Source organism: Haliotis rufescens, unplaced genomic scaffold (assembly GCF_023055435.1).
Source record: "Haliotis rufescens isolate VD_foot unplaced genomic scaffold, xgHalRufe1.0.p SCAF_3, whole genome shotgun sequence".
NCBI classification, from domain to species: Eukaryota; Metazoa; Mollusca; class Gastropoda; order Lepetellida; family Haliotidae; genus Haliotis; species Haliotis rufescens.
Window position 1 is genome coordinate 23817658 of NW_025964001.1, and position 72089 is coordinate 23889746.

Below are 72089 nucleotides of genomic sequence, written 5' to 3' on the forward strand. Positions count from 1 at the left end.
ATGTTGTTTTAGCTGTGACTGTCACAGATTCTTGTTGATTACCGATGAACGCGTGTTTGAACAGTAGGCGCAACTGTGATGAAATCGCTCACGCTGATCAAGCTTGGCACCAATGTCAGAGTGGCTGATAGACTAGTCCCTGGTGTTACTTGCCCCAAAATGATTCATTAGCTATATCATATGTGATTATCGGAAATACAATAGTAGTTGACGTCTACATGCACCAACGTCTGTTGAGGAAATACAACTACAGTGTGTTTCAGATCAGAAGACATCCCATTAGGGGTCACGTCAGAACGACCTTTCATCCGACCAATCAGTGCGTCGCTTACCAGATTATGAAAGTGACAGTCGGAATGTGATTTCTAATCATGCAATCTCGAAAACTTTAACATGGGGTATTCCGAACGATAGTTACGGGTTTAACTCTGAATCCTTACAATCTAGACAATCTATTAGCCATTCCAGAATGATTTTTGTTCAGGTTTCAAATTTGTAATCGAGAATTTGTCAAAATATGTTTCGAAGCGCAGTCGCCAATTTGAAATTAGTGGCGTAAAGCACGAGAAAGCTGCCTTCTGATTGGTCATTCCATTGGTCGGTCAAAGTTCGCACAGGGTCGGTCTGACGTCACCCGTAATGGGATGTCCTCAGATCTTTGTTTAGCGGTAGCGAGAACTAAGATCTGATTTTAATGAGATTGGTGTTTCATGTAAATAGGAAACGTGAACGCCAGATAAACAGAGTATCCATCTGGATTCTCTTCCGGATTCCTTTGGGCGTAAAAGGTAAATGGTGAAAATTGATCACTAAATAATCAGTGATGACACCAGGTGTAACGCTATGTTACCTGTTGTTGTAAATTGAACACAATCTCTTTATCCATTCAGATAGTGTTTTCTGCCCAAATTGTATTGTCACGTATACTTAGAATATTTTTGTAAACGCAGATCCACTTTTTGTAACCTATGATCGTACATATAATTTTTTCAAAATGCCTACAGGCAATGATTGGGCAAAATGTACACTGCCGTCAAATCTGTTTCAATCAGAGGGGATTATTGTGATTTGAAACCTCTGACTGACCAATCAGAATCGTGTAGATGTAACATATGTATTAAATAGAATTTATCATTTAGTGCTCTGACGTTTGTTTTGCTGTCTGTTTAATTCGGTGATTCAAAATATATATAAAACGTCAAGGGAAGAAAGTAATCAGTCTCGATTATCTGCCGAAACAGATTCCCTTGACAAAGTAGTGGCGAAAATAATATGAACGGACCACTGAAAATCTGAAAGTCTATTTAATGAGTCTTTAAATGAATGTTGTCTATACGTACCCTCTTTTGTATGGTCATTGCTCTATGCACTATATGTTTTATGATATTTGGAAACATATGTTTCACGATGGAGGCTATGGTTTTACCAAATATTAACTACGAAACACATAAAGTGTCTCCGTTTGAACAGTTGAAGCGGTCATACAATATATCTGATTATTGGCTGGTTAAAAGCTGATTTCTGCATGAGCTGGCTAGCCATGGTTAGGTGTGGAGGTGAGGTGGGTGAAATGGGGTTTAACGTCGCGTCCAAGATTATTGCACTTATATAGCGACGTGCATGCACGTGTATGTGTGTGGCTGCTTGTACTAGTCCGGACTGATGCCGATTTATAGTGCTAGCACACTGAGATACCATGCCGCAGTTTAACATGAATACCGCACTCAGACACTGTATACTGACTCCGAGCCGACCAGTCCTTGTTTTAGCCCCTTAATGCCGAGCGCCAGACAGGGTAACAACAAGTACCAACTTTTAACGTCTTTTGGTATGACGCGGTCGGGGATCGAACCCCGGATCTTCCGCACTCTGGGCGGACGCTCTACCATTAGACCACGGAGGCGGTCGGTAAGGTGTGGAGCATCTCATGTCTACATATACAGTATAACATGATTTTAATATACCTATTACATGAAACATTAGATATCAGCCAGAATTAATACGAGAAGATGTATCATCACAATACCAGTCAATGTTTTTGTAAATAATTTATTATACATTTTTAACATGTATTCTGGAACATTTGTTCGTCAACACTGCCGGTGGGAAGACGAATGTAAGGCAGCTGCTCTGGTGAAGCCTAGGTGAGTGAGTGAGTTAGATTTAACGCTGCTTTGAACCGTTATATCATTGCGTGTCCGCTTGATGTGGGAGAAAAGCCCGAAGTGATGCATTAGATGTATACAGTGTAATACCCCGGTGAAACCCACGAGCGCGGGCATAGCACCGAAACAGTTAGAAACATAATCAGAGCGAATAATCGATTCCAATCCAACATCTCAGCTTTCTGGCACGCCTAAATGATTCTACTCTGCAAGGCGAATTGCAGCGCCTTAAAAGACTGAGTCACCCGTGTCCCCGTCACAAATGGGCATTATAACCAGATTTATGCTATGTTACTAACATCATTTATATATTAGGATTCGCCCCTGATTTAATCATAATTCTATCCTCGTCTCGTGGGTTGTACCCATGTGGTAAATGTCAACGACCCGTGTCTCCTTAGCCTGACATCTTTTAAACTGTCCACATCGGCGTTAAACACATACATCTTATAACTGTTCACATCGGCGTTAAATGCATACATCTTGTATACTGTTCACATCGGTGTTAAACACATACATCTTGATAATGTTCACATCGGCGTTAAATGCATACACCTTTACACTGTTCACACCGGCATTAAACACATACATCTTTATACTGTTTACAACGGCGTTAAACACATGCATCTTTTATACTGTTCACATCGTCGTTAAACACATATATCTTTACACTGTTCACATCGGCTTGTAACACATACAACTTGATAATGTTCACATCGGCGTTAAACACATACATATAGTCATAGTTATATCAAGTTATATCGCGGCGTGTCAGCTTAGCGTGTGAGGAAATCCCGAGGTGATGCAGGACTCAAACGTTTACTCCTTCGGCGAAACCCACGAGCACGGGTATGGTGCTGACAAACCTAGAAATATAATCGGGGCGAACTGGGATTCGAACCCACAATCATAGGATTCTGGCGTGCCCAAGGGACGCGGCGCCTTAGACGACTGGGCCACACGTGCCCCCTCTTACATGTTAGCTTAGTGGAATGGTTCTATTTTGAAGTTCGTAATATAAGAAGCTCTTCAGTCACGCGTCCGGATTGGTCCGTTGTATTCAAATATGCCCTATGTTCGGAATGTAGAAGCAAGGCGGGCTTGTGGAATGTACATTTGGCCAACAGTAACAAGTTAGTGAGTAAGTTATAATTTAACGGCGCATAGGCTATATTTCAGCCATGTGGCGACAGTAAAATGTAAACGTGAATAAACAGCATGTTTGATGAGTGTGTTGGGTTTAACCCTCTTTTAACAGTATTCCAGCTAAGTTTGGGACGAAAGCCCGAAGTAATGCAGGCCTCAGACGTTGAACACTTTGTGAAACCCACGGGCACGGGTATGGTGCTGACAAACCTAGAAACATAATCGGGTCGAACCGGGATTTGAACCTACAATCATAGGTTTCTGGCTTGCCTAATGGACGCAACTGTGCACAGCAAATTGCGGCGCCTTAGATGACTGGGCCACCTGTGCCCCCTAACGTTTCACGAGCAGCTACAAGGAATATCTTTGACGTATCCCAAGAAATTAATGAAGCCTTCTCCGTTAAAACGGCATGTTATCTTTTTAAAAAAACACGACAAAAACAAACTGCCTTTTAACTTTCTTCTTCGTAAATTAAGATAGGAAACAAACGATACCGTCTGATCAATAAGAAAAGAATTTATTGCCTAAAATGATGAAAATGTCTTTGATCGGAATGAAATAAAAGAAATTTATTTGCTTGCAGTTAGTTTTTTGCCGCTTGCTGTAATGACATTTATCATTTTTGTTTTTACACGGACTTGTGAGAAGCCATATCGGATGTGCATGTCTTGCATCAGTCGAGATGAAAGATCAAATCTGTTTGTTGTCGGATAGGTTACTACATAGGCAAAAAACAAGATATAAAAGACCAAACCAAACCAGTCCATTACGACAAGGGAAGACAACTCACATCTTAGCAATTCATGCATGCACTGTGTTTCTATGTGCAGAGAAAAACATGTCTGGAAGGGGACACTTACGAAGCAATGATCAATGAACTTATTTGAAAAAAAGATGCTGATAATAGTTTACTTATCCAACCAACACATACCACTCATCTGTATGTCTTTGTGCATTTTACTGTCAGAACATGCTTCTGTTTCGAATAGAATCTAATAACTTTCCAGACAAACCATTTGTTAAAAGGATAAATAGGTTAATGGCTACCACTTCGAGATTATCGTAGATTTTTCCGTGTTACGAAGCAATCTAAAACTTATTTTCTTCAGACGGAAAACTGAAAAAGCAATAGAAGCTTTTTGATGCTTAAAAAAACCCTACTGGATAACAGTTCATAACGAGCACAAAACTTTGGCATGGACTGTGATGTCCACGAAGACCACACAGTAATGTGGCCCCGTGGGATACAGAAACAGTGTTGTAATGCTAATACAACTTGGTGCTTGGAAACTGCCAGGGTGCCCGTGTCTCCATCGAATACTGTGTGAAAGACTCAGCATGGCAGAACTGCTGTTTCTGATGACAATGGTTCATTAAATCAGGCAAACTCAGACACTGAAATGACAGGGTAATAATGTTATATGCTTAGACTGAGTGAGTCATTTGTGTGCAACACCACTTTAAAAGTAATAATGACAGTTTAATGTAGGAGGATGGCCCGCGTATGCGTATACAGATATAACCACTTCGGTGAAGCACAGTAGCACAGGCAAAGTGTTGACAAAGCAAGGGCCATAATCAGGTGAGATGAGGTGAGGTGAGGTGAGGTGGGGTGGGGTGGGGTGGGGTGGGGTGAGGTGAGGTGAGGTGAGGTGAGGTGAGGTGAGGTGGGGTGGGGTGGGGTGGGGTGAGGTGAGGTGAGGTGAGGTGAGGTGAGATGAGGTGAGGTGTTGAAATATTGACGAATATTGGTTTAAGCAGACACCCAGTTCTCTACTACAGCGCGTTGGCATATTCTCTCAGCGCATGCGGAACGGATAAGTTCCGGAAAAATGCTTATTACAAATGCATGACAATCAATATACTTACATCATTACACATTACCAGACTGGATGTCCCCCTCATCCATTGATGCATACTGTTATTTTAAGCAGTGATCAGTTTGAAGTATCTGTATATAATAAAACACCATCAGAATGCTAAGAAAATACAAAAAAAGTTTGCTCACTGCGTCACATAGTCCTGACTAATGCCTGTTTTCTAGTGCTAACCCATTGAGATTCCGAGCATCATGGATAGTATACTGCATCATGGACAGTATACTGACGCCAAGCCTACCAGATCTTCTTGTGTCCCTTTAATGCCAAGCGTCAGGGTAATAACAAGTGCCATATTTTAATACCTATTGGCATGACGAGGCCAGGGGATCGAAGCCCGACCTTCCGCTCTCAGAGCTGACGCTTTATCCACTAGAGCACGGAAGCGGTCCTCAATCAAGAAAAATCTAGGATTCCTTCATAGGTTCATAGGCACGCCTGGCACACAACTCTGCAAGTCGCTGCTCCCAGTGTCCCCTTCGTGAGCAGATTCCACTGTTGTGTGGAGCCACCCATTTTTGTCCTTACAAGAGAAAACATTACAACGTATCCATCAGCAATCCCCAAACGGAGAAGGAGACTATACGTAAATGTTTATTATTCCAGGTCATATATGATCATTTAGCGATTTTGCAAATAATAATTGACAATTGCCTTCATTGATATAAACTTGACTTAGTATCCGACATCCCTTTCACGGACGAATATTTATTGTTTCGTTAAAAACGTTAATGTTTTTGCCGACAGGACAATATAATATAGTGCCATGAGATCTAGAACGATGCGTGTTCATAAATATTACAGGGGAACGCTTATTGTCTGTTAAGATTATGACACCATGGCGGCACTTCGATCGAAAGCAAATCCCGCAAATGTCACGCAACAATGTGATAGCAAAAGTTCCACTTACACATTCAATTGGTGAAAATCTAATTTAATTTTACTTTCGTTTAATGTTTAAACTCCTAGTTAACTGACATCTTAAAGGTTACGATAAATGCAATTGACTAAACTTCAGGTTTATGGTTAGTAACAAAGTTCAAGCGATCATTTGAATTGTTAGTTTTGTCTTGAAGCCGCGCATCACCAAACGAGATTAATATAAGTTTGAATACTTTCATGAAAACATACGTCGTATGTTTTACTGTATTACGTATGACTGTACTACAATGGATAGTTGTACTGCAGTTGTACTGAACCGTTGCTAATTTTGAAGCTGATGCATTTATCATTCCTTTCTAACATGAAAGAACAAAAGAGCTTCAGATCTTTTACTCGTTTTAAAGACAGTTTTAAGTTCGAGTAAAATATCATCAAATTCTACGGTTTCAACATATCGAAAAACAGTGTCATTTTACATGTGCAGTTTCAACCGATCCTGCTTTACTTTGTGGTTTACCAACCTTCGAAAAGCATAGGAATTAAATATTATTTTGTTCCTAACTCTGATATTTTCCATCAACAAGATCTTATTCCCGCACTAAAAAGCAAAGCTGCTTATCGATTTATTCAGGAAGGAAATGTGCTAGTAAAAAGCAAAACATACATTGTAACTGTAAACGTCGCCAGGAAGCAAATATCGCATATAGTTCAATCTTTGCTGCAGAAAATGAAAATTACAATGTTAAGTTTCTTCCAAATTACATAATTCAGTTTTGTACACCTCTTTCTACGTTCAATCTAAACTGTTCATGGATCATAAATCACGGTGACATAACTTTTGGAATATGATATATGGATTCCAAACATCGTAATTAGCACGACATTGGTATCTAGGTATGTTATCACCGGTTTGTTGAGCGCCATACATTTGTAAAACAACACTGTGGTGTACCTCCGATGTGAAACGGCACAAAGCGTGTTTCAGCGTTAGCCACATTCATTTAGCTGATGGGGACTTGAACCAAACCACATTAACTGCATGGAACCCATTGGTGGGAGTCATTCGGTGTCACATTATACAGAAAATTGGCTCGGGACTGGTGTCGTCTTCTCGAAACACCTGATGCAACCATCTAGACACATCCTATAAACACTTAGTGGGTTACAAGTTAGCTTTAGCCTAAAGGGATCCTTGTTCTTTCCTCGGAGACAGGAAGCTAGTATGTCGCGTCATCAGAACCATTGATGGTTTCGAGAGAATTTAGTTCATTAGGAGATCTACCAACGGAGGCATTATTCAAATTTGATAGTGTTTACAGTTAGGTATTTCATGAAAGGAATGTTGCTTAAAACTATTATTACGATTATTGCTTTAGGGGTAAATGTGCAGAGTATTCCCATTTGCTCACTGCACTCATCTCTTTCCCGGGATTTCACTGGTTGCTGACCATTTCTTTGAAAGCTTTTCACTTCCAGCTTGTACGATGAGTCTGAGGATTTCGATTTTGCAATCGTAATTTCTTCTTCATGTTGACCAACATACCATCAGTACCACTTCTGTGTCTACATTTCTCAAATACTTTGGCACTTTCGACGGAAAGGCACATTTCGGTTACAACTATTCTTTTGAATCAAGTTTCTCCAATCAAAGGCCTTGGTTAAACCATTCCCGACATGTTATGCAGACATTCAGAGGAGAGTTCTTAATGACACGTTGCTTGTCAAAATGATGCGCGATGCTATCCCATGCTATGACCTATACTCGGAGTTTTCGCTCCTTTTCACTCACTGGCACTTACTTTTTAATTACGCTTGTTTAAATCACTGGTGCCACCCTTAGAGCAGGACATGCTTACCCTGTTCGCGAACACCCGGTGTCATTGCTGATATTCAGTGATCCATTCACATAATGTTCCTCACTACTTTTCCTTTCACGTCCGATGGAATCTGTTTCGATAATCGAGACTTATTATTCTCTGGTGCTGCCGTTTTATATTTACACATATTTTTAATTTCATTTATAAACATACTTAACATTAGACACGACGCTACATATGAAAGCAAACCTACTGAATGGGTTGCTATTTATCTCACCACGAGCTCGTCTATTCTTAACACTTAATATAACCGTATATGTCACTGCCGGTGGAGTCGTTAGCAACGACACTGAGACTACATAGCTGAGCAACGTTACAAGTGCGGGGCTTGCAAGTAACACAACGGAGTGTTAAATGTCAGACCTCCTCTGGATAAGAGCTATTTCTATGTAACTATTTCTTACAGGGAGGCTGTAAATATCAATACCAGAATGTTGTTGATAGTATTTTAGAATTCGAATGAATGGATTTCTATATCTTGGAAGTGAATATTTATGGTCATGATCAGGTGGATTACATTTTCTTCGCGAACACCTGGTCTCATCAGTGATTTTCAGGGATCAATTCATATAATTTTCACCTCTATTTTGCCGTTTACACCCAATGGAAACTGTTTCAGCAGATAATCGATATTATTCCCTGGCGTTGACTTTTTATATTTTATTGATCCACAAAGCAATACAAGAGGGGGATATCTCCCACCTTTTCGTCAGAAGCGGTGGATCCCTTTATGTATAAATGATTGCACTCCACTGCACACTTTCCGATCCCAACTTACTGTGGTATGTACATTGAGACACCTTTGTCACTGAACTGTAAGTGATAAGGTGTAAAGACTCGCTAATAGAATCTATACTTGTTCAACCGGATTGTTAATGTGTCTGTGTATTCAGGTCGTCTCTCGACATGACGCCTCATTTACGATTTTAACCATTTGAATGTCTCACCTTTAACTTGCAGAAAAGGTCAAGTTAAAGTTGCATCGAGGTGATGAAGATGAAGTCGTGGTGTTAAGGGTACTTTGTTAAGGGAGTTGTTAAAGGCACTAGTCTTCGTGTTAAAATGACAAACCATGGTGTTGCAAATACACATGACGTTAAAGGTACAAGTCGTGTTGTTAAAAGTGATGAGGTAAAATTAGGTTCTTCTCAATTCGTGACAAAATAATGTCTCTCCACAGCAAAACACAACGCAACGTATATACGACCAGTAACCAGTCTTTATAAGTCGAACTTCATTGCAGTGTTTGACAGATGCATGTTTTCAATAGAGAACGAGATATTGGTTTTGTGAGTTTCTGAGAACCATTATGGATGCGTTGGCATGAACTTATACTTTCCGTCGTGAATAGGAATAGATAAGTATAATATGACACTCCCAAGGTACACCCATCCTGTCTAAAGATATGACCGCTGTAGCTGTCTGTCGGGTACCCGTTGCTAACACCATTGATTTGAGTCGCAGTCAGATGAAAACCATACACTGCCGACCACCAGATCAAGTCCCTCAATATCGACATCACCAGAGCAGATGGTTTCAGCAGATAATCGAGATTATTCCCTGGCGTTGACTTTTTATATTATATTGAACTACAAAGCAATACAAGAGGGGGATATCTCCCACCTTTTCGTCAGAAGCGGTGGATCCCTTTATGTATAAATGATTGCACTCCACTGCACAATCCCAACTTACTGTGGCATGTCGGACATTGAGACACCCATGCTGTGACTGAACTGTTAGAGACATGGACTAAAGACTCTCTAATAGAATCTTTTCTTGTTTAACCGGGTTGTGAATGTGTCTGTGTATTCAGGTCGTCTTATTTACGATTTTAAAGGGCAAGTTCACACGGAAATGAACCAATTTTTCTTGTACTTTTTCCACATTAAAAGTGTTAACATAGAAGTGTCATAGACAAAAATATAAAAACATCATATTTAATTAACATATTTTTTGCATTAAAACGATTTATATTTTTCACATTTACCAAGTGTTCTATTTCCATAACAAAAACACCATGGCTTATGCCCCTTGCAATATGACGTCATTGGTGCCAATTGATAAACATTATGACGTCATCATGCTTTGTTAGAGCCGCTTCACGTGGTGTAGGTACAGTTTTGTGATTCTAGCGTCTCAGATGCCAGCCAGAATTGTGTTATGCTGAGTCACCACTGCGCCGGAGTGTGTCGTAGACCATGTTGTTTTACCGCAAACTAGTCCTTGATATCTTTTGCGTTGAGAATAGACAGGGACCCAGTTGAATTGGCACCAATTACGTCATAATCTAAGGGGGATAACTCAGGCCTATTTCGCTCGTAAAACGAAGGCCTCATAACGACATATCATTTTAACACTATTGTGAGCTTCCTACTTTCACTGTGAAAAAAATGAGCGTATATTTTCAAACACAGATACTAACTAATTCTAAAATTGCGTTTTGTTTAGAAAAAGAAAGAAAGTTAATTTTGCGTGTACACTTCCCCTTTAACCATTTGCATGTCTCACCTTTATCGTTTCCTACATATAGACAAATGCAGAAAAGGTTAAGTGAAAGTTATGTCAGTGTTGAAGATGAAATCGTATTCTCTGGCGCTGACGTTTAAGGTTTAAATCTGCTATCGGTATTTTGTACACAGATTAAATCTGTTACAGGTATTTTGTAAGCAAAATTGAACTGGCTGCCTTTGACGAAAAGGGAGGTCGTAAGGTTTAGTTCTAAAGCGCACGCCAGTATTCTAGCGTCACAAGGTTCCAGGGACACAGCACCATTTGGGGTGTAATAAACGAGACGTCATAGTTTGTGGTAGAGAATTGTAACATTGTAAACTAACTTGTGTCCCTGGGCTGTTTTATGGGAGTCACATGTGTCAAAAGTGGGATGTACGGAATTGTACGAGCCGAACAGACATTTACACTAGAAGACCGATGCACAAACATCCTTACATTGACATATGTCACCATTTTATCATTTTAAGTTACAAAGAATTATTTCGGTGAAATATTTGTGTATTACAAATAGATCTATCTTGTGCCTGCTATCGCACTCACGATATGACGAACAGTGTAAATTGTGACATGAATATCAACTGACGTCCCATAGAACATTATGAGATCCTATCTTTGCCAGTCGGCCAACGGACGGGTTGATACAAGACAGCAACTTATCAATCAGACGGATATGTTTTTAACGAGTAATGATAATTGACTATCCAAGCATTTCGTTTTCTATCCGAAATGCTTGTCATTTATTTACTATTCCAGGAACCATAACCCACAATGATGTTGTATCTTGATCCAAGAAAAGCTATTCTGATTTGTAACCTATGACTGACCAACCAGTGTCGTGCATTCTCAAAAATCATGGTCAAATGTACCATTAAACTGCTTAGATCTTGGATAGGAATACAGAGATGTTTACATCATCTGTACATGGTAGGGGGTTATAATGAACACCTGGTGTCATTACTGATTTGAGAATTGAGAATCGATCAAGGCCTCCATGGTCTAGTGGTCGAGCGTCCGCCCGAAGAGCAGAATATCAAGAACACTTATTTTAAAACTTTGAAATTTGAAAGATAATGACTCTTTGCTCCTAAAATAGCCAATTATTATGAACCGCCTCCGTGGTCTAGTGGTCGAGCGTCCGCCCGGAGAGCAGAAAGTTCGGGGTTCGATCCCCGGCCGCCTGATACCAACAGACGTTAAAAGATGGTAATTATTGATACCCTGCCTGGCGCTCGGCATTAAGGGGCTAAGTGGGATATTCATGTTACACCGCGGCATGATATCTCAGTGGGATACTAGCACTATAAATCAAGCAGTACAGACTAGTAAAAGCAGCCACACACACACGTTCAATAATCTTTGACACGACGTTAAACCCCATTTCACCTCACCTCACCCTACAATGCTATTATCCACCAACTAACGTCATGACGTGTCTTCATGGTGCCATCCCATACTATGAGTTTTCACACCTTACTTACTGGCACTTACTTTGTCTTTGTAAACTGTGTGAATGTCGCGTGCTACCAGGAGGGAGGGGCATGCTTACCCATTCCCCGAACACCTGGTGTCCCTGGGATCTGTTTCGGCAGATAATTGAGACCAATTATTCTCTGGGGTTGACCTTTTGTATTACATGCTCAACACGTGACATTACACATTACTACTCAATGTCATGTTGTTTGTACAATTGGTAAGAAAGACACAAACATTAACGAAAATAGCTCTCTGGCCTGTATTGCAACAGATCGACAGTCAGTCTAGCGGTATCATGCATCTGTCCTCCAAAGGTGTCAAAATAGGCGAATCATCCCTTCAGACACATAGCATTAGCGCCACTGTGTGATTACGGGAACAGCAACTTGTGGTGTGACATTGTGTGCACAGGTCCCGATAACATCAGCGTTGAACTTCACTGCAAATCAGACTATGATCTTGTAGCTTGTTTATTGTCCTTTTAAGCCACTTTTGGATACTGATCCAGATACCAGTCGTTCTTACTCACGGACTGTAATTCGAGGACTACCGCTTTCGATAGATGGACGGAATGTAAAATGCGTTACCACAATGGTGTACGGTGGTATTCTCTGACAATGTTATTATTATCATGTAATGATATAAAAAAAGTTCTTTTATTGATATGAAGCTTACCGTCGTGTATTTCAGGCAACATCGATGGTACTTGTCCTTCCTCTTTTAGTCTTGCTTCTGGTCTCAAGGTTTATGGGGTTCCAGCCTCCGACCTTGAGACCAAGAGCAAGACTTATATAGGAAGAACAAGAACCATCGATGTTGCCTGAAATACACGACGGTAAGCTTCATATCAATAAAAGAACTTTTAAGAAGACATTTTTCAATTTAGATGTTCGAGGTGTAAACGTTTTAAAGGAAGGAATGCCATGTTTCCCCATTAGCCTAAATGAGAGGATATTTGAGTGGTGGAATCTCAGGTCACTATGCCCCTTTGCCTCTGTCATACGAAACTTGTTTAAAAAATGTGTCATAAAGGTTAAAATAACCGTGGCCTCAGTAAACCGTTATTGTTGACATTTGGAGAACATTTCCAAATTTGACGCTTCAGTGACAAAATGATGTCCGATGGAGTTCTCTATTTCAACTTGTACCATATTTCCCCATGTTTTTTTTCAGGTGAACAGTTGACTTGTCTTTGCATGTCTTTGTGACGGTTGCCACCTGTAGGACAGGATAAGTTCACCTTTTCTTGAACACCTGGATCATCACCATTGGATAGCGAGTCATAAACGCACGCTCATGATATTGTCCATTAAAAGCCATTGCCCGTAGAATTTGCGCTGAAGTTATTAAAAAAAATAAGCTTTGACAAATATTTTCGAAGTGGTTCATAGTTACAGTCAACTCACCAAAATACTTTTATACATTTGAGGGCATTACATTGTTTTTTTTAACTCTAACTACTGAACGCTTATCGCAATTATATTTAGCAGTGAACTTCATCTGCACGTTTTGTTTTCTCTGCACACGCAAATAAGTCCTGAATATAGTCACCTGACTGTCGGAGCTTATCCGGAAAGTAATCACGTGATCAATACTCAATGATGATATTTATCTCTAGCAAAATGGATATTTCTTGAAAAGCGCACTTCGCATTATTTGTCATTCCTGTAAGTAATATATCTTGTCCGTGGAATGGCTTGTTTGCACTTTATCAGTATTAGCACACATGCAGTTATGTTCGTAAATTAATCATCGTGCTTCTATTTCAAGTGGCGAGGACGACATGGAGATATAGGCTGGAGGACACTCTTGCCTTGGGAAGACGGATATTAGTAGGGATCGTACAATCGACTCTACTCTTAGCACCTATTTCTTTTGATTATGGAAATAATTTTGTCGCTTATAATTGATCAAACAGTTACATGGTGAGTTCGCGGTGTTTAGAAAGCTTCGGGGCATCCGTTTAACCAGGGAGACTATACACATATAGACGCCCTGGTTTAATGTTCGTCACACACAGTAAGTGTAAATGGTGTTTAGGCCCTAAGCAGTAACGTTATATATTGTCTCCGTCCTATGGCGATGTGACAGTTAGGCAGGAATGTCTTAAAAGATCCCTGGGCTCAAGCCGATCACTGATGTTTTGAATGGTGATGCCAGCCGGAAGAGGAGACAGGAAGAACATCTTTCTGACTGGATTGTCTTATTCATCCTTTGTGTTATAAACATGATCACTATACATGATGCCGGGCGTGCAAGAAGACAAAATTAGTGAAGTAATTTTTTGAACATTGATGAATAAAAATATAATATAGTTTGTCTTGGAATTAGTTACAAAATGTAGGCAGCGCGTGATTGTATCGATATATTTCCGCTGTCGTTCCTAGTGCTCTTTTAAGTGAAATATGTAGATGGGATTATTGGAGTATATTGCGACGTACATGCACGCGCTCGCGCACGTATGTGTGTGTGCGTGCGTGCGTGCGTGCGTGCGTGCGTGTGTGTGTGTGTGTGTGTGTGTGTGTGTGTGACGGCTTGTACTAGTCCGGACTAATTCCGGTTTTGTGCTAGCCCACAGGTTAACATGGATAGACCCCACTGAGACACAGTTTACTGACTCCGAGCCGACCAATCCTGGTTTTATCCCCTTAAGGCCAAACGCCAGGCATGTAACAAGAAGTACCGCCTTCAAGCGTCTTTTGGTATGAAGCGTCCCGCGATCGCACACTGACCTCCCGCTCGCCAGGCAACCGCTCTATCCACTAGACCACGGGGGCGGTCCATGTTGTATATATTGACCATAGATCAAAGCTTGCGACTATTTGCTGACAGATCAATACCGGTAAGTGTAAATAAAGGCTTCAAAACAACATCCCTTAGTTACATGACACTGCACCACAGAGCAGCCCGCAGTGACTTAGATCTATGGACCAACAGTCCCGGTCAGCTATGTTTCATGCAGGGCTGAGTAAATAGTGGTTGATAGCATCGTTTCATGCAATCGTTGTGTAATCCCGCCTAGATGGCATCCTAGCATACTTTTATTACAGGACTACGCATGCGGTGTTGCTAGATCACCAATATGATGTAAATGTAAGTACAAATTTTAGAAGTTGTTCCTTGAACCACTATGATTACTTTTAGCCCACTGAGATACCAAACGTAGAGGGGAATGTCCGAGTAACTCTCCATTCCTTAAAAAAATAGAGCAGAGGCCCATTATTTTTAAGGAATGAGAGTTACGAGGATATTCCCCTACTTAAAAGGCATCCCTACTTTTGAACTTTGACAAAATATTCCTTTGTTGAAAATATTTGAAAAATAAACCAGAACTCTTTGTTGTCTATTTTTTACTGCGTGAGTCGCGCTTGCGTGATGCACGAGAAATGCGTTCTCTGTCGCTGTTGCAAGTGCGCCAAGCGCCGTCGCGAGCTGACATTTACAATGCATGGTATACGGCTCTTCATAATTCGTTGGGTCATAAACAAGTATTTATTAATCGCTTGGACATTGTTAATACATGCTGACGGGAATAATAGGAAATATAGAGCCATAAAAAATAATGGAGCGTTGAAGCAATAGAATGCCGTCACAAATGTGTTTTAACGCAGTTTAACATGAATACCCCACCCCGACACAATATACTCCGAGATGACCAAATCCTTGCTTTCTTCCATTAATGCTATTCCCTTTTTCTTACCCCCACATTTTACAGAGATTCATTTTTTTGAAATTCCAAAAATTCTTTTCAGTTTCTGAGAATCCACATAGTATTAGTTCCACTTGTCTAAAATACTTTCTTTGAATAGAAAGAAAGTTCTTCATAGAAAGTTTAATGGATGATAATTAATCTTTGAGACTGGGAATCGGTGATACATTTGCTGGACCCAGCATTATGTCTCTTTTTGTACGGATTTTTATGGAGTTTTGGAATCCAGTACAATAGAAGACTGGACATGATTTCAGGCTTTAGATTCAAGTATCGACAGTACATGATTATGACACATTTCTTCCACAGTTAACATACCGGCTTTATATGTGGCATTATTTGACATCTCATTTATACCAATGTTTTTGAGTGAGTGAGTGAGTTTGGTTAAACGCCGCTTTTAACAGTATTCCAGACTGAGTTTTATCGCGGCGTGTCAGATTAATGTGGGAGGAAAGCCCGAAGTGATGCAGTTCTCAGACGTTTACCACTTCGGTGAAACCCATGAACAAGGGAGGTGGATGATAGCACTGCAGGGAGACAGAAGCTGTGATGTTTGTCAGGAATAGCGTGGCGTCTTGTCTGATGTGGCCTTGATCGATTCTCACCTTATTGAGAAAATTTGGTTTGATAGTTTTGACGAGCGGTGAACATATTAGTGATGTCTTGGACGGCCGGATGGTCACTTTACCTAGTCTATTTACTGTACATAATTGGGTGATGGGTAATAAAATCGCCATCCATACAAATAAAACGACCTTTCTTTACCGCATGGTGTCAAACAATCCCTTGGTTTATGATAATGTCCAGAGGGGACAATGTTACTGACTGTTTCAGACAAGTATATAGTTTCAAATCCATGTGTCTCCTTTGAAGTGGGGCGGTCGGTTAGCCTAGTGGTCAAAGCGTTCGCTCGTCACGCAGAAGACCCGGGTTCGATTCCCGACATGGGTACAATGTGTGAAGCCCATTTCTGGTGCCCCCCGCCGTGATATTGCTGGAATATTGCTAAAAGCGGCGTTAAACCATACGCACTCACTCCTTTGAAGTGAAACGTCTCTCTTTGATTAGTTAAGAACAATGGGTTACATTTTTATTGAAATCAAGATCTATTTCAAACTTTCAACGCCAGACAAATAACCAGATTCGATAATCCGACGAAACAGATTCCATTGGGCGTAAAAAGTAAAATAACGGCGATAATTGGCTCATTATATATCCTAAATGTGCAATAAATAATCTACCTATACCAGTATAATAGCTTCGATAGTTGTCTGTTAACAGCATTGGACTACCACTGTGCTCCTATTGTGTCACTCTCAACCACAGTTGACCGCATTTGTAACTGGGGACAATATGTGAGATCACAGTGAGGTGATGTCTGTTTAATGTCACTGAAAATATGACTTTGATTTTATCGGTGCGAATCCATACAGCTTATAAATAAAGGCGACAAAAACCTTTACATATTCATAAGAACTATCTTCAAAATGCAGTGTCGATTGTAGATTCCGACAATATAATGATCATGTGTTTATGAATCACTATTAAATAGTAATGACACATTCTCGAAATGGTGAGCGTATCCTGCCCCACCGGTGGCACCCGTCACAAACACATACAAAGGCAAGTCAACTGTTCACCTGAAAAACACGGGAACATATGGTACAAGTCAAAATAGGGAATTGCATCGGATATCTGATGTGTCAAACTTAGAAATATCCTCCACATGTAGACAATAAAAGAGTTTTACTGAGGCCTTTAATAATGTATTCTTGATCAAACAAGTCGTATGAAAACTATGTAAACTATTCATGAAATATGCGTCTCCTGGGGCTTCCATGCTATATGTGTTTCTAATAAGGATATTTATTTGATTTTTTTAAATCCGAGATAAAAAAAGACATTTATTTTCGTCATCACATTAAAATGTGATCAAAAAGTCTACAAACAGCCTACAATGATAGCCAATTACTATAGAACAGAAATACACACATACATACGTTTCAAAGAAATAAGATGGGAGTCATTTCAGAAATGAATTCATTTTAATTGTCATTAGCCTAGGAGTGTACATAGGTGTAATGCTAACTCACCGATTGTTCATCGTAAATGACAAGATGTGTGGATGAATAATACTTGCTAGACCAATTGTGTCTGTGTTGATTCCAGGACTTTCCTGTTCCTGAAATCCCGAAGCAGAATAGGTCTTACCATTGAACACTTGCGTGGTTAATTAAACCGCTGCTAAGTGAGTTACTGTTTCATTAGACCTCTCTGATCTGGCTTTTGTGAGCTTCCAATCAAATTGGTTTTAGATATGTGTAATTGATGAATGTAACCTCTTCTGGTGTAAACTGTTAGCAATCTTAGAATTAGAATTCCCCCAGGAGACTTAAATGGTATGCCAACGCGGTGTCCATTTGCATTAAGTAAACGCATCAGAGGCGCATCTTGGTATGTCTTTATTTAGGCAATGTCTTGCATTGATCACATCCAAAATAAGACAATGCAACATGTGTAGGAATTCTTATCGATTTGGTTAGCGCGAGAAGATCCACTTCAAGGTAAAACAATCTTGTAACAGACAAGCCTAATCCATCTCCCAACATTCATGGACATTGAGCGCATAAAGTACCCATGGCTGTGCTACAGAAATGCATATGTGTTAGTTCCATTTCCCCAACAAAACAATGAATCAGCATGTTAATATATCTCAACGTTCCACCTTATTGGAATTCAATTACCCTTTAAGGTCGCTAGGACCTTTATCAAGAGCTTAATACAGATTACAATATGGTCTCGATACAGAACATAAACTTATCAACTAGATGTTGTCCACGATATCCGGGACAATATTACACAGCCTACAGCTTCCTATGTCACAAGTTAGGTAATTGTGAAATGTGAGCATCGATCCAAATGGTAAGGATTTAATTGCAAAACACAGCCAAGATAGAAAAAGGAGTTAAGTCTTTCCATTGACTATCCGTAGTCAGCAGCAATTTTAACTCTTCAGTCGGAATCTAGCCTCTAGCACTTGTATCGTGCCCTCATCTAACTAATAAACCTTTGTAACATAAGTGTTCCGTCAGTATTCATTAGATTAGTTTTCTTTAAGCCTCGGAATTGTAATGATAAATGATATAGCGATTTTGTTGACAGTAAAATATTGCGATGGAATTCAATTCAACATTGAATAATTAGAAATGTGATATTATGAGATCACATTGAACTTGGGTTCCAGGAACAGATGTATTTATACATCAATAGTGAAGTTCGAAATAACAAAGGTCTGATTAAGACTCAGTTGTAATCAGAGCAGCATCATTCGGGTACAAGTAATAAAATGGTTACAATATCACACGGTAAGCGCACGCACGCACGCACGCACGCACGCACGCACGCACGCACACACACACACACACATAAATATATCCGTATAAACTGAAACCCCATGAGTAAATGTCCTTTGGTCTTCCAAATGCTGTTTTGTTTGTTTGTTTGTTTGTTGTTTAACGTCGCACTCAACAATATTCCAGCTATATAACGGTGGTCTGTAAATAATCCAGACAATCCAGTGATTGATATCATGAGCATCGATCCACGCAATAGGGATACGATGACATACATCAACCAAGACCACCCGATCCCCTTAGTCGCCTCCCACGACGAGCATAGTCGCCTTTTACGGCAAGCATGGGTTGTTGAAGACCTATTCTAACCCGGATCTTCAAGGGTTGCTGACACTGACGACAAGTTACACTTGAATGAAGGGAGGAAATTGCTGATTATTCTGACATAAGTGCAGGATGTCATATGATTCTAGGACGGTCGTAATCTACAGTATGCATAGAAATATGTATGAGTCTCTTTCTTGATCAAGTAAGCATTTCTTAAATTCTTTCTTGGTCATTTCGAAGTACTTGGCTTGGCTTGATAAATGAAATATTCCTTGAATGAAAACCTGTTGACTCTTCTAAAAATTGTCACTAAATTAAATGAGAGCAAGAGAATCATTTTAATAAATGTCTCTCTATTTGCTTGTGATTGTTGTTGTTGTGATATACTGGTTCCCTCCGTCGTCTACGAAGAACCAATGGAGTCCAGGTTGACAGTAGTAATCGCCGTCAACGTAATTATCGACGCGTCGGGTTGAGGTGACGCGTGTGTTGTTCCACGTTCTGCCTTCTGTAGTGGTAGCGTAGGTATGTGGGAGGTAATCATAAGACGTCGATGGCAATTTGACAGGTGTACGGTACCTCTCGTTGAGGTGTGGTCACAAACTTCATTGGACAACGACACATCCCCACACTCTCTTGGCCTGCTGTTTCTCAAGATGTGTCACATATCAAACAAATGTGGGAAGAAAATGAAAAGTCGATTACGCACACTTTCAAACCACGACTCCGTTGGTCCAGATCTGGATTTACATCTGGATTTGTGTCGTCAATGAGGCGCCGTTGTCACTGCCAATGGTGGTCATACCCCATACTGACTTGTGAACCGACAACTGACCCCACGCCACTCAGATGACGTCATGGACATCAAAATAGTACTCTGTTGCAAAATCGTTCCAGTTTTGCGTTTATATATTAGTTCCAGTCGTGATAGTCAATAATGTACAAGAATTTGTTTTCGCTAGTATACAATATGTCGTCGAGAATGAATTACACAATAGCGCCTCTTCAGATCTGACATGGACGGATTTTATCTCTCAAAACACCTGTTACTTTCCTCAGCAAGTTGCCAAATCAAACCATATCCTTTCTTGTATGAAGTGCTTTACGTTCATAGTAGTAGAACTACAGATAAAATAAATTAACTAGTAGGCAACGAGGTCGATATTTGCAGCAGTTATGATGCATTTTCGATGTAACGTAATACTGAATCGTATTTCACTTGCAATTTGAAAAACCATTTAACATCAATTCTGAGTCTGGTAATATTAGGCGTAGGATGTATATAACAAATGTAAAAGCACTGTGATTGAAATCGACAGATTTTCTATGACTGAAAGCCATCTATATTTAATTGTCTCCAGAGGCTGTTTCAGTTTCAGATCATCAGTCTAACAGTATTTCCGAGGTTACGAATGGTTTCCATGGAGATGAAAGATGGTATTACCTACTTTATATTGAGACCAAATTGACAAGGGATCGGGTAGCTCAATTTTAATCTGTGGTTATAGTTATCAGTAAAGCCTGGAGAGGATGTTAAAGGTTTAACGTGTGATCTTGATAATGTAAACTACAGAAGAGGGTAATTAGTACTTACGTGTGTAATCTTCTCGGTAGGTGGTATCATATATTGGTGATAGAGTTGGTTGAATAATATTACATTATCACATTATCACATGATAACATGATGGGTCAGGAAAGTAATGTAGGTCTGAGACCTTTACCACTTGGGTGAAACCAACGAGCATGGGTATTGTGTTGACAAGTAAAGTAAATAATCAGGACGAACCGAGATTCTAACTCACGATCGTATATTCCTGGCACACCTATGGCTCTCAACTTCGGCGCCTTCGACGGCCGGGTCATTCAAATGTGTGAGTTCCCTCAAACAATAAATTATAAATTTATATCATCAAAAGAGTCTTGATAGTTTAATTTTTGAACCTGACTCTTAATAGGTGAGGTGAGGTGAAATGTGGTTTAACGTCGCTGACTCCTTGCTCTGAGCCGACCAGTACTTGCTTTAGCCCCTTAATGCCGAGCGCCATACAGGGTAACAACAAGTACCATCTTTAAACGTCTTTTGGTATGACGCGGCCGGGCATCGAACCCCGGACCTTCTGCCTTCCGGGTGGACGCTCTACCACTGGACCACGGAGGCAGTTCACAATAGGTGGCTATTTTAGGAGCAAAGAGTCATTATCCTTCAAATTTCAAAGTTTTATAATATGTGTTCCTGATATTTTGCTCTCCGGTCGGATGCTGTACCACTGGACCACGGAGGCGGTTCATAATAGGTGGCTATTTTAGGAGCAAAGAGTCATTATCCTTCAAATTTATAATTTGTGTTCCTGATATTCTGAATAATATGGAATTCATTGATTTTCAGTGATCCATTCATATACTTTTCACCGCTATTTTGCACTTTAAGCCAAATGGAGTCTTTTTCGGCGGATAATCGCGACTGATTATTCCCTGGTATTTTAGAATTCGAATGAATGGATTTCTATATCTTGGAAGTGAATATTTATGGTCATGATCAGGTGGATTACATTTTCTTCGCGAACACCTGGTCTCATCAGTGATTTTCAGGGATCAATTCATATAATTTTCACCTCTATTTTGCCGTTTACACCCAATGGAAACTGTTTCAGCAGATAATCGATATTATTCCCTGGCGTTGACCTTTTTATATTATATTGATTGAGGGACATATCTTCTAACTGTTTTTGTCAGAAGCGGTGGATCCCTTTATGTATAAATGATTGCACTCCACTGCACACTTTCCGATCCCAACTTACTGTGGTATGTACATTGAGACACCTTTGTCACTGAACTGTAAGTGATATGGTGTAAAGACTCGCTAATAGAATCTATACTTGTTCAACCGGATTGTTAATGTGTCTGTGTATTCAGGTCGTCTCTCGACATGACGCCTCATTTACGATTTTAACCATTTGAATGTCTCACCTTTAACTTGCAGAAAAGGTCAAGTTAAAGTTTCATCGAGGTGATGAAGATGGAGTCGTGTTGTTAAGGGTACTTTGTTAAGGGAGTTGTTAAAGGCACTAGTCTTCGTGTTAAAATGACAAACCATGGTGTTGCAAATACACATTACGTTAAAGGTACAAGTCGTGTTGTTAAAAGTGATGAGGTAAAATTAGATTCTTCTCAATTCGTGACAAAATAATGTCTCTCCACATCAAAACACAACGCAACGTATATACGACCAGTAACCAGTCTTTATAAGTCGAACTTCATTGCAGTGTTTGACAGATGCATGTTTTCAATAGAGAACGAGATATTGGTTTTGTGAGTTTCTGAGAACCATTATGGATGCGTTGGCGTGAACTTATACATTCTGTCGTGAATAGGAATAGATAAGTATAATATGACACTCCTAAGGTACACCCCTCCTGTCTAAAGATATAACCGCTGTAGCTGTCTGTCGGGTACCCGTTGATAACACCATTGATTTGAGTCGCAGTCAGATGAAAACCATACACTGCCGACCACCAGATCAAGTCCCTCAATATCGACATCACCAGAGAGTACGATGATATACTCCTTTTAACACTAACCGTAGTGGCAGAGTTATCCGCATGTCCATTCACATGTTTACCACTTTCTTCCCCAACAGATGCTTTCTCCTTGATGTTGATTGTCTCCTGTCCAACAAGGGGACATGGGTGCACCACGCAGTTTAAAACAGTCCTCGTTGAAGAACCCGCCACCACCAGTGTCGAACACATCTGGGCCCACTTGCACAAAACAACCTTAGCGCTAAGATGATTGCAACTACCACAATTTAACATGGTTATATGGTCGTAACGCTAAGATCGCTTTGTGCAAGTGGGCCCTGGAAGCTAATATATTTTTCTGTACCAATGTTATTGGTTGGGCACCGATTAGAGTCGAGTACTAGAACACAGGTATGTTGTGGTAGTCAATATCACTCCTCCTTTTGGACCCTTCTGATTGTTAAACCGGTTGTTAGCGTGAGCTCCTTTGTTGCTACAGGATTATTTTCGTTTTTTTCGAACTTGTCGTTAGTGGCCTGGTTCTGAAGATACGAGATGACTTTCTCCAGCTGGTTTCCGTGCGCCCGTTTCAAATATAAACTCTCTATATCGGCGTTATCAAGGGCCATAAGTTCACCAGATCCTAAGATGCCGAGAACTCTTCCTTCGTTAAATTATTGATAGAACTATCGGTGAAACCTTGCTGTTTAATCCAAGCCTCAAAACCGACACTTTCTTCCTCACCCGATTTGGCACCGACAAATTCCCACCTCTTTCCTAACTTGATGAAAGAACTGTCTGGCAAGCATTATGCAAATGGTGATAATGTCATCTGCTGTGGAGGATTTTTTACACCACCAGGAGGAAACCTACTCCATTGGGATCCAGGAACTCCAGCATCGTTGGCAGAAATATGTTGACAAATGATTAACTCCACCAACGCAGTCCATCGTTGCTAGGCTTAGAACTTTTCAGACACCCGTCCACTGGTGTCTCAAGAGGAGGTGTGCATTTTTCAATTGGTTACTGACAATTGTGTGACGTATTCAACCATTACCAATTAATGCAAGCATGTACGGAGCGGGCATGTATGATTAAATCAGATTCCCAGTTGAGATGTGTAATTGATTGAATATTTACCACTTATAAACGTTTTAGAACTCCCCTCACATGTGAACCGCCATGGTACACGTTCAGGCTATAAATGATGGTAATTGCATTCGCTGCAGCAGCCACATCGAGAATGCGACAATGAAACGCGTAGGCGTCAACATTCATTTAGTCAGAGTAAGAAACGCCTCTTCATTAAAAACAGTTATTAAACCTTAGACATTCTGAAATATTCATAGACGTTGAATGCATACATCCCTTTGCGACTATTACAAGGATGGCCCGTAATTGAATTTTTGTTAACAAAACAACGATTAGCATGTAGCCAACCTTCAACACTTCACCCCGACCGGAATTCAATTACATGTTTTTACACCAAATGTGTCTGGTTCATACAATGATGTAATTACGTTGAAACTACAGAGACAAAAAAGGAGGAGTGTCTAAAATATCAGGGAAAATATCACAAACCGTGATCTTGGTGTTTATCAGCAGGAAGACTTGATGTTATAAACCCTTGCCAAGACATACTACACTAATCCCATGTTGTATCTCCGATATGAAACAATGACATGATGCTTGTTTTGGCGGTAACCACATTTATTGAGCTACTGGGCCAGTCAACACGTAGAGGCTTTAACCAAACCGTTTGAGCCAGCTGCTTCGAACATATTTATGGGAGCAGCTCTCTGGTCCATAATCCAGTAGATTGGCATGGGACAGTTGACAGTCTCTGCAACAAGCAGCGGTATCATACATCTGTCCCCCAAATGTCTCGAAACACGTGAGGCATCCCTCTAGACACATCATATTAGCACTTAGAGGATTACAAGCCAAACTGATGGGGTTCCTAGCCTCCGTCCTTGAGACCAGAAGCAAGGCTACTGCGGCGAGGACTAGAACCATCGATGTTGCCTGAAATGGAAGACGATAGGCGTTAGATAATGAACTGCACTGTTGAAAGAAAACAGTATTTACTTCAGGTAATGTTTGACGTAGCATATTGTGAGGAAGGAATGATGTGAAATTACTCGTAGGATAATTGAATGCCTGATTTCGTGACCACCATTTTTGTTCTTACCAAACCTTGCAGCAATGACGTTGTGACTCTGTGACACTTTTGTGGAAAAGGTTAAGTGAGTGAATGGAAGTCTCACTGCTATTACAGATTGTCAGTTTCATTGTGAACATCGACCAATGACGTCAGCCATACATGAACAGTCATTGTTTCCATTTAAAGCTCATTTTAGTAGCTGCTTCACGCATTTTGGCCCAAGTTCTCCTCGTATTTATATGCTGTAAAACGTTATGCATATGGTCGATATGAAGTGAGAGTGGAAGTTAATTTTCAGTTAAGTCGTCTTTATGTAGAAACAAATCATATTACTTATAATACATAACATATATTGCAAACAATTGACAAAATGCAAATCGATAGTATTTGGTAGCTCTGATGAGAAATGATATAGTTTATTCATGCAAATCCATTGATCAGAATATCTTGACCTGACTGTATACAGTGTGGATTCATTATAACTTGATACACAAAGCTGTGCCGGAGAAGAGTTTCGAATGGTAAATCCAAAAGTCTCTATGATAATCTGTGATGGCTTTATCCACGTAAGCCTTGATAAGCCAAATGCCCTTTGATCAATCCGATACTGACAGTCCCATCGATTACTAAACTAGTATCTGTCGTCGACCAGATTGGAAAGCTTGCCTCAGTATACCTTGCATAAGTGGTTCATCGGGTTCTCCATGTATGACTAAAAGAGTCCTACATATGGAGGCCATTACCTAAAGTATCGAGGATAGATGGAAGGTATTCTTTGATCATCGTTTTATCTATCAGCTTTCATTTGACTGCAGTTATTCTGAATCGTTTGAAATACCAGCTGCAGTCTCTTCTAAGAAAGTAATCGCTGAATAGCGTCGCCATGGACGTATCAAAGACGTATCCTTTGCTTAGAGTGGATGAACATTGTTTTTATCTGTTTGCAACAAGCATTCAAATATCTCCATGGATGAATCACAAGTACAGCCAAAACAAGAATATATCGTGGTTGTTTAAATCGATTATGGTACACGTCGTCTGTTAGGAGATTGTACATTTTATACTGGAAGGTGAAACTTGTTGGTCCCCAAGTCAGCCATTGCAAGAGGTACCATCCGTGCTGTAATCTGAAAGCCTTTAGACGTCGAAGATCATCTCCATAATGACTGTCGTATGAAATAGCTAGGCGGAATCGTCAAATGGACTCTGCTTTTAGTAGCGATTTTCAGTGGTCCATTCACATATTTTTCCCCGCTGTTTGGATTTTATGACCAATGGAATCTTATTCGGCGGATAATCGAGACTGATTATTCCCTTGCGTTGACTTTTTATATTATATTGATCCACAAAAGCAACATAAGATGGGATATCTCCCACCTTTTTATCAGAAGCGGTGGATCCCTTTATATAAATGATTGCACTCCATTGCACAGTTTCCGATCTAAATTCATGCTGTGACTGAACTGTTAGAGACATGGTGTACAGACTCGCTAATAGAATCTATTCTTGTTTAACCGTGTTTTTAATGTGTCTGTGTATTCAGGTCGTCTCTCGACATGACGCCTCATTTACGATTTTAACAGTCTGAATGTCTCACCTTGATCGTTTCCGACATATAGACAAATGCAGAAAAGGTCAAATTAAAGTTGCATCGAGGCGTTGAAGATATTTGCCGTTTTTTTAAAGGTAAATGTCGTGGTTTTATGAGCCCTAGTGGTGTTACAGAATCACGTGGTGTTAAATTTGACTGCACCACTACAGGTAGAAATGTTTGGGTTATAGGTGAGGTGAGGTGAAATTGGGTTTAAGGTCGCGTCCAAGATTATTGCACTTATATAGCGACGTGCATGCACGTGTGTGTGTATGTGTGGCTGCTTGAACTAGTCCGGACTGATGCCGATTTATAGTGCTAGCTGTTTAACCGCAGTTTAACATGAATACCCCACTCAGACACAGTATACTGACTCCGAGCCGACCAGTCCTTGTTTTAGCCCCTTAATGCCGAGCGCCAGGCAGGGTAACAACAAGTACCATCTTTTAACGTCTTTTGGTATGACGCGGTCGGGGATCGAACCCCGGACCTTCTGCTCTCCGGGCGGACGCTCTACCACTAGACCACGGAGGCGGTCTTGTACGTTAAGAAGAGATGTGTTCCACTTTATGACAAAATTAACAATCAATCAAAATGTCTTTATTCTAATCACGATATGCTGCACGTGATTTCTAAACTTTACACGCTAATCCTGCACGAGACAAATAGTGCATCTCGAGTCATGGATCCACAACGTCACATGTGATGCGTTCATGAGCGTCGGTTCACACAACATAACAGTATGTTCGTTTGTGCATCGAACTAATCTAATATCACTTGAATATGAGTAATTGTACTTTTATTAACCAAGATGTATATTATTCGCGTTTCGTTTGGCGGAGAATATATTTCAGGAGACCTTGTCTGTTAATGACGGATTACAAAAGGCTTTACACAGATATACAGGATATATTACTTGTGTACTAGTATGAGATTAGGCATCCAAAATACATGAGCGAGGTTAATATAGTCCTTTGGGGTAGACAATCTGGCAGGCCGACTTGTCATAGGATCGGATAGCCACTTTCTGATATAAAACAGACGTGACTGCAGGCAGCTACGAAAGATTTTTACTGGACACAGATACTATTGTATTGGTCAGTTCTCATATACTCAGACTGACCATGTTCGTTCGACACAAACTATTGTTATTACTGTGGTGTCATAATACCTATAATGTTTGACTCTATTTCATCTGATGACAGGAGACAATTATAATGATATACCATTCAAATATACCTTTCCTGTAGTTAATCTGTGATGACTTTGCATATTAACAATTGTAATATGAAAGAATTGGGAGTTCTTTAACTTCTTTTGAGTAGTATATTATTATAATGGAAATTACATATTGAACGTCGTCACGATATGGCTGAGATATTGCCGTTGTGACGTTAAGCTTTAACTCACTCACTCACATATTGAACGATTTGTGGTGATTACACCTACTGACACAAGGACCAACCGAAAACCGAAAATCAAGGTTCTATTTCAGACATTTATGTTACCTTTTCCTTTCTCCCTTGCATTTGATTTCAGTCATGCGATCGATTGGAGAGGAAGTTATTACCTTAAACTGATCAAGTGTTATCGATCTCTTGATTCGGCTTGCTACATGTATATCCAATCTCTTGAGGATCCTGATATTGTTGGCGACTTCTAATGGATTTATTACTGAACATCTTTCATATGATTGAACAGTGAACTCCTGCATTATTTCGTAACCACGATTCAAACATGATTTTACACACATACATTATATTTTGTATATGTCACTCGGTGCGGTTCCGTCCGTATTAACGCTATACGAGCAGATTCACAGTACTACAGTATGTCTCCCGTGTTTTCTCAGGTGAACAATTGACTTGCCTTTACATGATGCGTGTGTTTGTGATGGTGCCACCGGTTGGGCAGGATGCGCTCTCCCTTTCGCAAAAGCCTCGTATCATCACTATTTGATAAAGACCATGACAGAATCGTACAATCGCTTTCAGCAGATATTTCTTATGATTATGAAACCGGTTTAGTCGCTTTTATTTATAGATACAGAAGTTTATTGTATTTAAGCTATGTGATCTGCAGCACACACCTGGTTATAAAACATGCAAAATCCATAGCTACAGTAGTGGACTTATTAAATGGCACTATCTGATGACAGATTGTTTCTATTAAGACACTTATACATTATTAGGGGCGGAGTGTAGCCTTGAGATTAAAGCGTTCGCTCGTCTGGCAAAGACCGGGGCTTGATTCCCCACGTGGATACAATGTGAGAAGTCCTTTCCTGAAGGCCCCCATTGTGATATTGCTGGAATATTGCTAAAAACAGCGTCAAACTCAACTTCCTCACTCACTATACATAGTATATGTTCACATGAACATCTTGTTTGTGCTTGAGGTGAAGCTGGAATGTCCTGACGTTACATATTCAATCGTGTACCGTATATCCTTGAAGACCGCATTCGTGTGTTTCCAGCGACTAACATGCATGTTGGTTTATTCTCCCTACAGGGTTTTCTGTACGGTAAACAAATCCCACTCGTCGTTTATTTCATAATTAACGAATATTTGGAAATCATTCTGAAGTGTAAGTTTACGCTTTCAAACGTGTAAGATAGTTGTAGGAGGTTGACAATACCTCGTCTATGTTTGAACTTTGAAATCAGGGCGAGGAGACAGCTTAGCGGGTAAAATGTTCACTGTTCCAAAGGATGGGATTCGTTTCCCCAAATGGACACAATACGAGAAACCCGATTTCAGGTGTCCCCATTGCGATCTTGCTGGGATCTTGCTGGAATCTTGCTGGGATCTTGCTGCGATCTTGCTGGGATCTTGCTGCGATCTTGCTGGGATCTTGCTTGGATATTGCTAACAGGCTGTGTTGTCATTAACTGTCTTTTGGCGGCGCAATTCGCTGGTCAGAGTTACGTCCCTGGGGCGTGCAAGAAACCTTCGCATTCAAGTTCGCACTGACAATGGTTCAAGGTTTTTCAATACCATACCCGTACTCCTTGTTTTCACCAAAGTCGTAAACCTTTGTCATAAGTATCCAAGACCTGCACCAAATCGGTTAAACTAACACGCCGTGATGTAACTGAAATGCTGTCCAAACCGGCTTAGAATAAAGTCAGTATACAATTGTCTTTGTTTCTGAAGGGTATCGACATGTCTATGGTAAAGTGTAACCTATCATTAACAAATGGACGAGTATTTTCAATTCTGATAAAGTCTCAATGCGGGCTTTAGAATCTATACATGCAGACATCCTTGCACGTAAGGTTTCCGATGGAGCTGAAGATTAGTTGTCTGATGGTCATTTTTCTTGTTAATCCGAACCGGAGTCTGCTGTATCCTCCATCAGCCGCGTATTTATATTGTCATATGAGTTCCAGGCGGTCTGTATCAAGATTAATTGGCTTTTTGACCGAAGACGACAGGGACATAACAGTTGTCATCACAAATGTGTCTCCTTATAGAATTGTCACTGGTATTGTCTACCGTCGAACACCGTCTAATGACCGTTCTTATATGTCGTAATGGATCGTTCCTATATGTCGGGATGAATCAGCGCGAATATTGGATTCGAACCCATGATCATAGTGTAATTACATCCTCAAGGATCACTGGTGACATCCTTATCAAAAGTTGAGTGGTATATTTTGAGGGACGTTATGGGGAAGACATTTTATGAAAATCAAGACGTTATGGGGGAAATCTAGGCTGGTTATTTGCTTACATTGACAATTAATATTTAGGTAGCCCTTGTATATCATGACAAGTGTATGCGAGATGGTCAGCTGAATTAATATGACAAACACACCTGATACGAACACGGAGGCAATATACTATATTATAATTATTATTATTATAGGATTATAAAGTAATGTAATGGTCCTTGAACAAGAAATACAAAACACAGTCAATGTTTATACACGATATATAGCTATATTAGTTCAACCTAATAAATTATAATTACATTGACTGGCACATTTCCAGAAGGAAGAACAGTCAAATATTTGGAGATGTAAGGCATGCTTCTTTTCGTTGTATTAATTTACCTTGCCATCATGTAAAATACTTCTTTTTTTATCATATAATTTGATAATTGCCACGTTCCCCGCTCCAGCAATTTGCAAATGGAAAAATAAGATACTCCCCGTCACGACAACATTGTGCCCATCACCGAAATTCAAGCTCCTTACGGCGAAAAGGCGTCGCGTAATGTGTATTTATATTGACTTTGGTGTTCATGCAGCCTTGAGCTCACCGGGCAATATGGGTTCAAAGATAAACATGACGTTAAGAGAAATACGTTGTAGGCTTATTTCGCGGCGTGTGCGGTTTCATGTACCCTTTGGGGTCCACAGCCACACGGAGGGTAATTCAAACTGTATTCTCCGAGACATAATCCTTCAACTTATGATATAAATTATAAACAATGCTCATCTGGCTAACCGCGTCATCTCTTCCTACCGATCTGACATTAACTGACATGTTACCATGTAACCATTGTTGACATTTATTTTGTATTGGGAAAAAGTATACATTTCGTCATTGTTCGTCAGATGATTTGGCTGAAGCCAGACGAACAATGAGAATAACAAATAGGACACAGGTCATGAAACGAGACTTACAGGGAGGATTATAAATATCACACAGGTATTGAAGCATGATACACAATGAGGATAACAAATACCACACAGGTATTGAATCATGAGATACAGGGAGGATTATACATATCACACAGGTATTGAAGCATGATACACAATGAGGATAACAAATACCACACAGGTATTGAATCATGAGATACAGGGAGGATTATAAATATCACACAGGTATTGAAGCAGGATATACAATGAGAATAACAAATAGGACACAGGTCATGAAACGAGACTTACAGGGAGGATTATACATATCACACAGGTATTGAAGCATGATACACAATGAGGATAACAAATACCACACAGGTATTGAATCATGAGATACAGTGAGGATAACAAATAAACACAGGTATTGAAGCAGGATATACAATAAGGATAGCAAATAAACACAGGTATGGAAGTAGGATATACAATAGAGATAACGAATAAACACAGGTATTGAAGCAGGATATACAATAAGGATAACAGATAAATACAAGTATTGAAGCTGCATATACAATAAGGATAACAAATAAACACAGGTGTTGAAGCATGATATACAATACGGATAGCAAATAAACATAGGTATTGAAGCAGGATATACAATAAGGATAACAGATTAATACAAGTATTGAAGCTGGATATACAATAAGGATAACAAATAAACACAGGTATTGAAGCATTATATACAATAAGGATAACAGATAAACACAAGTAATGAAGCATGTTACACATAAAAGATAACAAATAAACACCGGTATTGAAGCAGGATATACAATAGTGATAACAAATAAACAGAGGTATTGAAGCAGGATATACTATAAGAATAGCAAATAAACACAGGTTTGAAGCAGGATTTACAAGTAGGATAGCAAATAAACACAGGTATTGAGGCATGATATACAATAAGGATAACAGATAAATACAAGTATTGGAGCAGGATATACAATAAGGATAACAAATAAACACAGGTATTGAAGCATGATATAAAATACAGATAACAGATATACACAAGTATTGAAGCATGTTACACATTAAGGATAACAAATAAACACAGGTATTAAAGCATGATAGACAATAAGGATAGCAAATAAACACAGGTATTGAAGCAGGATATACAATAAGGATAACAAATAAACACAGGTATTAAAGCATGATATACAATAAAGATTTACTGCAGTTACTAAAATCATATGTTACCACGGTTGGATTTTTGTTTAATCAGAATAACTATTTTACGTCGTACCACACACTATCACTACCACACTAAATCTATAATATAGTGCATTAAAATAATAAGTCATTATTACCGTATCAGACAGCAGTTTTAAAAGATGAAACGATGCAAGACAATCGAAAGTACACTGCCATGGCGTATACTGAAGAACATGAAAAGCGAAAGGCCAATTTCGATACAATGTCCCCCCGTAAAGGCTATCGTCTGTATGTTTATCATCTACTATTAAGCCAGTCACTAAACTGAGAATCTACTTCATTTATTTGTATCCACATCAAAAGTATGCCTTAATCGCCCCATCTTACAGACATTATCGGGGGCTAATGCCGTGGTGACATATTGTGTTGTTATCAACTCAGTCATATAACGCCGCAGTGAAAATTATTGAAAGGTAATCAAGCATGAGTTATAGATTGATTAAATGGCTTCAGGCGATGGGTACTGCTGGCTTCAGTGCTGACTTCAGCGCTGACTGGAAAACAGGCTAATTTTACTACCCAGGGCTACTCTTGTCATAATTCAAGGATTTTGAATTGTCTGTGCACTTTTAGCAGAGCAACAACAATCTGTATAGCTATGTTCACTATAGCAAGTGTAAAGTCCATCCATGTCACACCGATGTCGATATACAAAATTTTATTCAACAAAGACCTATAGGAATTTCGGGGATGTTAATTTGCACCTTCACATGAGGTCGTACTTTGAACAGCACTATTTATTTTCCAACGCCCACTTTCATCATGTGATGAACTGCCTGGGGTATTAGATCTAATTCAGAAAATGTTTAATATGCTTTACAGGACCGTTGTCTGTCGCTGATCTTGCACAGGTGTGTAACCTGCTGTTAAAATGTCTACAACTCCAATTTTCCAAACCAGTAGGCGTTTTAGAATCACACATTTTAACAACATAACAGGACTAATATCTTTGTGGTGTAATTTGTCTACCAAAAACAGTATATCTTTGGCGAATATTGAAACACATGCCATTAACGCGTCACTTCAGGTTCTTTGAAGAAACAAACAACAACTTCGCATCACTATAAATGTGAAACTGCATGCTGATATTGAACGCAATCAGTTTCAGATCTTGATACAGACGTGACACGCTTGATGATGGAGTTGTCTGGAAAGGATGCGGTTACTGAAAATGATAAATCTGTGGAGAATTGTAATCCCCTTAATACATAACAATTATTATTTTAATCCATACTAACCTCTCATAGTTTTTCGAATTTATATTAGATTCCGTGGAACCGATGTTCGCAGGGATAACAATGTCTTCTCGAAAGAGCATAAAGAAGACCACTTACTATAACGAAAAACAAATGAAATGAATGAATTTAATTATAAGCCTCTCACATCTCAATTGTCCATGTGTGTGTAGTTTTATAGAATTGTCTTCGAAGCTTCTTTTCATTTTTCAACTATTCCCCTTTTTGCGGCTTAACACAGCTGGTATCCACCTTTTACCTCTGGAAACAATCCTGCCAATGCTAATACATCTTCAAACACTATTGTTACGTTGTTAGTAACAGGTGAGCTACACGTACCTGTCCTCCCATCAATTCTACATCATTGGATGATCACACCTGAGCCATAATAATTACTACTGAAACTGTACAAACACAAAGGTACAAAGCTTATTGGTACATGTAGGGATCCTTTGTAGGGAATCGATCCCGGGTCTTCGGCGTGCCGAGCGAACGCTTAAACCACAAGGCTACCCCACCGCCCCTGACTGCAGTGATCTGATGTAATATGATGTAAGATGGCTTTTTGACACTTCCTTTTTATTTGGATTAATAAAACAGAAATTCGATGTCGAACATAGCAATGATATTTAAGATTATTAGCTATTATTTAAGATAACTTACTATGACGGAAAGATGTCTTGCTTTTAGCAATACTACAGACGAAGAAACTTATGCTGTTATCGACATAGGCCTAAACACACTGGTCCCTTATCAAATGTGTACGTTTTAGATGTTAGTTTTCAACTGAAACTCTATTTTAATATTGGGAATTGTTTTTGTATGTGTTTATGAGGGGTGCCATCAGTGGGACAGGATACACTCACGTTTTCGCGAATACCCGGTATCATCACTATTTGATAGTGATTCATTATAACACATGCTCAGGACATACTTGTAGTCGGAATCGGACAATATATTTCTTATGATTATGGAAATAGATTTTTGTTGCGTTTCTTTACCAATTACGACAAGGTTTAAATATTAGATTTCTTGAATGTTATCAGGTATATCTAAGTTATAAAAAAACCTAAATGTTATCTTTGTGATAAAAGAATGCCCTTAATGTCAGTGGTTCAGTATGATCATATGCTTCTCATGTGTATTCGTTTTCATCATAAACATTAAGTAGGAATAGATCTCAAGTCTAACAACTTAACATTTATGGGTAAATGTATTGCTGTCGTACATATTTTACTTTCAAAAGGTTATTGCTTAGTATGTCACGTTTCTTTTCTCTTTGGGCCAACTCCTTGACATTTCTGGAGCTGTACAGAAGACAAAGGCGGAATGAAGAATCGATACATGTACCAAATAAAAGCGTTGAGGCAAACACAGGTGATTTGTTCGGGAAAAGATACTCCCTTAATCCCCCGAGGTGCAATGGAGTTTCTCTGAACCTAACCTAGCAGTTTAATATTGAAATGTATGTAAATCGTGTATATTTATTCAACATCTCCTATATGTATATGAACCCGTAGAGATCCGGGGTAGAATATGTCTTCAGCAACCCATGCTTGTCGTAAAAGGCGACTATGCATGTCATTAGAGGCGACTAACGGGATCGGGTGTTCAGGCTCGCTGACTTGGTTGATGCATGTCATCGATCCCAATTACGTGGATCGATTTTCATGATATTAATCACTGGATTGTCTGATCCAGGATGGATTATTTACAGACCGCCGTCATATAGCTGGAATACTGCTGAGTGCGGCGTTATGCTACCATCACACCAACGTAGTTCAATCCCGTTCTACCCCGTTCTAAACAAAATACTAGAACGGGCTGAAATTTATGTCCGACTGCACCACGTCGTAACACGTCCCTAGTAGGTTCGAAGTACGGCAATTTCGTTCATAATACGTCTTTCTCGTTTTGAGTACGTTGTCAATCCGACTATTTGCAGAACGGGATGGACGGGATAAGATTTTGAGCAGACTCAAAGTTCTAGAGCACCCTCCCCGTCCGAGCCCGTCCATGAAGTTCGTACAAAGACTGTCAATAGTTGTTACAACGTCCACTACGTTCATACACAGTTGGAGCCCGTTCGACACGTTTTTTACGAACGTATTGAGAACTAGTTTGGTGTGATGGGGGTATTAAACAACAAACCAAACCTACATGTATATGAACTCCGTTACCTAGATTTATCATTTTGAAAGCACTATAAATATTTATCAACTACATAAACAAATTGTTTGATAGGCATTACTTAGAAGTTGACGGATGACAAGATAGACACAATTTTATGGATAACAACTTCTTTAATACTCTGAAAAGCGACGTTTCGGTATAGATCCTTATACAGTTGTCAAGCAAGACTGAATGAGGGACATAGTACAGAATATATATAGTAGGTGGAGGATTAACAGTAGAGGATTAACACTAACAAAAATTGCATACATGAGTGGGATAACATTGGTAGGTGTTGACAACAAAGGGATGATGCTGTCACATCACGATGGACAGAAAACACATAGGTGTACATATACATAATACCTCAACGCCAGAGAATAACCAGTCGCGATTAATAGCCGGAACAAATTCCATTTAGTAAAAGTAAAAGGCAAAATAGCGGTGGAAATGGTATGAATGGCACCATGTTTTTTATGCTGCCTTATCGGTAGCACCCGTCATTCATTCGATTTGCATGAAACCGCCTCCGTGGTCTTGTGGTAGAGCGTCCGACCGGAGAGCGGAAGGTCCGGGGTTCGATCCCCGACAGCGTCATACCAAAAGACGTTAAAAGATGGTACTTGTTGTTACCCTGTCTGGCGCTCGGCGTTAAGAGCCAATGACTGATCGGCTCTGGAGTTAGTATACTGTGTCTGAGTGGGATATTCATGTAAAACTGCGGCATGGTATCTCAGTGAGCTAGCACTATAAATCGGCATCAGTCCGGCCTAGTACAAGCAGCCATACACATACATACACGTACATGCACGTCGCTATATAAGTGCAATAATCTTGGACGCGACGTTAAACCCCATTTCACCCCACCTTCAATTTGCATGAAAAAATAAGTGTCAGTTGCCTGGGGTCACACAACAGTATACCATGTGTGTCATCAGACATCGTGTTAACAAAGTCCTCGTCGGAACAGATTGATGAATACGATGTGATACATAGAATGCAAGATGTACTAATCACCACTATCGAACTGTCATTTTCTATTAACTATTAACCAGTAACATAATCCCTCTGACCATTAAGATGAAGATGAGAATGTTTCATTATGTCAACATATCTCTGAGAGACGTTCATAGCTCCAAAGAAGATGGAATGAGAATATAAGCCGTTAATACCAAGGATCAGTCGGGGTAATTAACGCCCTACAGATGTTAGGAAAATATATCCCAGACCCAGCATCGCATCCTGTAAGTCACAAAGGTTATGCTAGATTAATATCAGCAAGATAGCCGTAAAATCTGTGGTAGTATTAATATACATCTCTTCCTACAATGTTTTCAGTCGTGTTGAATGTCATTTCCGTGAACCATACCTAAATGATTAATACTCGATGAATTTATTCATCAAATAATAAACGAAAAATGTCAATTTAATAAGCTTGTCACAACTGTTTCATCCTTTAATCCTTACTGTATCTCTCGCTTCTTTACCAGTGTGCTTCATTACTGTTATTCTCAGTGTACATCTGGCTTCTTTACCACTGTGCTTCATTACTGTTATTCTCACTGTATCTCTGGCTTCTTTACCAATGTGCTTCATTACTGTTATTCTTACTGTACCTCTGGCTTCTTTACCAATGTGCTTCATTACTGTTATTCTTACTGTACCTCTGGCTTCTTTACCAATGTGCTTCATTACTGTTATTCTTACTGTATCTCTGGCTTCTTTACCAATGTGCTTCATTACTGTTATTTTTACTGTATCTCTGGCTTCTTTACCAATGTGCTTCATTACTGTTATTCTCAGTGTACATTTAGCCTTCTTTACCAGTGTGCTTCATTACTGTTATTCTTACTGTACCTCTGGCTTCTTTACCAATGTGCTTCATTACTGTTATTCTTACTGTACCTCTGGCTTCTTTACCAATGTGCTTTATTACTGTTATTCTTACTGTACCTCTGGCTTCTTTACCAATGTGCTTCATTACTGTTATTCTTACTGTATCTCTGGCTTCTTTACCAATGTGCTTCATTACTGTTATTCTTACTGTATCTCTGGCTTCTTTACCAATGTGCTTCATTACTGTTATTCTTACTGTATCTCTGGCTTCTTTACCAATGTGCTTCATTACTGTTATTCTCAGTGTACATTTGGCCTTCTTTACCAATGTGCTTCATTACTGTTATTCTTACTGTATCTCTGGCTTCTTTACCAATGTGCTTCATTACTGTTATTCTCAGTGTACATTTGGCCTTCTTTACCAATGTGCTTCATTACTGTTATTCTTACTGTACCTCTGGCTTCTTTACCAATGTGCTTCATTACTGTTATTCTCAGTGTACATTTGGCCTTCTTTACCAATGTGCTTCATTACTGTTATTCTTACTGTACCTCTGGCTTCTTTACCAATGTGCTTCATTACTGTTATTCTTACTGTACCTCTGGCTTCTTTACCAATGTGCTTCATTACTGTTATTCTTACTGTACCTCTGGCTTCTTTACCAATGTGCTTCATTACTGTTATTCTCAGTGTACAATTGGCCTTCTTTACCAATGTGCTTCATTACTGTTATTCTTACTGTATCTCTGGCTTCTTTACCAATGTGCTTCATTACTGTTATTCTTACTGTACCTCTGGCTTCTTTACCAATGTGCTTCATTGCTGTTATTCTTACTGTATCTCTGGCTTCTTTACCAGTGTGCTTCATTACTGTTATTCTCAGTGTACATTTGGCTTCATCCAATTATCTGTATGCTACTTGTTACCTATTACCTGTTGTCAATGTGAATCTGCTGCTTATCACAATATATCATGCATATGTCCCTCTCATCACATGGATGTTGTCACTCCAGCTTGATAACGGTGTAAGAATCTACATCGATGCTTCGCTTTATACACTAAACCAGAAGTTGTTATCCATTAAGTTGTACGTTTTCTTAAAGACACATTTTAAGAAACTGAACGGTTGACAACTCAAATAAAATCCAAATAATACGTTTTCTTGTTAGCAGCTGTTCACTAGTGTGCCCTGTATTACATGTATGCCAAATACATTTCTTACAAAATAGTTTGAATACATAATTTATGATGAGAGTATTAACGATCAAATATTTCTGAGCAATGTCAATCTTGATACATTTTGAATTTTGATTTTCAGTATTCCATTCAAAGCATTTTCACCGCTAGTTTGCCTTTTACTCCCAATAGAATCTGTTTCGGCGGATAATCGAGGCTGGTTATTCTCATTCGTCACCACTCGCCCCTTTCCGTAACCTGCAAGAAGACTCGTCCCCCTACCGATGAATGTTATGTGCGAAATTACGACAAACCAATCAGAATGCGCGTACGATTTCAAGTTCTTCGTCAAAGAATCCCTCAATTTTTAATTTAACATACGTCTTACATCTAAAAATATACCCAAGACACAGTTAAATGTGGGCAATCATACTGTATAATCCCGCATGTCCCGATGTGCTTTAAATTGCATCTTAAATATATATAATATATGGGGAAATATATGTGAACCATTACGCAACGAGTTGACAATTGTTTTAGGTATGCCCGTTTGCGCTAAGACGGAACCCGGTCGCAAAAATGGCCATGAGAGGGGCACGAGTCGCTATTCGGCTTGTCCCGGAATGACACGAGTTGGTCACGAATGTGGTTATTCTCTGGTGTTTTTATAGATATTTATATATTACAATTATTACATTGCTATGAGTAGTTACGAGTTAAGGCTATCTGTGGTAAGGAGACGCAGATGACCCCCACACTAGCTGTAGCTCACCATACAAATCTTGTATTCGGTTATGTCCATAAATATTCATTACCTCCACTGAGGAAGATACTGAGAACAAACTTCATTGTCGCGGTATGGTGTGAGGCCGGGGTTCTGCCTCCTGCAGTGTTCAGTATCAAAGTCGTGATGTAGGCGTTGTAAATGGGCTTCACTACGTGTGATTCCTTTGAGGCGTAGGTAGAAAAGATGTAAGGTCTATGCGGACATACTGACGTGAAGTGTACAAAGATCAATGTTACGAATTACCAACACACGTTTTGTTTGCTGATGAAACTTTAAACACATCCAACTTTAAATTATTATTTCGTTCTTTGTCCTTTGCGTAGGGCGGATTTGACTGGAACACTAATTGCAGGGGTGTCTGCGTACCTGCACATTTCCTAAGCAGAAACTTGAAGAGTTTTATTGGGTATCACTCGGAACAGTTGCTTAGATTTCCTTTGCTCCCTGACATATTTGCACACACAGGCACCTAGACTTTACACACGGGACAAAGTACATTCACCTTTTTAATTTGGACGGTTAAGGGAGTGTTCCAAAAGGTAATCGTCTGGTAATCAGTTTATCAGCTTCTCTTAAAGGAGGAATCAAAAGGTTTTTATTGTCCCAACAACACATTATCAACTGCGGGACAAAAAAAGTATCCACTCACATTTAATGGTGGCTGAAACTGAAACAAACAAGAAATGGTTATTCGATGACGATGTATTTGATACGGGTATCGCAGTTGTGTAATGGACCTTAAGTTTACAGTGCCTCGTTGATTGTTTTCAGCCTAGTAAGGTTTTGATAACGTTTTTAATGTTTTGGTGAAATCCAATATATACTTTCCTTTGCTCGGTTCAAACCCACAGCATTTCTAGTGGACGATGAATAGTGTGATCCCACAGAAGGATAGAAACGCGTGAATAACGCACACACTTACACACCAAAAACACTCAAATATAGATTACACATGTGATAATCAACATTATTAGGAACACAAAACCATAACAGGAGCAATACCACCCAAGTACATCTTAATAGATAACGCCTACCGCACATAACACCCCACGCGTAAACGATACACGGTCACTAACATGTCCATAGCGTCATAACTGAATCTCCAGGGCAACGAGACATCATTCAAACGTTTCACATGTCTCCGAATTGGCTGTTAAGTCCACGCTACTTGTCTGACAGTACTCTTTAGGGAGGGGATGCTTCCATTTTCTGAAATGCCAGGACAGACTTGAATTGATGTATGCTTACTGTCAGTTAGTTAATCTACTATATGGTTCGACCGCCTCCGTGGTCTTGTGGTAGAGCGTCCGCCCGGAGAGCGGAAGGTCCAGGGTTCGATCCCGGGCCGCGTCATACAAAAAGACGTTAAAAGATTGTACTTGTTGTTACCCTGTCTGGCGCTCGGCATTAAGGGGCTAAAACAAGGACTGGTCGGCTCGGAGTCAGTATACTGTGTCTGAGTGGGGTATTCATGTTAAACTGCGGCATGGTATCTCAGTGAGCTAGCACTATAAATCGGCATCAGTCCGGACTAGTACAAGCAGCCACACACACACATACACGTGCATGCACGTCGCTATATAAGTGCAATAATCTTGGACGCGACGTTAAACCCAATTTCACCTCACCTTACTATATGGTTCTAAACCGTCTTTCAATCTCGAGACATGTCTCGTATTATTGTTTCAAAAAGAGTTAGTGAGTAAAACAAATAAAAGCCACGAGAAGCCTTTCATTATTCATAAAAATAAATTGTCAGCCTAAATGTTCTGCCGAAACATATTCCACTTGACGTAAATGCAAATAGTTGTGGAAATTATGTGAATTGACGCTGAAAATCAGTGATGGCACCAGGTGTTCGCAAGAAGGGTTAGCATGTTTTGTCCTACCGGCAGAAACCGCCATTCATAAAATTTGCATAAAAAGTAAGTATTTATTGCCTGACGCAGCACAGCAGTACTCCTTACATGCGACGTCAGTCTCTAAAGAAACCAGACAATCAAGTGATCGATGAACCAGAAACAAGGCACCTGGAAGTCACGGAAACATATGTTCACTATAAACCTTGGAAAGCCTTATTGAGGCCTTGAATGCTGTAACCTTCATCAAACAACTTCTGAGCAAGAGTCGTAATAGCAAGAGTCGAAAGTTACCGTTGCTGTGAACAGTATTTCAGTTATATCACGGCGTGTTTGCTTCATGTGGGAGTAAAGTCCGAAGTGATACAAGTTTACCACTTTGGTTTAAAAATGCATGCATATTATAGGTGAGGTGAGGTGAGGTGAGGTGAGGTGAGGTGAGGTGAGGTGAGGTGAAACTGGGTTTAACGTCGCGTCCAAGATTATTGCAGATATAGCGACGTGCATGCACGCATCTGCGTATGTATGTGCGTTTGTGTGTGTCTGCTTGTACTAGTTCGGACTTTGGCCGGTTTGATATTACTAGCCCTCTGAGTGAGGCGTTGTTTTATCGCCAGGTCACGGTAACAAGACAGGCTATCTCATAACGTCGCTTGGTATGACGTAGCCAGGGATCGATCCGCGACCTTCCGGTCTCCACTTCGCCACGGAGGCGGGCGGCCGAGCATTAAGCAACAAAATGTTCTGCTAAGCTTTGTCATGCAGACCTATGTCTCCCGCTGTGTATTGTGTCACAAACAAGATACTATCGTTTTCTTTGACATACTTTTCTAATAACATGAACGTTTTCTCGAATTGGTGAAAACCAGTGCGCGTTTAAACCAATAATAAAAGTTATAACACAGTCCAACGTTTGGCTGACCTGACACTGTTATTTCCAAATCTGAAAGAGATTTTAAATTTCAAACACTACTGAAATAGAAAAATATATAGATACAATGGCTAGTTCTAAGACATATAATTCTAAAAACATTAACTTTCACTTCCATCTTAAAAAGCCAGATTTAAGAACCAAAACGGTATAAAGTAAAAAAAATACCAAAATGTGTTTCACTGTAATTCCGAAATCCGAGATTTTAACAAGACATAAGACAGAATGTGCTAAAAGTAGGGCATTAATCGATAAAGAATACCCATTTTATGAGTCAGGTGAGAGGTTTAGAGCTACACAAAGTGGACTAATACTTCTTTATTGATGTGGTAGGGGGACTTCGTGCTATGTTAAGGCTCGAACTACTTACATCAGCATCAAATATTTTCTTTGAATGAGGTCCGATTTCACCGGATTAGTACTTCATTCTTCTAAATGTACAGCAAGATACAACAGTACACGCTCAAGGCTTCACCGACTTAGGTCAAATGAGTAAAGTTGATAATATTTGTACTTGCACAGCATTTCCCAATTCCCAGGACACATCAAAGCGGAATTGTATGACCAGTACGAATGATCATTCATTGCACATACACCATCCCTGTTGTAGTCTTCCGGAAAAGGAGGTGCAAGCTGACGAGATTTCATTCTCTACTTGATTGTACTGTTAATGATATCGTCATGTTATTCATGTTTGTTATTAAGCTTTGAGTAAGTCTATGATGTTCACGTTTGACGAACTACTGACACAGTTCAACACTTATATCTGTTGACTTCACAAGTTATAGGCATAGTATTGTGCATCAAGGCAACGGTGTTATCGGCTGGGTCTGGGGTAAAATTAACTGGTTATTCTCTTGCACTGATAATTTATATATATTCTATATTCGACATGGTTGGTAGCGGCATCGACGACGAGGATCGTTGCTCATAATATCAATCACTGGATTTCCTGGTCCGACTTCGATTCTTTAAAGCCTGCCGTCTCATACCTGGAGGGTGCACGGGTGGCTCAGTCGTCTAAGGCGCCGCGATTCGCTGTGCAAAGTTGCGTCCCTTGGGCACGCCAGAAACCTATGATTGTGGGTTCGAATCCCTGTTCGCCCCGATTATGTTTCTAGGTTTGTCAGCACCATACCCGTGATCGTGGGTTTCACCGAAGTGGTAAACGTCTGAGACCTGCATCACTTCGGGCTTTCGTCCCACATTAAGCTGACACGCCGTGATATAACTGGAATATTGTTAAAAGCGGCGTTAAACCAAACTCACTCACTCACACACTCATAGCTGGAATACTGCTGAGAGCGGCGTTCAACACACGCACACGGTATCAGTTGAATTACTGTCGTTCTTGGGGCTGGTTATACGTCAATATTTATGTAATAAACACAGCGACTGTCTGTGAGTGTAACAGAGACAAAATGTCAAGTGTCATTAGCCATTGTTATGGTGAAAGTAATGCAGATAAAAGGTGTTTCCAGCTGCGGGAGACAATGATGAGGACATTATTTCGTGAGAAAAACAGATGCCCGGCACTAATCACGCACGCAGACACTTTAATGTTGACAATAGCCCTCGTGTATTAGTAAATACACAGCATTGTATAAAGTTATTGAAATACTATCCAAACGTTAGTACTCACCTATAGTGTACCTTAGCTACTTATGTGTTCAGAGAATGATTAAATTCTAGCTTTTGAATACATTTTCGAAAAGCGGCGTCGTTAAATGCGAAGATTTTCCAGAGTTGTTTCATGCAACATCTAATCATATGTTTGAGACACCTTGATAGATATACTCCCCGGGGAGCTGAGAATGCACTTTTGATGTATACTGATCCCTTGACCGGGGTTCATGATACTAAGCGCTTTGAAAATACTCTATTGTGGCGTAGGTTCGTGTGCTAAATAAAATATGACCAACGTGGTATCGAAGATACATATTTATTCCATATTAGTTCCAATTGTAACTGTTCGTGGGTATCATATTGATAGGTCATATAGACATTGTTATCTTTGCAGAAATACAGTGGGAAATCATATTTGTCTGTACTGGCCATCATAATCCCATTCAGAAGGTAACATTTTGGTCTGATGATGGTGTACCTGTATTATAACCGTGTTTCGAGCAGGTTTTATGTTAAATAATCATTGTGAAGACTTAAAAAAAGCACCATTAAAAGCATATACAAAACACCAGCCATTTCATTGACTTGTGTCAGGCCAAGATCCTGCCAACCAACATTCACTGTTGGAAAAAGAGAAAGCCACAAGAAGACATCGACATTACACCAACCAAGCACGAACAGAGATTTATGCCTTCCCAGTATACACCTGGTACCTAGGAAATAGATTTCAGTGTATAATAAACCGCCAGTAATCTAATCACAAGTTTAGCAAACGAGTCTGATAACAAGTGTTTCCCCCTCTACACGCAGCCCAGACAGCGAATGGGACTTCTCCCAGGAAGCGCTGCCCAGTCAAACCCGCCCAGAACTTTCGGAGAATGTGAAGACTCCCCGAAACTGCAGCCTTCTGCTTTACCCAGATTGTCAGAAGGGCTGTATTCCTTGTAGCAAACCCGGGTAGCTCTCCCAATGTCACTCAACAGATTGGGAGGTACCAAACCTAAGGCACCAAGAACAATGGGGAGTCGGGCTACTTGGTACTTGGGATGCAAGCGTGACATTTCGAAAGCGAGGTCTGCATATTTGCCATGTTTTTCCTCAATCTTGGCAATCACATTACTGTCAAAACGGACAGAAAATTCAATGAGGTAAATGTTTTCATTGGATATATAAAAAAGGACAAGATCAGGGTTTGTTGGCCTGGATACGTCTGAGGCTGTAAAGGGGCCTATTCCAAAGAATTTTGTATTTATCATTTCCCATGATGCCCTCTACATATTCCGGATGGACCTGTGAGTGAAAACCACAAGCATGGCGAAGACGGTTATAAAATGATCGCGCTACACCATCATGTCGCTTAAGATACTGTGTTTGTGCCAAAGCTGGGCATCCACTCACAATGTTTTGGACAGTCTCATTAAATTCATTACATAATCTACATTTCATATCCGCATTTTGATACAAAATCACTCATTGACGGTTTCGAGCTGGAAGTGACTGGTCCTGAGCAGCAAACAGAAAGCCTTCTGTTTCACTTTTCAGGCCAGACGACTTCATTCAAGTGATGGAATCTGCAGGATTGTTGATCTTCTCAACACACTGCCAATTCAGGGCCAATTTCATATGGCACTTCGCTTAGTTGACATTCAATTCTGTACCGTCCAGCAGTACAGAACTATCAACAAAATCAACACCGACATTAAGATTATGTCCCACATCCTTGGCTTGTTTTAGAAAACTGTGGAATGCCTTGTTTTCATCATGAGTCTTGACATGCATCACAAGAGGATCATCAGACAAATAAATGTGTGCAAAAGTGCACAAAACAATTCTATCACGAAGAGCCTCCACGTTAATCAAACCACGCCCTCCCATTATTATTATTATTATTATTATTGTAAAATGTTAGAATAATAGACTTATAAAGTGCAAGACTCGGACTCAAATCACATGACCAGGTCAACAGATCAGTGTGCGTTCCAAATGCATTCTCAGCTCCCTGAGGAAATTAAAGCTATAGTTGCTCGCGCTGGCAGCTTTAGACCTTCTCCATCAGCCAAACACCCCCTCGTGAACACATTGGTTGCATTAACACAAATTAGCACACCTAACCTGCGACATATATTTTCAAACTGAAGAAACTGCCTCTTGATTGCAACATTTGTAAGAAAGTCATTGGTTGCAAGTGGTCTCAGTTCTTGAATCTGACCGATTATTTTGCAGCTTGGTGATGGCCTGGACAAAAAAAGTCGTTTGTATTACATTACCACAACATGTTTCCGTATGTCGTGACATCGTCGTCACGTTATCCGCCGAAAAGATCAACAAACCACTGCATGTAAGCACACCCTGGAATATCCGCCCACGGACACAATGTGTCATATTCAAGTAGTGCGTGGGTTTGAAGAAGTAGGAGATCTCGTTGTCAACATCTGTCATGTCGATTGTGACTCATTTCACTGCAGCATGACATGAGTACACTTATTGATATCCTTGTGCACATGTAAACATTGTGATCTGACTCGGGGGTAGCTGCCTCTTTCCTATTGGCCAGGTTGTACTACCCGATATATATACGAACTGCAAACCTTGAAACGCTTACCCCAACAACCGGATAATAAACTAAAGCGGCACCTTTGCGCTTAGGCCAACACCTGGATTAAATCCCTGCATACACCTTAAAATGTTCTCTAAACGCTAACGATCCCTGGAAGCACCTGACAGTGTGCTCTTACGCTAACAACCCCTGGAAGCACCTGACAGTGTGCTCTTACGCTAACAACCCCTTGTAGCACCTGACAGTGTGCTCTTACGCTAACAACCCCTGGAAGACCTGTCACTGTGCTCTTACGCTAACAACCCCTTGTAGCACCTGACAGTGTGCTCTTACGCTAACAACCCCTGGAAGCACCTGTCAGTGTGCTCTTACGCTAACAACCCCTGGAAGCACCTGACAGTGTGCTCTTACGCTAACAACCCCTGGAAGCACCTGACAGTGTGCTCTAAACGCTAACAATTCCTGGTAGCACCTGACAGTGTGCTCTTACGCTAACAACCCCTGGAAGTACCTGTCAGTGTGCTCTTACGCTAACAACCCCTGGAAGCACATAACACTGTGCTCTTACGCTAACAACCCCTGGAAGCACCTGACAATGTGCTCTTACGCTAACAACCCCTGGAAGCACATAACACTGTGCTCTTACGCTAACAACCCCTGGAAGCACCTGACAGTGTGCTCTTACGCTAACAATCCCTGGAAGCACCTGACAGTGTGCTCTTACGCTAACAACCCCTGGAAGCACCTGACAGTGTGCTCTTACGCTAACAACCCCTGGAAGCACATAACACTGTGCTCTTACGCTAACAACCCCTGGAAGTACCTGTCAGTGTGCTCTTACGCTAACAACCCCTGGAAGCACCTGACAGTGTGCTCTTACGCTAACAACCCCTGGAAGCACATAACACTGTGCTCTTACGCTAACAACCCCTGGAAGCACCTGACAGTGTGCTCTTACACTAACAACCCCTGGAAGTACCTGTCAGTGTGCTCTTACGCTAACAACCCCTGGAAGCACCTGTCAGTGTGCTCTTACGCTAACAACCCCTGGAAGCACCTGACAGTGTGCTCTTACGCTAACAACCCCTGGAAGCACATAACACTGTGCTCTTACGCTAACAACCCCTGGAAGCACCTGACAGTGTGCTCTTACGCTAACAACCCCTGGAAGCACCTGACAATGTGCTCTTACGCTAACAACCCCTGGAAGCACATAACACTGTGCTCTTACGCTAACAACCCCTGGAAGCACCTGACAATGTGCTCTTACGCTAACAATCCCTGGAAGCGCCTGTCAGTGTGCTCTTACGCTAACAACCCCTGGCAGCACCTGTCAGTGTGCTCTTACGCTAACAACCCCTGGAAGCACCTGACAGTGTGCTCTTACGCTAACAACCCCTGGCAGCACCTGTCAGTGTGCTCTTACGCTAACAACCCCTGGAAGCACCTGACAGTGTGCTCTTACGCTAACAACCCCTGGAAGCACCTAACAGTGTGCTCTTACGCTAACAGTGAGTGAGTGAGTATGGTTTTACGCCGCTTTTAGCAATATTCCAGCAATATCACGGCGGGGGACACCAGAAATGGGCTTCACACATTGTACCCATGTCGGAAATCGAACCCGGGTCTTCGGCGTGACGAGTGAACGCTTTAACCACTAGGCTTCCCGACCGCCCTCTTACGCTTACAACACCTGGAAGCACCTGGCAGTGTGCTCTTACGCTAACAACCCCTGCAAGCACCTGACAGTGTGCTCTTACGCTAACAAACCCTGGAAGCACCTGACAGTGTGCTCTTACACTTACAACCCTTGGAAGCACTTGACAGTGTGCTCTTACGCTAACAACCCCTGCAAGCACCTGACAGTGTGCTCTTACGCTAACAAAACCCTCGAAGCACCTGACAGTGTGCTCTTACACTATCAACCCCTGGAAGCACCTGACAGTGTGCTCTTACGCTAACAACCCCTGGAAGCACCTGACAGTGTGCTCTTACGCTAACAACCCCTGGAAGTACCTGTCAGTGTGCTCTTACGCTAACAACCCCTGGAAGCACCTGACAGTGTGCTCTTACGCTAACAACCCCTGGAAGCACCTGACAGTGTGCTCTTACGCTAACAACCCCTGGAAGCACCTGACAGTGTGCTCTTACGCTAACAACCCCTGGAAGTACCTGTCAGTGTGCTCTTACGCTAACAACCCCTGGAAGCACCTGTCACTGTGCTCTTACGCTAACAACCCCTGGAAGCACCTGACAGTGTGCTCTTACGCTAACAACCCCTGGAAGCACCTGACAGTGTGCTCTTACGCTAACAACCCCTGGAAGTACCTGTCAGTGTGCTCTTACGCTAACAACCCCTGGAAGCACATAACAGTGTGCTCTTACGCTAACAACCCCTGGAAGCACATAACAGTGTGCTCTTACACTAACAACCCCTGGAAGCACCTGACAGTGTGCTCTTACGCTAACAATCCCTGGAAGCACCTGTCACTGTGCTCTTACGCTAACAACCCCTGGAAGCACCTGACAGTGTGCTCTAAACGCTAACAATTCCTGGAAGCACCTGACAGTGTGCTCTTACGCTAACAACCCCTGGAAGCACCTGTCACTGTGCTCTTACGCTAACAACCCCTGGAAGCACCTGACAGTGTGCTCTAAACGCTAACAATTCCTGGAAGCACCTGACAGTGTGCTCTTACGCTAACAACCCCTGGAAGTACCTGTCAGTGTGCTCTTACGCTAACAACCCCTGGCAGCACCTGTCAGTGTGCTCTTACGCTAACAACCCCTGGCAGCACCTGGCAGTGTGCTCTTACGCTAACAACCCCTGCAAGCACCTGACAGTGTGCTCTTACGCTAACAAACCCTGGAAGCACCTGACAGTGTGCTCTTACACTAACAACCCTTGGAAGCACTTGACAGTGTGCTCTTACGCTAACAACCCCTGCAAGCACCTGACAGTGTGCTCTTACGCTAACAAAACCCTCGAAGCACCTGACAGTGTGCTCTTACACTATCAACCCCTGGAAGCACCTGACAGTGTGCTCTTACGCTAACAACCCCTGGAAGCACCTGACAGTGTGCTCTTACGCTAACAACCCCTGGAAGCACCTGACAGTGTGCTCTTACGCTAACAACCCCTGGAAGCACCTGACAGTGTGCTCTTACACTATCAACCCCTGGAAGCACCTGACAGTGTGCTCTTACGCTAACAACCCCTGGAAGCACCTGACAGTGTGCTCTTACGCTAACAACCCCTGGACGCACCTGACAGTGTGCTCTTACACTAACAACCCCTGGAAGCACCTGACAGTGTGCTCTTACGCTAACAACCCCTGGACGCACCTGACAGTGTGCTCTTACGCTAACAACCCCTGGAAGCACCTGACAGTGTGCTCTTACGCTAACAACCCCTGGACGCACCTGACAGTGTGCTCTTACACTAACAACCCCTGGAAGCACCTGACCTGGGCTCTTACACTAACAACCCCTGGACGCACAAGTACACCGGTTTGGAACATTGTTCTGGCACACCAATACATCCTTAGTTCCAACTGTGAAGTGCATTTCACTAGTTTACTGAATCAATACAGATGGTGTGGCCAACAAAGCTTGTCAGTGAAGATCGCAATACCCAACCGCAAATACTTTTATTTGTCATTGAGTACGTTTACCGCGAGGGACATTTGTCTCCGTCAAATTTAGTTTATTGTTAGTTAATGTGTACATGAGCGGGTCATATTTGCTTTCCGGTTTATTGTGCTAAGCACTTGAGACTTTCTGAAAAACCCGGTAGATTGGCATCAATCAAGCCTCTGCTTTCAACACCTGCTCCGTGTTATGTACAGGGGCAGATGTCATCAAGGAGGATGGCGGACTGGAGAAGTGCCGTCTATAATAACCTTGAAATTGACGCCGAAATCATCAGTAAGAAAAGTGAAATGGACAACAACTGTTGGAGATGTACTCTTACCCTTTGTTAACGCCTTACCACTGACTGTCTTCTCATTTCGCATCTGGTATATTTAACGCAACGAAACAAAAGTGAGGTAATTGGGCTTTGTGCCATTTGTACCAATATTCTAGCAATATCACGGCGGCAGACAATGATGGGTTCAATGATGAACACATCTGAACACCGTGCGCAACTTCTGAAAAAGGAAGACACATAGAATCTTAGTTTGTTTGTTTGTATGTTATTTGACGCCACAATCAGCAATATTCCAGCCATATGACGGCGGTCTGTAAATAATCGAGCCTGGACCAGACAATCCAGAGAGCATAGATCCACGCTATTGAGACACGATGACATCAACCAGCTCAGCGAGCCTGACCACCTGATCCCGTTAGTCACCTCTTACGGTAAGCATGGGTTGCTGAAGACCTATTCTACCCCGGATGTTCACGGGTCCATAGAAGGCTTAGAAGCTTAGACATCGTTTGCTAAAAAACAGCAACCCAATACAAGTGTATACAGTTACTGAGAAAAAAACCCCTATAAAGTAGGAAACAACTCCAATAAGTGAGAAGAAACACCGTACATCTTATCAAATAGAGAACAAGAAACAGTGATGATCACTTCAGACACCACATGGACACGTAAGTCTCACATGGCATTGGTAAGACTGCCGATCCCCACGTTAAAATCTGTAAGGCTTTATTGAGCTTTAATGACAGTTCCTTTGTTCCCGAGCGAGTGTCTGGCAACTGACTCCAGAGATAACAGAGCCACTGTGTGCAGATTTCGTCGCGCGTAATACTTAGGGCGGATGGAAATTGACACATGAGATTGCCAAGCTTAAGAGATCAGTAGGATCGTGAGTTCGTGTTTGGATATTTTGGTCACTTGTTTGTCACTGATTGTTCCAAAAGTTTTGCACCAAACTTGTTTTTTTAAGACATGTTTCGTTTAACTTATGTCAGGTTGTACACTGCAAGTTTCGTTACAGTCATATGCAGTTACAGAATGTATAATTAATTGAGGTTTTGCTTTGCGTTCCCATGCTACACGTTTAACGGGTATATTTCCTAGTTTGAATAAGGAAACAATGCGTGACCGTTTGATAATTTAAACTGCAAACGAACTCAAATAGCAGTTCTTAAACGTAAGACCGTATCTAAAATAGTCTTGAGAAAAATACGTTTATTTCGTGCGAGGGATGATCAATATATTCTGAGCCTCACATAGAAAAAAAGTGACCCAAAGACATTTAAATGAATCAGATACATTTTTCAACATAATTGCCTTCACATTGATACACTTTTGACAACGATGTTGGAGGGATTTTATTCCAGTTTCACAGAAGTATTTCTCTTGGCTGTCCACAGCTGCTATGACGTCATCGTTCTAGTCGGACTGGGTTCCGACTAATGCTTTGTTCATTTCTAATGGAACCAGGTCTGTAGAATAAGGTTGTTGTTGAAGGAGTTCAAGCCACACACGTGTAGCCATGGGAATGACTGATATCTACACTGTCGCATTGTCCCGATTGAAGAGCACACTTTTCTCAGCTTCCAAATTTCACCTCGTAATTGTGAGCATTATAATATACGCCGCGTATTGTCTGGCATTTTGAAGAGTGTCCACCATGATGACACCCTCGGCATCACAGAACACGAATGTTAAAAACCTTTCCAGCTGATGAGACAGTCTTTGCCTTCTTTGGTGGTGATGATGTAAAATGCTTTTACTGTTTTGATTGTTGTTTTGACTCCATCCAGAGTCACAAATCTTTGAAAGAGTCTTGATGGATAAGCTTCAAACAGAGCTAGAATCTCACGATTATGTTTTGTGCTTTTTTGACCAGATGGCAGAAGCTTTGGAATCAACTTTTACTGTTTTCAGTGTCAAAGTTTCCGTGATAATGGCATGTAACCCTGGAAATGCTTACTGAACCCGTCGGTCGTCACCATATCGTGGATTCTCTGGATCATTTCTGGTGTGACTGACGTGACAGGGTGGGGGTTGTCCAGAAGACTCTCCCTGCCACCCTTAAACTCTGCGGCTCACCTCCTTAGGGTCACGTGGGAAGGGGCATCCTTCCCCAGTGTTGTACTCATATATTCATGGATGGCTTTTGGCGTTAAAGGGGAAGTGTACACGCAAAAATCACTTTTTATCTTTTTCTAAACAAAACGCAATTTTAGAATTAATTAGTATCTGTATTTGAAAATATACACTCATTTTTTTCACAGTGAAAGTAGGAAGCTCACAATAGTGTGAAAATGATATGCCGTTATGAGGCCTTCGTTTTTCGAGCTAAACAGGCCTGAGTTATCTCCCTTAGATTATGACGTAATTGGTGCCAATTCAACTGGGTCCCTGTCTATTCTCAACGCAAAAGATATCAAGTACCAGTTTGCGGTAAAACAACATGGCCTACGACACATTCCGGCGCAGTGGTGACTCAGCATAACACTATGCTGGCTGGCATCTGAGACGCTAGAATCACACACCTGTACCTCCACCACGTGAAGCGGCTCTAAACAAAGCATGATGACGTCATAATGTTTATCAATTGGCACCAATGACGTCATATTGCAAGGGGCATAAGCCATGGTGTTTTTGTTGTGGAAATAGAACACTTGGTTAATGTGAAAAATATAAATCGATTTAATGCGAAAAATATGTTAATTAATTGTGATATTTTTATATTTTTGTCTTTGACACTTCTAGGTTAACACTTTTAATGTGGAAAAAGTACAAGAAAAATAGGTTCATTTCCGTGTGAACTTGCCCTTTAAGTCCTTTTTCTGCAAGTACTTGATCACTGCACGTTCATCAAGTTTGTCCATTTTCGTAAAAAGGTCACAGACCCCTGCTTATTTTACCGACTTGTCACGGCAAATTTGCCCACTTGGCTCGTGCATATACCTCTGTGACATCATGTAATGTTCAAAACAAAATATTTCACTATTAGGCAATTCCTTCAGTGTGAGGCTGAGAACCTATCAGTCTCTCTATGTAGAGAGGTTAATATAAATAAAGACAACCCGACAAAACCCTTCCCTTCTCATAATCATAAGAAATATCTGCTGAATGTCCATTGTAAGATTCCGACTATATCAATACAATATGTTTATGAATCAGTATCAAACAGGGGGGGGGGGGGCACGGGTGGCCCAGTCGTCTAAGGCGCCGCGATTCGCTGTGCAGAGTTGCGTCCCTTGGGCACGCCAGAAACATATGATTGTGGGTTCGAATCCCGGTTCGCCCCGATTATGTTTCTAGGTTTGTCAGCACCATACCTGGTAAACCGAAGAGGTAAACGTCTGAGACCTGCATCACTTCGGGCTTTCCTCCCACATTAAGCTGACACGCCGTGATATAACTGGAATACTGTTAAAAGCGGCGTTAAACCAAACTCACTCACTCCCTCACTCAGTATCAAACAGGGATGATACCAAGTGCTCGTGGCAAGGTGAGCATATCCTGCCTCACCACTGGCACCCTTCCCCAACACTTGCAAAGGAAAGTCAGATATCAACACAGGAACATATTATACATGTCAAAAGAAGGAATTACATCGGACAGCATTTGGGTCACTGATACGTCAAATTTCGAAATGTCCACCACATGTCTACCATAAACCTTTTCGAAATCCTTACTAAGGCTTCGCATGTTGTAACACAAACACTTTTTCGCAAAACTCGTATGAAGCTCTTTGAAATCTTCGTATAAAGAGCACGCTCGATTGTGAAATCGGCTTGAGCTGCTGTAATATTGCTCGACATATAGGGACAATTGACAATTGGAAAGTTGAAGTCATCCGCTATCTCATAAAGTCTTGTGGATATAGTTTTGTCACTCTGAAACTCGTCCTCATGTTGCATTGGTAGCGTGACAATGAACGGGACAGAAGCTTTTGAACAAGAAAGTCCCGCGTTTCTAACTTTAACCTGTGCTAATTTTTAGTGAGTTAGTGTTGGATAGTTCTGTCCTTTGATGTCACATATTGTTCTTATTCTTGCCAATTAGGATTGTGTTTGTAAACTCGACGTCTTTGTAAGCCGATTTAAAAGATCCTCTGGTATAAAACAACCACTAATGGGTGGCAATGATGATCAACGACACTTCCTTATGACATAAACACTAAAAACGTGAATGAAATAAAACTCATAGATGAGCTCTATACAAGTAAAATTAGTTTCCAATTAAAGACGTTGATGTATTAACTGTATTGTTTTGTGCCAATTATCTTTATAGCTACTATAAATGGCAAAATTAGGCTTCATGATTTGCATATAAATAAGTGGACTATTGATGTGTTCTTCTTAATGACCAAAGTAGCAGAATCTGAGTTAAATGACTTCATACAAACCTAATAGTGTCCCTACATGTATAGTCAAGTTGGAACTTTCAAACATATCTTGTTCTGGCAATCTCACGAGCTATGTGCATAGCTAAAATGAAATTAAGGAATACATTTGTAATTGGTCACTCTATTATATTAATCCCCAGAAAATACAATTATACAGAAATCGTACCCTATGAAAATGGTATGTTATCAATCTACAACTTTACCTTACACTACTAGAAATTAAAAAAAATTAAATTAACAGTGTTAATTTAATTTGACAATATTTAAGAAAACAAGGCAATGCAGAAAACAAAGAAACAACATTTTATAACTGATTGATCAAACATTTTCTAACGAGGAACCAATAATACAAAATGACAATAACAAGATTGGAATGCATCAATACACCCACCTGAATGTTGTTATGCATTATGACGTAGATAAACTGTCGGATGTCAATTATCTGCTTTCTACATTTAAAACTTAATACATCAAAAATATAATACATGCTATCAATGCTAAGTCATGGCGGCATATATTTTTTGCTTGATAGAGACTGGAAACCTTTACTCTACAGGTCAGTTTCAAAACTATCGAGTCGTACAGTATAGCCTAATTACATCTTTTGAAAATTAGATGTAAAATTTGGTTAAAAAGGCATCCGGAGGCAAATACGAAGCTTTAATTGAAAGTTCGTTCACAATGGCTTGCTTTCACCACTATGGCGTCTTCATGGCCAACGGTTTTCACCAAGTGAGACTTCAATCATTCAAAAAACGAAATAATACGCTTTATGCTGCGCATTTCCAGACAATAACAGTCGACAAATTACATTTTTGTTGACTCTGTTATATTTTTCCTGTCGTAACCAACAGGCTTTTTTTCGTTTAACAAGTAGCTTTGTTAAAAACAATCCAAAGGCTTCATCAGTAGGACATGAAAGGTTAAGGCGTCAAGGAGAAAAAGCAAATGCTAAAAAGTAGAACAATTTCGTTATCTTTTGACGTTTGAAGAATGGTTGTGTAACGGATTTTCATGTGCTTCAACACAAAGGAAAGGAGCGAAACACATGACGGGAGTTCAGGGGGTGCATGGAATTACGCCTGGGCCTATATGTCAAACTATACAAAAAATACCTGTATGCATTTTTTAACTATTTACATAATGATGATCACACGTATTGACGTTACGTGCATCACTGTACCCATTGATGATTTATACCAGGGGAACATGCAGCATTGGGGTGACAGTTCCTTTCCAGAATCACACATGTCATGGCACACAAATCTGTAGACCTATACTTTTGATAATAGGGATTGGATTCTCTGGTATTAGCAATGAACAAAACAAAAACGTGTATTACGGGTCGTAATATATAGTTTAAAGGCAAAACGGTTAATGATATATCATGGCACAATATACATTTCATAGCATGTCAACAAGGTCACGCCGCATTTCAACCTTTTTTCTATTCCAGGTTAGTGATGAAGTATCGGTTTAATGTGATTCAGGTCATGAATGTTCATTACTTCGGTGTAGCATTAGAGCAAGTGTGGTGGCACGCGGTGATATGTACAGGTCGCAAGCCAGGTGAGGTTAAACAACGTTAACCGCTTGTAGTTGGATGGGTGACCTCGATCGGCAGCGTGACTCCTGAGAGTTTCTGGGGCGTCGGTCCTGCCCTACACTGAAGCCCGGGTGACACAGGTGACGTTTCTTTGGGCAAGTGATTGCGGTGCACTCTGCTTTTGCTAAACACTTGTTATGATTATGGATTTGTCGTTTTAATTTTAGAAATATGCCTTTGTTCACGCATCAGTAAGTGGGTACCCGGTAGGATGAGATGGTAATATAACTGTTAACCTTCTGCCGCTTAATGGGCAGCTACGGTCGTATACTCCTCAGTGAGCATAGAATTGAAATCGAGTGCACATAGATCCAATGACCGGGGTAATAATGTAACGCTTTGATCATGCTTTAGGTGTGGATTTGGCGCATTATAAATATGCAAATTAGTATTATTAATATACTACTGACAAACCGCAGATCACACTCATAAGACCTCCCATTCCCCCTTACTTTCAACAAGTATTCATCAATATGAGGGGGCACGGGTGGCCCTATGATTGTTGGTTCGAATCCCGGTTCGCCCCGATTATGTTTCTGGGTTTGTCAGGACCATACCCGTGCTCGTGGGTTTCCCCGAAGTGGTAACGTCTGAGACCTGCATCACTTCGGGCTTTCCTCCCACATTAAGCTGACACGCCGTCATATAACGGCATATAAGCGGCGTTAAACCCAACTCACTCACTCACTCATCAATATGAGCTTAATGCAAAGGTGTTTGTTTCCGACCCAGCAGGACTCGTTCCCAACTGGTATCATCGTTCCAAACACAACTTTGAGGATGGCCATTATACGATCCCGTCATTCAAACATGAAATCGGGAATGGTTTTTGAACTAAAGAAGTGAGTCAGCAATGGTCCAGCCATATGAAGGCGGCATGTAAATAATCAAGTTTTGGCAGATAGAGCCAGTTGTAACACACAGTTGCCGGGGCACCATGGTAAACACATGGTTCTCATTTTAGTTGGCTGTTATGACAAACAGGGCCGTTGGGGATCTATTCTCTTCCCGAATGTCCACCAGGTGGTGAGCAGTGACATTGCACCTAATATATACACCCTTACAGTAACAACACACAGTAACAACTGCACCGATTGTTGATAATAATACATATGAGACAGGTGACAACAAAACAATGCAGATGAACCATCGACTTCGGGAAGTTGCAGTTCGAGGTACCCAGACAAAGGTATTAAGTATTCTGCTCATCCTGGAGATTACAACCGTTGACAAGTACAACCATGGGTTTTCACGAACAAAAGAGTTACAGCTTCATATTGTCACATGCTCTTCAGCATGGTTGAAGGTATATGTATAGGCGAATAGATTTGTCTGTGTATGTACTGGCACACTGATCGCCTTTCTATTTCTATTCTATTTCTATCAAGTTAGGGCGCAAAATGAGGTTAAAGAGAGAGATTCTTTATTCGATAATGGAGGCCTCGTGGCCCATATTTGTTTAAGAAGATAATAATCATCCGTATAAAGTAGACGGTGTTTGAATTATCCAATTGGTTTAATGTTGTGCGGTTTATGTACATACATTGCAGTATGTTATATGTACGCTACGTTTTCGGTATTTACTTTTTATTAGTAACGTTTCAAAGACTACGGTAGGTATCTTTGCTATACTGTGATACAACAAAATCACTCAAATTATGTTGGAGAGAGTGAATGTCTTATCACAACTTTTAAATTTTAAAAATATGTGACCGTTTCTCGTCTATGAATTCAGTAGCCCAGCCACTCGACTGGGTAGTACATATATCGACATAGAACATACACAAAAGATATACGGTTTTAATGCGATATTGCAATGGGCGTCCAGTGACAGTATTCGTTCCTTTCTCTTTTTACGATTTGGCTGAAATTATATATATTATTCACGTCTGATATTTGGCATCTTCACCTCGATGGGGAGGGTACGACCGCAGGGGTCACGGTCTGTGGGTCTTACTTTTCGACCTGCCTGCCTTCACCAGAAATTCGTGAAATGGGTGTGTTGTCGTGAAAGACAACAACATATACTAGTATAGAGAATACTACACTCCTTCTCGTTAGATACCATTTTTACGAAACGAGTGGACTTTCTATGGTATCTGACCGATCGAAAGCGAGGTCAGATACCATAGAAAGTTCACGAGTTTCGTAAAAATGGTATCTAACGAGAAAAAGTGTGGTTATTTTTTTATTAACCACGTTATAAATATATATTTAAGTGTAAATACATAACAACTTCCGTTCGTTGACAGACCAAACTGAAACCGGTTGCAAAATCTGGTTGCGCAGGAATATTGATATATGCCCAAATATGGGCATTGTTGACATTTCTATGCATACGCATTAACAACATGCGTCTGCAGTTGTGTTTGCAAACAAAACAGCACCGACGTTCAAGATCCGTTTGGAAGAAATTCTTCAACTTATGGTAAATCAAACGCCATGTTGTTAGTACGCAGGACACATATAAGAAAATCTTTAAAAAAACACATAAGCGCCGCGCTTTGAATATCGGACCAATAGTCGGTCACTCGCACTGCGGGGGTCCCGTCCGTGCATTCAAAATGGTTTGCTTTCCTTGGTCTTTCAGCTGAATTTATATCATGTCCGTACCATTTTGGAAGAAGGAATCAGAGTGTTCGCCAAAAGCCATTCATGTTAACTGTACCACCCTATACTGAAGACGTGAAAATCAACAAACTCAAGTCTGCTTGCATGTCAGTGACAGCTTCGAACGAAGGGCAAGACCACTACCGAAATAAGAAAAGAAAACCGTGATCTTCTCACAGCGTTTTACGATGGAGATAGGGAATGTTGTTGTTCACATTTGGGATATTTTGGGCCACATAATCAGAAATCAGGCACACTTCTACGGAGTCTTCGAATGATATATATCGGAAATGTTCACTTTGAGTAGTCTGATCTCACAGTCGTGAACAAACAACTCCCGCAACAGTGCCTCAAAATACGCTTCGAAGGACACACTGATGGCACAACTGGATCATACCAAGTAAGAAGATATCTGTCCAGATAGTTTAAACTGACTTCATTTCACCACGCTTACCCTTTTACCTCAAATTGAAAGTTGCGAAAGTGGTCGGGCGCAACACGCTCATGGGGACCGTCGATCTATTGATCGTTAGTCATACATTGTAAATGGATATAGAACTACCTTGTAGCTCGATGATATATTGTCTGTAGAAGCTCTATGCATAACTTATAAAGAATGAAAACCGAATTTGATGCGTGTGACTATCTTGTTTGGTTTAATATCTCTCGCTCTCTTGCGATTGCTTCAGTTCTGCCTTGTAGTTGCAAAATGAATGACTTCTCGCGATATTTTGTGAATGAAAAAAGTAGTTCTGTCACCCCCGCACTCCCCACTCACCGCAAGGCTGTTGTTATTTGGAACCTCCACCACATCTGTTATTCCTTTGGTCACAATTAATGTTTGGGCAATCAGTATGCCCTGCAGGTAGTGTAGTTCGGCCCAAAATGACATTAATGCCCTTCCTCCTTGTGCCGATTGATTGAATTAGGATAAGTAGCGGTAAGGGTGTTTTCCTGCACATGTTCGACAAACAAGACTTATGAAATCCCAATTAATCGTTAAAATGAAATAACGCTGACTATTAGTATGACCGATCGCGGAGTCGATCTACATAACAGCCACAATCTAATAGCCCCGGATGTTAACTCACGACTGAAATTGCTGAAATGCGTTTTGGAATGATTCACATTGGGATAAACAAATTAAACAATCACCCATGAAACAGTAATCGGAACAGAAATATTCTTTTCCCAAATGTCAAGTAGTCTCTGTGTGGTGAGCTCGCTTAAGTCGATTATGCCGGCTTACAGGCCATAGGAAGGAAAGCGTAACAGGACCGTATAGGATATTAAATACAAACAAAACAACAAAGTATGGTTTTTCCTTTATCCCTACGTGTTGACATGGGCAAGATACACTCTTCAGCTTGATAAACACGTTGTATTGAACACGCACATGTCGACTGAAATAGATCAAGGGGATGGCATTGACATATTGCCATCCGTTATTCTTTCAAATACCTCTTGAACAGAACCAAAAACAGTCATGAACCAACCACATGTCAATATCCACATCCAGATCGTGAAGACTCCAGATCCCAATCTCTGAAATGAGTGGCCAATCTATTCTGTAGTTGACATGACAGAATGGCAGAAGCCTCATCAGCAATATGACAAATAATGTGCAGCGCCAATGCATGTGACTCATAGCTCCCCATTACCCCAGTGAGCCGACTAAGAATTTCCAGCTACAAGGTGTTATGTGTGATCTGCGAAATTGTTTTGTCATTGTACCAAAACAGCGTGTATATGTGCTCATGCTACCAACCACTGGTTTGTTCATATCACTTATACACTCACCCATCAGGAACATGCATTCATGTTATTGCGACACACAATGATAGGTGCTTATTACGATAACCAGAGACGCTTACATTTCCATCTATAACAGGAAAATATTTAATATAAAAAACGTACTTTTAACTACATAAGGACCACTTTTGCATGTAAACATAAGCGACAAAACACTTTACATAATCACAAAAAGCCGCCAAAGTCCTCCGTACAATTCCGACCCAATCATGCGTTAATGAATCGTACCAGATGTTGCCGAAAAGATGAGTCATTTCTATTCCAGTGTCCAAATTATGATAAAAATGGACACTGCTGTCAGAGGTTTTGGTGTTTATTCTGTATTATTAAGCCATGCAAATGCATCGATAGCGTTAAATATAGTACTCTGACGTTTTGTCAGGCCATAAATACTTCATGTTGTAAAACTGTTGGAGAGCTATGGTTGATCACCTAGCCTGTTCTTAAAGCACTCCTTGTACATGCAAATCATATATTGAATCTTGGGTTCCAAAAATCAAACTGTCAGATTATTTTGTAATGGCATGATCTTGATATTGTCAAATTGCCCTTTGAGCTATCGATAGTTGATATTTTGTGAAATAGAATAGTTTAAATCATACATTTATGGCCATGTTATCTTAAACCTAAATACAATGAAACCTCCTTATACTCCAATTCCATGGAAGGTATAAGAATCACGCTAATGCATGGTCGCTACAGAAGACTCCCCATCAGTGCTGATTTTCAGTGATCCGGCGCTCTTTTGCGAAATCTGTTTTTGCGGATAATTGACATTGGTTATTCTCTGGCGTTGACATTTTATGTTTATCATGTCATGGATGGTGTTATTGATGCGATAAAACAATCCGATAAATTTGGTATCATGATCACATAAATATGCAAAATAGGTCATCTGGCAGGAACTATTTGGGAACTACATACATCAATGCAATAAAATATTGACAACCGTTCCTCATAAGTCTGGATAGGACTTTTCCAAGGAGTGGGTGGTCAGGTAGACATACATGGCTGTAAATTATTTGGCACTGTATGATAAATGGGGCGGTGCACAAAAAACAGTATTCATACGAGGCCTCTAAAGTTACCTGATTGAGCGACATTACGTCTTCAACGTCAACCATCTTAAGAATTTATGTTTCCGTATCATAAATCAGAATTTTAAAAAAATGACTTAGTACTCCTCATAGTACAATTATAATGTACGAGCTACTTGTGACTAGCAATTAGCCATTGAGATAGCTGGGTTTTATTACGAGTAATGATATATGATATTCCTGATACGATATGTATCATCGTAACTCCGTAACTACGCATATCTCAATAAACTTCGAGTTAACAGGGTTTTCATCCGACGACTTTCGGTTTTTATGATAGTTTACGAGCCACAAACTGTTGAGGTATCTGCCAGATGGTCACGAATCAAGATGTGTATTCCCAGATGGTCAGTAATCCGGAATAACTCATTGCCCGCGGCCACTGTGACCACTCCACGTGGGGCACCTGGGACCTACTTGCACGGAACCCATCATGACATGACATTGACATACACTTGTTACCCATCAAATAGTTCGTGATGGACAACAATTAACACACTCACACAACCGGCTCTTAAATAATGCTATACCCTGACGTGTCCACACAGTGCTAACAATGTAATGGCTTCTGTGTGCCATTGTAGGAAATTGATCATAATAGAGGGACTGCCACCTGTAATTAACCGAAGAACAATCACGAACAAAGCTTTGAAGGAATTATCTGTGACTGTTTGTCAAGAATGAGAATAGGCCATATGTTTAGGTTTCATTTAGCGGGGATAGTAAGTGCAAATATATTCGATTCGTTGTTACTTGAACCATGTATACAATTAATAATTACAGTCAAATTCCACACTAACACAAACTCCCGCTTCGGGAGATACAACTCAATAGAATCCTCCTCTAGTTTTCATTAAATAACCTCAATAAGTCATAAAAGGTGTCCATTGTAGGGTACCAGGGTGGCAGATGAAGAAGCAGCTTATATAGGAGATGAAGCCTCAAATCATCTGAACCTGTAAACAAGATAGTTATACCTGTAGCTGAATTTTCTAGAATCTCAATTACCTCTCTATAGGCCAGTGCCGACCATAACGTCAGACATGGGCCATATGGAACGTATATACATGATCCTCGTAATCGTGGGGGCACGGGTGGCCCAGTCGTCTAAGGCGCCGCGATTCGCTGTGCAAAGTTGCGTCCCATGGGCACGCCAGAAACCCATGATTGTGGGTTCGAATCCCGGTTCGCCCCGATTATGTTTCTAGGTTTGTCAGCACCATACCCGTCCTCGTCTGAGACCTGCATCACTTCGGGCTTTCCTCCCACTTCAAGCTGGGGCGCAGTCATATAACTGGAATACTGTTAAAATCGGCGTTAAACCCAACTCACTCACTCACTCACTTTAAGGGTTACGACTATATCATAATCCTGTGGTTATGAATCACTATCCAATAGTTATGATCTCAGGTGTTACGTAATCGCCCTGTTTTTGTTTGTAAATATCAGTTTGATAATACAGATTTAACAGTTAAATCATCCAGATATATCGATCTTATCAAATATAACCATCACACTTGGGTCGAGCGCCGGGTAACTCGACATATGTTTCAAGATGATAGAAATGTGTGGTTCTGTGGAATCTTTATTGTCACAATAATTGTAGATATAGATACAGTTACATATCTATCTTCAAAGGTTCAGGATAATTTGTCAAACTTGAAAGCAAATGTCATTTGAAGTTGACTAAGAATATAATATGTGAAATCCTTGGTTTCATTGATAACATCTGTGTGACATTTGGGGGTGAAACATTTTGGCATGAAGCAGGCACCCCCCATGGGCACCAACTGTGCCCCCCTTCTTCCTGATCTGGTTCTTTGTGCGTATGAATCGGAATTTCTGCTCGTATTGTCAAAATCAAAACAAGGGAATTCGGCCAAGAAGTTGAACTTAAGATTCAGGTATATCGATGTTCTGATGTCGTTCAGTAATGATCAAATAGCCAATTCTGTTCCACTAATCGACCCACCGAAACGAAATATAGATAGAAACAGTGAAACCACCTCATCTGTTTCAAGTTGAGGTGTACTTCAGCATGCTCAACTAAGATTTCAAAGAGCGCCATGCGACTCTTGCAGAAAAGTTGTTTGATCAGTCTTACAACATTCAAGGCCCCAGTAAAGCTTCCAGTAGAGTATTTCCAAATTTGATGCATCAGTTGACAGAAATGGTGTCCGCTGCAAGTCCCTAATTTGACTTGTACCATATGCTCCAGAATTTGTCCAGGGGAAAATTGGCTTGCCTTTGCATGTGTTTGTGATGGGTGCGACCAGTGCGGAAAGATACGCTCATCTATTCGCAAACACCTGTTGTCATCGCTATTTGATAGTGACTCATCAACACATACTTATGCTATAGCCGGTGGAATCCGCTTTTAGCAGAGATGTCTGATGATTATGAAAAGGGTTTTGTCGCTTCTATTTCCTCTGCTCGCCCCAAACTATACACAACCCGACGAAGTTCAAATAAACTAAACTAATGTGTACGTCACATAGATAGTAACACTCAGGATGTTCGTCGCATTTTGATCACGTACGCTTAGGTTCAATATAAATTGGAAATGATGCCCGCAGCACAAGGTCTTCCATCTAAAATGATCCTTTCAATGAATATACTTTTCTACTATGTGTACACAAATAGGCAACACACAGACGCTATCTACATCACATAATATGTGTAATGAAGCCGCCTTTAGAGACATACAGCTATTTTAGGAAGAAGAAACCTAGAGCGTCTAACGATGCCAACCGTCTGAAAGGGTTCATCTTTTCAAGACACTGCAACGGATATAGTGCAAGGAAGGAACTGGAGAAAATGATTCAACAGCTTTTGACGGCCAACATTCGTTAGTGAAGTGAGAGCAACAAACGTATATACTCACCGAACCTCGAGTAATCATTGTATGCCTGTTCGTACACCTGGTGTACTGATGCGTCTGGAAACAAAAATAAAAAGGATTAGACAAATGCCACAAAACCTTCCCATGTTAATGAGAAATCTCTGGTAAAACAGAGTCGATTATACGATCCAGACTATATTATTAGCATTTGTTTATGAATCACTATCAAATAGTGATGATACCAGGTGATCGCAAAAAGATGCGCGTATCTGGCATCACCAGTGGCACCCGTCACAAACACATGCAAAGGCAATTCAATCGTTCACCTGAAAAGCAACATTGGAATGTATAGTACAAGTCAAAATAAGGAATTGCATCGAATATCATTTTTGTCACTGATGCATCGAATTTGGAAATGCCATGCTCGTCAGTTGTACGAGAATACCTACAAGTTATTAAGCAAATATTGGGATAATGGATACGTGGGCGATAAGGGCTTTGTGTTGTGTTTCGTTGTTATGAGTTCAATTGTATTAAAGGTCGGATGTGGGTGGGATAGGGTGTGTGCGAGAGAGGAGGGTAGTGTAATTGTTCCATATAAGCTCTGAATGAGATAAAAACACGTCGTGTCACTATTATTCTCTACGGATTTGCCAAAGCCGTTTTCCTGCCGACATAAGGAACTGTTTCCTCTGTCATGTCATAGCACTTTCCAGTTGAAGACGGTAACATATTGTGTAGTTTGTAAGTAATTATGTAATCGTTTTGAATTTTAGGAAAGGAGTTTAAACTCACAACTGAGCACATGCTGTGCCGACAGATTCAACAGAGACTCAAATAAGATTCAATCACTGATCATTATTGCATCTGGTGCACGATTCTTCATCATTGTCACTTAAAAACAACGATGTTCTGTATATTCGCATTTCTGTCGTGTTAGTCAGGACACTGTACATTCCGGTCTTGTTGTCTTGAATGGCCATGGAGGATCCACCAGGCGGCATTATTTTGCTTTGTGCGTTTTACTTATTTTAAAAAATACCACTATTTATCATATAATAGGTAGGTTTCTCGGCAGGATTGAGCCAACGGATAAAAACGATATCCGTTGGGGTCATATGCGGATAGAGATGCAAATATCAAAGGTCAAGTAGGACTACTTTCACTGTTTATAAACAAACATGGCGTCGCCCTCGTCATTCTGCGATCGAGTCAGAATTAACCATCGGGAATCTGGATAAACTACAGGGATAATGGCTATCATTATCAACAGAACACTCTAATCAGTATCTAACTGTGACGTAGCTAAGGCATTTTATAAGTTTTGGCAACTTTGGAAATATAAATTTCGAAACAATTTTGCGAGGGCACGAGGCCTAGCCAAGCGGGACCAGTAGCCATATATCTGTACTTGTAGACCTCTGCGGCTTGAAACCTTCTCCACAAATTAAAATAGTTGGATTTGGCCAAAATATGTTTGAATTGTTACCTTGTTTCGTTTTGTCTCTGGGTGTACATTTGACTACACTTCTTAACGTTATAACAGCGCAGACCGACTGTCAACAACGTCTGACCGTGGCCGTGACGCCTCATAGACTAGGGTTAGAGTAGCTTCCCTTTGACAAAGGGCAGTTACTCTAGCGGACAGACCGATGGATTGCCGCGAAAGGCAATTAAAAACAACTGTTGTTTTGCGTATATGTTGCTTCGCCACTGTATAAAAAACAGATTTCAGATGGAACTATATTGGCTACTGTCACTGTCCGACTGACACATCACTTACCCTGTGACGTAATAAATATTAATGCGCGCATTCCAGGAAAACTCGCAATGTTTCGGTAAAGGGAAAGAGAGGGAAAGCGATTTTAAAGCACAGAATTAAAGAATGACATTATATGATAAAGAGGCCAAGGCTCGCTAAATACAATGTTTATTCCTAATGCAGGATATTTACCATCCCCAAACACACTCGCGTGATAACCTCTATATATTTTTTAATATCATGTAACATATACTTGTTTCAATGTATACATTGGTATCCTTTCAAAAAAAGATATGAATTCGTTGTGGACCATACCATGTCCCGTTGAACTCAGTTTCAATTTACAGATATGCCAATGGTGATGATATGTTGTGTTTGTTTGTTGTTTAACGCCGCACTCAGCAATATTCCAGCTATATGACGGCGGTTTGTAAAAAATAGAGTCTGGACCAGACAATCCAGTAATGGATATCATGCGCATCGATCCACACAATTGGGATACGATGACGTTCATCAACCAAGTCAGCGAGCCTGACCACCCGATCCCGTTAGTCGCCTCTTACGACAAGCATAGTCGCCTTTTACGGCAAACGTGGGTTGCTGAAGACCTATTTTACCCCGGATCTTCACTGGTTCGGTGATGATATGATTTTCGTTGCACGTATTACATTATGAAGTGTATATGTACTAGTATTTAAGTCTCCTTATTATTTCAATACGTCCCACGATTGATTATAAATAATGAATAATGCAATCTAGTTTTGTAAGGCCCCTTATTAATAATGCTGTGCAAGGGGTGGCACCGGTGGGGCAGGACACGCTCACCTGTTCGCGAACACCTGGTATCCATACTATTCGATAGTGCTTCATAAACACATACGTATGACGAAGTCGGAATCGTACAATAGACTCTGCCTTCAGTAGAGGTTTCCTAGGATGATGGAAAGGGTTTTGTCGCTTGTATTAAGTTTTGAAATCCTATGTAAATAAGTATTTCAGTCATGTCAGGCGTGTTTAACAATGCTCATGGAAATATCTAGAGAGGGTCCTGCACCCTTACGACTGAGGTATGGCACAGACAGTCCAAGCCTTATGATAGGCCAGATCTGGGATTCGAACCAACCACCAGCGGATCCTTGATGACATAATTCTACAAATTGAGAAGTATCTCCTTAAACCACAGGTTCACATGGTTAACAGGAAACCACGATGTCTAGATGCTCACATGGGCAATAAACAATAAGCTAGTAAAACGTAACAACAATTCCAGTTCATTTGCCGCGACAACATTATTCTGTGAAATTCGTTAAAAAGCAAACCGATTTAGAAATTAAAAACACTTCCAAGTAATGCAGATATAATACTTAACCGTTCTTAACATCAAGGTTTCACTATATTTTCAGGTAAAAATAATTTGAGGTAAAATTCAAGTTCACCACATGATAACCTTTATCATATGTATAAAACTAGTCTCAGTGGTTATAGCAGTTATTTCATATGATTGTGAAAAGGGTTTCGTCGTTTTTTATTAACACTTGATGGGAAGAGCTTTAACCTTTTTTTACAATGGGAAGAATGCTCAAGGTTCTTAGCAGCTAGGAAGATTTTCTGGTTTGGGTGCAATGAAGTCAATCATATATCGATGCCTGTTTGACGAGAACAATACCAAATTATCCTTTGATTTCCTTATCATTATTAAGGTCTTGAGTCCGACTTCAAATAATAATATTGGCAACTTGGACCCTAAAGCGCGACACAACTTCCTCATGACCTATGAGGTGAATTCTAAGAAGATGAAAGGCCTGAAGGGAATGCTAATGAATGGACCAGACGAGGTCGCAGATTAGTGTGAATTATTTATTTGGCTTCGATACTTCAATCATTTGATGTCACACATTCTTTCTTTTTATCGTGATAAATTCAAAATGGCGTATCATTATTACTGTGTAACGTTTCAACTCTGTCTTGCATTCTTGTCTTTTAATTTGTTGAGGCTATTTCTATACTAAAAGTCGAAACAAAGAACGTGCACTTTGCAAAGAATATATAAAAAACAATATTGATGCTTTGTTAAGATGGACGAAAAAACTTTCTAAATTGATTCTTATCACATATTGTTGTAATATCTTTGCAAAAATAAACGTCTAAAATGTTTGTCAGGTAGCACACAAAGAGAATGTCTGCCATTAATAACCTGGGGCCCTTTTCATGAAGTGGTCTTAATAACCATCGTAACATTCTTTAACATACTGATGATAGGTCGTTTTGTGAAACTGGGACATGACTTGGTGATTTCAAATTTCCGTCACGGTTAATAGACAATGATGACTTTGATAAGATTTCCTAAAGAGATACAGCCGTCGATCTAGCTCACTGTCCACAAAGTACTGGAGTGAACAATGTCCTTTAATAGTTTTGTCAGGGGCGATCTCTATGCCATTTCGACCATGGCCGAAAAGTTCTAGGCTTAACGACGATGGTCTGCGTTGATGGAGATGACTGTTAATTATGACGACGACATACTTGTGCACATGCCTATTGTCCTGGTTAGTTTGGTGGCTGGGTCTGCTTCACAACGACGTAAATGATCAAAGGAGATGATCCACCTGGAGCGTTTCTGATCAGGAGTCGGAAGTCTTGGAACCCAGAGCGATGAAACCTTTGTCATGACCAGTTCATTCCTCTGAATATATTTCAGCCCTCCCTTGTGAGATGCCTACTGTATTGGTTAATTGACGTGTGGTGAGTCGTATCCATAATCATACCATATATTTTATCATCATTTTCCTTCGTGTAGGCAGTTGAAGGTCCACCTGAACTCCGTTGTACACCTTTTAACAGTGTGAAAGGAAGGTGCATCATCCCCTTAAGTTGACTGGAGTTGCTGGAGTTCGCCCTTTCAGTTGGAGATAATTTATGACTGCGTGGTAGCCAATTTTGTCCTTTGTGCTCTCGTAAGCGTTCGCCTATTCTAAATAGTTACTTCCATTTGTATTTTATGTGCTTCATTACATGCCGTTGGTTAATCTAGTTGGTATACAGCGCTCCTCACTCAAAGGACCCCGGAAAGATATGTGTCATTGATACAATTTGTGAATCTGGAGTCCCGCCCTGACATTTCTGAAATTAGTCGTTAAGTCCTACTCATTCTCTCACTGATTGCTCCCTTCTTGTCATAAAAAAACATACACATACAATCTTAAATTATCTACGTGATATATAGACCAGCTATTAACATACGGCCAGGCCACGGTAACGACCTCAGTAGTGCTGACATCGCAGAAGGTAGAGCTTGAATGAGTGTGAGAGTATGGTTCATACTGTGGTGTGAACGCTTTGACCACAATTCCAAGGCCCTTCCACAGCCATGATGATGTCTAATTTACCTTTAGATTGTACGAATATCAGTGTCTTGGGCGAGTGAGTGAGTGAGTTGGGTTTAACGCCACTTTTAACAGTATTCCAGTTATATCACGGCGTGTCAGCTTAAAGTGGGAGGGAAGCCCGAAGTGATTCAGGTCTCAGACGTTTACCACATTGGTGAAACCCACGAGCACGGGTATGGTGCTGACAAACCTAGAAACATAATCGGGGCGAACCGGGATTCGAACCCACAATCATAGGTTTTTGGCGTGTCCAAGGGACGCAACTCCGCACAGCGAATCGCGACTGACGACTGTCAGTGTATTTGAAACAACAACGTATCCTCTGCAGCTGTGAACGCACCTATTTATCACAAGCACGTGCTACTAGTCATCATATATTAGTATAAATACAGCGTTTTTCTCAAACGCAGATTAACACAATAATGTACCAGATATTGTGTAATGTAAACAAACCATTCCATCGTTATTTGAAATTCGTGTTTAAGAAAATACCTGTTCCAATCCCCATTTGGCCTGCTTACGATCTTACACAAGTACAACTGGGGAAAGCTTGAGAAGACATTTTCGATCCACAGATAAAAAGTGTTTAAATTTAACATATTAATTTTTCTAAATATCCTCAACCTCATTATAAGATAGAAATGCTGTAACATTTCAGATTAAATGAATATTTAAATCTGAGAAAAATATAATCGACATTATTTGATCAACAAAACGAATGAGATAAAACCTGAAAGATGTCTGAACGGATTTACTGTTATGTGAAGAAACTATAAAAGTTGTTTACAGTGGTAACGTGATTCTGTTTTAAAATTTCGCAATTTCAAGCGACATGTCATTTCTCAAATTTCTAATCAAGCAATGTTAAATTGCTGTCAGTTTCAAGGAAAACAATGATTTTCATCTTCTTGTATCCATCCATGATGATTAATAATTTGAGAACAGCTTTCAAATATGCCATTTATCTCCATAAAGACATTTCAATATGGTACCAGTACTTGGGTATGATCACGTACATAGTATATCCACGTCGTTTCAACTGTTTTCGGTGGAATGCGAATAATTATACAAAATTATTGAAACATCTCGAGGCAAGGGTGGCACAGTCGTCTGGGGCGGCGCAAAGAGTTGCGTACCTTGAACACGCCAGGAACCTATGATTGTAGATAAGATTCCTAGTTCGACCACATTATCTTTCTAGGTTTGTCAGCACAAAACCCGTTCTCGTGGGTTTCACCAAAAGTGGTAAACGTCCGAGTCCTGCATCACTTCGGGCTTTTCTCCAACATTAAGCTGACACGCCGTGATATAATTGGAATATTTTTAAAAGCGGCGGTAAACCCAACATCTGAACATGCCCATCAGAAAAAAAATGATAATAATTATGTCTTTTGATGAAATTTGCTCTGCCAATGGCTTCATCCATGTGTAGAACGTGTGTTTTCTGTTCACCTGAAAGTACCTTTGACAGAAGAATACATTGTCAATTCGCCAAGTTTAGCAATCTTTCTGTTCTTGTCATCAAAGAACAAAGGATAACAGCCAGTCATTGTTCAAGAAGCCTGCATTAGATTACAAATTATGCCTAATCTAATCTAATCTGACGAAAGATTGTGTCATGTGTTGCGGAAGATGATGTGTCTACGAAATCTAGGTTACCCATCCTGCAGGTCAGCGAAGTGCAAGATTCTAATGATAATTGTCAACTGTTGTTGAAAGCTCAGCTTCTTTCGACAGATTGCTGAAATAAGTATTCCCCTTTAATCATACTTATCCTACTTTTTAGTACCCTACTTTGAAGCCTGTGATAAGGAAGGGACTAAGGAAGGTACACCGAATTACATTCACATTCGTTGTGTTTCATCTGTTGGAATTAGTTTTTGTATGTGTCTCTGTTTTGCATTGGATCGGATCTAATTCATACATATGCGTTTGCTTAAGCAATGTTCTTCAAATGCATGTAACTGATAACCCGTATATTATTTGCTTTCAAACACAATTGTCAGATGAATTAACTCC